This window comes from Epinephelus fuscoguttatus, linkage group LG1 (genome assembly GCF_011397635.1).
Source record: "Epinephelus fuscoguttatus linkage group LG1, E.fuscoguttatus.final_Chr_v1".
Classification (NCBI taxonomy): domain Eukaryota; kingdom Metazoa; phylum Chordata; class Actinopteri; order Perciformes; family Serranidae; genus Epinephelus; species Epinephelus fuscoguttatus.
Genome location: NC_064752.1, coordinates 27,321,907 through 27,393,995, shown reverse-complemented (window position 1 = coordinate 27,393,995; position 72,089 = coordinate 27,321,907). Strand labels below are relative to the sequence as shown.

The window sequence follows — 72,089 nt, the reverse complement described above, 5'->3', positions numbered from 1 at the left end:
CTGACTGAGAGCAGGTGTGTAGACGGGTCAAGGAGGGAAAGGCAGCACAGGAACACAGAGGGAAAAGCACATGCACACACACACACACACACACACACACACACACACACACACCAGGAACATGGAAGACATATGAGAAGTGGCGAACATGGAAACACACGGGAGAGACAGAGGCATGGCTGTGGCCATGATACGGAGTGGGTCCGAAAAAAGCCTATTGGCTCTATGGATCTAACACAGGTTCTATTTCTGTTCAGCTTCTGTTAAATCTCTTCAACATCAGGTCTCTGCAATGTATTTTTGCAACTAAGACAAGAATTTGAATGGACAAAGAAGTCACCTGCTGTGTATGAAAATGAAAGAAAACACTTGGGTTCTCTGATAAGGACTTCTTTCATGAATATATGACTGAAACACTAGCTACTTGATTTTTTTGTGTGTGTGCAGGACTTGATATTATCTGTGTTTGTTACATTAAAAAGCCTTAGAAATGGACTAAGGGTTGCTTTTAAAGTTATCGTTCTACCTCAGACACAGAATGATAAGGGATACTCGCTTACTGGACTTTGAATTTTATCAAGACAAGCAGGCACACAGGCACAAGCTGTATGTGAGGGAGGATAATCAGAGCTCTTTGAAATACCGCTAGCTCCTCTCTCTCTCTCTCTCTCTCTCCCTCTCTCGGACCATTACCTCCAAATACTCCAGTTAGCTTCCTGCCATTGGGCTGCTTGTTATCCTGTGTGTGTGTGTGTGTGTGTGTGTGTGAATGTGTGTGTGTGTGTGTGTTGCCAGGGGAGGTGAGCTGGGGCTTTTCAGTTTGTGGTACTATTTCATACACCTGGAAAAAACTGCCTCCCTGATTCCAATATCTGTCCGGCAGCTCACCTGTGGCTCTCATTTCACGTGTAATTCACGTCAGAGTAATTCTGCCACCGGCCACTAACTCACAGTGATTCCAAAAACCACTTAGAAAGCAGTCATCAGTAAAGCTGACGCGCTCATGTCTGGAGAATGTGCTTCAGCGTTCTGGTATCAAGTGCTGGGTTTGTGCTGCTTCCTCGACCAATGGTACATCTGAAAGGTTCAAGCTCATGCATCTCGAATAACAATTTGCACCCACTTCTTTTTGTTCTAATACAAAGTTACAGTTGTATATTTTTAACACAGCGTAAAAGCAACCAAATCAATATCCTGATGATATACATTCCTTTAAGTTCAAACAGTGCAATAAAACCACACTTTCCTGAGGGGAAATCTTCAACCTCGTTGGTTATAAGTTGTCAGCTGTGTTCTGTGTAAGCCCTAAGTGGCACAGATCTAAAAATGAATTTTCTGGTATTTAATTTTCCATGTTTGCAGTTTCTTTGATAATTTGACCGAAGATGTTCACATTGCAAGTTTTGTTTTGTTGTTGTTGTTGTTGTTGTTTTTAGATTTTTTGGCTTTTGATTTATTTGACAGGACAATGTTGAGTGTGAAGTAGGGGAGAGAGAGGATGGCATGCAACAAAGGGCCATGAACCCGAATCGAGCACGTGGCTGCTGCGGCAAGGGCAATGCCTTTGCACCTGCTCTAACCACGGAGCCACTGGGGGCCCCCTCATTGCAAGTTTACAAATATAAGTGTACATTAACAGATTAACACATGATTTGTGCTGATAAGATTTAACAAATGTCTTTGGTGCTTAGACTCCAGATGGAGATTATTTGTGATTGTGGGACATCTGATTGGCAGCAAGATAAATCCCCTCATGGAACCTAGGAACTGGTGGAGGTGGTGGTGGTTGAAGACTTTGATTGATGACTGCTGAGGTGAATAGAGACTGTGTCTGAGAAGACTAGGGGGATGGGGAGGTGGAGGGTACGCACAGCAGCAGCAGCATGAAAAGGACTGCGGGCGGAAAAAGAACCATATTTAAAATGAGGAGCAGTGCTATTGGTTGATTGTGGATCAGCTGATGACTCAATGTTCGACAGCCTCGAACACTGACAGCCAGAGATGGAGTGTGAGCATGCATGCAAGGAGTGAATGGCAGGGTGAGGAAGAAAGTAACGGCCTAAGCATGAAAAAGTTTTGTCTTCCTGACTGAACTTTCGCTAGAACTTCATATGTTGCAGCATATCTAAAGTGATGTCATATGAGTTGTATTTATCATCCAGAGGCAGAGGGATGGCTGCCAGGCTGCAGACCACTGCAGACCATCATTTAAGACCATTAAACAACAACACCTGTGGCTTTTTGGCGACTGCGCAGCATTTCCCAGCTGCGCTTTAGACACTGAACCTTGGTGTATTTCACCGACCCGTCCCTGCTTCTCCAACGGGTTTTGTGCCACCAAATGTGGGTGTTTTAAGCCAAAACATGATCCTAACAAGATTTTTGGGACTAAACCTGACCACACCTTCACCACAGCCTTTTGGAGAAACATGAAGTTTCATCTTGTGCACTAAATAATAAAAATAATGTGCAAATGTAATGTATCTGTGGTTTGCAGAAACGTACAGCGCAATTTTTATTTTTTTAGCAACTGGATTGCTCCAAAGTTTCTCCAATGATTCTTACATTTTATGTAACTGTATACCCTGCATCAGTGTATTTTTATATCATATCTTTATGTTTCAAAACTTTTACTGGGCTGAAATAAAGCTCAAATAATATCAGTTGAAAATTGACTGGTCAAATATGAAACAAAAAGGTAATTTCTCCCTACGGCCATTTTCTGATATGGAGTCACACTTCTGACATTAGTACGTGCTCACACCTGCCAGCAGGAAGATCCACAAACAGTTGGGTCATTTCAAGAGTAATTTCTCGAAATAAGTCTCTGCAACTCAAACACCCACACACACAAATAGCTACTGTTTGGCAAAAAATGACTGTTAGTCTCTTCTGTATATGACATATCTTTCGCTGCCTGCAGGCACAGAAATGAAACAACATCATCCCACAACAGTTTCCTGTGCAGTACACATCACTGTTGGAGATTGTGAGTGATGTTAGATGGTGTTTCATGACAGAAAATCTATGGTGTGGTGTGGGCTTTGTTGCCCATTATCAATACACTGTAAACTCCTTCACAGATACATATTATAGTCCTCTGAGTTTGTGAGAGGGGAGTCATTTGATAAGTGTGGTCAGAGGTAAATACTGAACAAGCAGAAGGGAGCTGTAAAGTTCTTCTCAATGAGCTTTAAACATGATGATGAAAAAAAATAGATTTTTGCAACTTTAAAGGAATACTTCACCCTCCCGTGACTATTTGTGTGTCAGTAACTCCCCTGTGTTAGGTTGAATTTGTGGAGGAAACTGTTTTTCTTTCATGCATCCAGTAAATAGAGAATTTGTTCACAAATTCCCACACAACTCATGCAGTATAATCCAAATTTCATTCATCCAGTTATATACTGAGTAGTTCCCAAAACTGATACTTATCTATGCTGCTGGTCTACCACTGCCTCGATTGATAGTTGGTTTGTGGTACTGTGTGACTTTGGTGAATGTGAGCTAATTCTTTGAAACACAGAAATCACACAGTAACATAAACAAACTAAAGCCCCGTGTCTACCAAACACTTTCAGTATGGTACCTTTGGAACCAAAAGTAACCCTTCAGACATGGTATCTAGACCCTAGCGTTTCCACCACAAACAGTCCTCTTTCATGTGGGTAGGGTTGTCACTCGCTGCTCTGTCCAGCACTCACTGTATTTCCTCCTTCATCAGTCTGCACCAAGTTTATCGTCCACAGAACGAGGCTGCACACTGACATTTTCAGAACAAAATAGAATAGCTGCAGTAAGAGTCTCTCTCAATGGGATATTTAAAAATAGCGGGTTTGTGCATTTAGTCCTTCTCAGGCAAGCTCAGTGGTTTAGTGTTGCTGGAGCCCACAGGAACGATGCTCCAAGTGAGGATTAGAATATAGGCAGTTCACATTATGCAGTCAAAACTACGGTAATATAAACACTTGAAGATCCACTCGTCAGTAAAAGTGTACGTCAGAGACAATGACAACTAAAGTACTGGTCAGAGTTGTGATATTAAAATTTAAAGGGATAGTGCACCCAAAAATGAAAATTCAGCCATTATCTACCATATGCCGAGAGAGGCTCAGGTGAAGTTTTAGAGTCCTCACATCACTTGCGGAGATCCCAGGGGAGAGGGGGCAGCAACACAACTCCACCTAATGGAGGCTTACAGCGCCCCCAAAACAAAAACATATAACTGAAACCACAAAATATCTCCATACTGCTCCTCCGATATTTTGTGGTTTCAGTTATGTGATTTCGGACGTTTGAATCTGGGGCGCCGTAAGCCTCCATTAGGTGGAGGTGTGTTGCTACCTCCTCTCCCCTGGGATCTCTGCAAGTGTTGTGAGGACTCTAGAACTTCACCTGAGCCTCCCTCGGCATATGGGTGGGGAGATAATGGCTGAATTTTCATTTTTGGGTGCACTATCCCTTTAAGGTGTGCTGATGGATTCACGTCGTCAACTCATGCATTGAGTAACAAGTTAATGTTCCACCTTAAAATCTGCTGTCAGTCGGCCCAGTGAATGCAGTTATTTTTTTCTGCTGCTGCTGCGAGAGGCAGCAAAACATCCTTTACTTTTATAGTTACAGTCTTCTAATAAAACTCTCCACAGTATGAACAGTGGTTTCATGAGCTTTAAAACCAGCCACAGCTCAGCCCTGAGCAGAGTGACAGTCCGCTATTGACCAATCAACAGACTGCAGTGTTCACAGCTCCACCTTTTAGTACCAGATCTGTGTGCTAGGTACCCCAACAGAGGGGGGACCAAAAACGGGAACGGTACTGAATGGTTCCATTGGTACATTTGCAGTGGAAATGTAAAAACAATAGCGTACTGTACTGATCTGAACTGGACTGTACTGCTCGGTGGAAACGGGGCTTAACTGATCGAGGCAGCAGTAGACCAGCAACTTCCATTTTTAGTGGGGTTAAAGTTACTGGTTTTGTCGATGAAGTCTGTGGTTGTGATTAAACGTGGACCCTTATTACTTCAGTTCATCAAGAATTTTCTCAGTTTTTGGATTCTTCATTCACTGGAGATGTGGGAGAAAATAGAGCTGTCTTCACAAATTCAAGGTAACAAGTGGTCATCTGGGGGTGAAGTATCCCTTTAAAACTGTTTACATAGGTATATACATGTAGACATAGTAGATCTGATCCTTTCTCAAACAGGAGGCTGTTTATTAAAATGAATATCAGACAGCAGTGTTTGCGTATAGGGGAGGAACACACTGTTATAACATACCAGCTAAGAGTCCAGGGGGTTTATTGTCTAGTACATGTACATGCACACGTACAGTATAGTGTAGTACACTGTTCAAAGAGGGTGCAATGAAATGAGGTGTATTCACAAATGCTCTCATAAAACTCCTTAAATCCTGCAGCCTATTGACTTGAAATTAAGCAGGAAATTATAGGGTTTTGCTTGAATTAGATTTAAGTTGGTGGTTATGTAACTGTCTCATAAAGAGTGTGCTACAGCACATACTATTCATCCAGGTCTCCAACGTCTTGCTTCAACAGTTAGTCTGAGTATAATGAAGTTTTTGTTAGACAGCGGGTTACAATCATGAAAGTGAACTTTTGCTCATGATCCTGACCAACACCAAAGAGCATGGAATCAGCGGTTAATAATCCCATTTAGTTGAAACAAAAAATAATCCTCTTAGCAAGTGAAATTTAGCTTATTAGTCAGTCCTCTATCAACCCATTAAGAAGAAGACTGAGGATTAAGCTCACTCTGAATTAGTGTCAGGTTTCCCATTTAGTCCAAATAGCCAAGGGTCCATTGTGCCTGTGATGAATTTCACATCATTTCATCCCTCCCATTATCTCCCCTACTGCAGATGAGAAAACCCGAAGCACGAATAGGCTCAAACAAATTCCAACTCAGATTTAAGTTGTCAACTCATGACTCAGGTTTTTGGAATACATAAAATGTCATCATACAGTGTGTATGCTCAACGGCAGGGCTGTCTTTTACAACCAAAACATCAAGGATCTAGGAACAAAAACCAAAATCACCCATGTGTCTCAAGCTGTTAGTATCTCTGTACCAAAAAACTGTGATTGTTGCAGTTTTCTCTTTCTGTTTGTTGCACTGTAGGAGAGCAGCAAACATGTTGCTTTTGATAGTTAGAAGACCATCCTTCACCAGTTATATATCTGATCTTGATAGAATAATTTAACAATGCGCTCTCGCTGTTACTGACGGCAGCAGAGCGAGAAGATAACCTGGATCTTCGTCATTCGTCTGTATATTAATAGACGGATGTCAATGCCTGTTACCGTGCGTCATTACTTTAGTGAGGATAATTAGCAGGCTAGTCTGCTTCTGTCTAGTTGAAAACCACTTCAGAGTCTAATCCCCCCTCATCTTGGCCTTGCACCTTCAAATTGAGACTCTTCACTCTTTCAATAATTAGGTGCCATTTTGCACTCTCGAACGTCAGCGTCAGGAGATGGTTGGAAGGGTTGTGTGTGGCTGACGTTTTAATGTTTCCAACTGACTTGTTTAAAAACCAGAGTCCTGTAGAGGGATCTTCAACATGCACTTGATGGCTACAGCTGATATGTGCAAAAAGACTGAGGCTGAGCTGCGTGTCCCAGGGAAAAAGTCAGCATCCTCTCCAGCTGGTGATCTGTTTCGGAGACTAAAATATCAACCCAGTCACCGGGAAAATATTGGTATTGTAGGTTTTCTTCAAATCTAAGATACATTACTTATGTACATTGTTATATGGCCGATACATTGAAACTTAATGTTTCTTTACATTTCAACAGTGTTGTGGTTAATACAAGGTTAGTTTTAGGCACAAAAACACTTGACTATCGTTAGGAAAAGATCATGTTTTAGCTTAAAATACTTTTGGTGGCACGATCCAGGCTGCCAACACGGCGCTGTCTCTATAAAAAACATTTGCTTTTAGTGGCATCATCTCCAGTGGAAACACAGCTGACGAGGCCAGCTCATATATTATATCTCTCTAGAAATGTTGATATGAGACATTATGAAAATGTAACATATCCGTGGGTTTGCAGATACGTACAATGCCAACATGCTCCTTTAGTGACTGGGCTTGAAATAAAAGGGATTTATTTTGTATTGCAGTGGAGAACTAGTCAGTCCCATAGTGTTATACAGTAGGTACGACGAGGGATAATGTAGGGACAGACTGGTATTTCATAACATAACCCTGTTTAGCTAGTTTAAATACTTTGATAAGAAAGACAAGGGTTAGATTTATGCTTTATTGTTTGTTTATATGTTTTATTTACTGTTTCACTTATATAATTTTACAAGAGAAAAGGCTTTAAAATACAAGACAAGACAGATCTGTTTGGGTAACGTGACGTTACCTCAGATAACGAGTTCGGCTATAGCTGCTGGAGTGCAACCTTTCCCAAAATCTATAAAAGGAGGACAGAGCCACTAACGCTAGCCTAAACTCAGAATCCTGGTGGTATAAAATGTTGACGGTAAAAATAATGGACGTAGTTATCAGGATGTCACCCATTAGTTTGTGGACTCCTGTTTTAAAGCCTTGAGTTCAGCTTTTTGACCGTCGCCATCTTCTTTTTTTGGAGACAGAGGTGACTATAGTTGGGCGAGAAGCTGGAGCTGTAAAGGAGTGAGGAGTGGATCTGATTGACAAGTCTAGGACACTATTGGCAGACAGCCTGTCACTCAAAGTGGCCCGCCCTTGATTATGAGAAAGCACCATCCAAGCTGTGTATCGCTCACTCTACAGCCCATGTACACGGCTTCAACATGTGGAGAGATCCGAAGCTTGACAGGTCTGTCGTGCCTAGATACAGTTGCAGCTTTAATATGATTGATAATCATTATTGTATTGTAATTGCTGTCACTTCTCTATTCAGTGATAAGTGCTAGCAAATCTATATATGTATATCCAGTATCCAAATGGCCTCTTCACACTCAACACTTTTCTTAATGAAGCCTGTCAGTGTACAAAGTAGCTCCTCAGCTCGTTGGTGAAGTCTTTATCGGTGCTAAGCACAGTTTCAAAGACATGCCTATCAGAGAAAGTGGCTATTCATCCATTTTGGACCTTGTGTTCAGTAGTGATTGATGCCACTTCTGGTTTACAAGGACACAATTTATTTAATTGATGGGGCTCATGAAGGGATTTGTGGCCATTGTGATGGGGAACTATGTCTATTCAGAGCAAAGTCAACAAGTCGCTCATTGCTCAAACACTTTCACGTCCGTGCTGCCCTGCTATTCTCCCACACAGTTGTCATGAGCAACTTGTGTTTAAATCCTTTTAATCAGTGGCACAAAGTAGACATACCAGGGAGCAGATACGGTATGTTACGTCTTGAAACTGCTTGTGCCTGTCGTCCTTCAAATTCTCTTCTTTGTTTTTACCTTGACATTGGTTGGACTGCATCACAGAAAATGTGTAAGCCGCAATTAACCATGGCAGAGAAGTGTTGGATTAAAAGCCAGACAAAAGCGTTGTGTTGTTTTGTATGTGTTTTCCTGCCAAGCTGTGTGTATAAGATGCATGAAGAGACTGGTGTTGCAAACTAGCTTAGTCTATACTGCAGTAATAGCACTGATTGATGTATATGCACCATAAATGTATGACGAGAACTGGATACAGTGTTGGAGGCAGGATCCCATTCATTCCTATATCAAAGTTGCTCAGTGGCACATGAAGCCAAAAATATAAAATGATACAGATGATCGTTTACTGCTTCCACACTGAGTGGCCCATAGAGTGGGTGTCACTAGAGACTTCTGCCAGCCGAGCCAGCTACTTTTGGTGTAGCTCTCCGCTAACTTGGATGGGGATAAAAATTATTTAATCCTGTGGCTTTTTTAGACTTTCCAAATGTTATCACACCAAAGGGGTCAAATTCTGATAGCAAAACAAATCATTTTGCAGGGGTTGTAACACTAAAAAAAAAAAAATCTAAAAAAAAATGTATACACCATCTTTCACCATGTAAGTCTACGGAAAAGTCTTTTTGGGCCCAATGGCATCACATGATGGATGTAATTACACTTATCGGTCACTATGAAAATTTGCTTTAAAAGCCCAGTGCACTTCCTGGGGCACTGATATGTACCTGTTCTTGTAAAAATAACTTGTGGCCCTTTGAGGAGTTGGCATCTGAGAATGATGCTAGTAGTCCTATTATTAATATCAATTCGATCAAACATCTGTTATTTTATTGGCAACAAAGCTATAGAAAAAAACTGCTGTGTACAGTAGGCTATACAGCCTATTCAAGGTCTCTGCTGAATCAAATATGTCAAGCTTCAAAGCAGCTCTGCTTGGTTTTCTCAGGTTGACTGATGGATGTCTGCTGCTTCTGGAACACAGAGCAGTAACTGGATTTGATTGTATTTATTAGGTGATTTCCTGTCTTATCCATACTGAACATCATTACAAACAATGCCTGATCTCAGCCGCGGCAGCACTAAACATACATCACTGGACTGATTGAAATTATTGCCAATAATACGAGTCCAACTAATGTAGAAGCAACACAAGCTGACAGGGGAAAATCACAGATGGCAATTAACACACTGACCACAACAGAGACCTCAGTCACTTTCATTTATAACAGTGCGGCCCGATGTATTTATCAGCAACAGCAATATGAGGACAATGTTAAACAGAGTTTGATTGGAGCAGTGTTTTCCCATCTTAATCTAAATACATTTTGGGCCTAGTTTAGGGCAGAGGTTAGATCTCAGTCGTTATCATCAGATTGTCTCCATATTTTTAAGCTAACTGTATTAGTGGATATGTCCTGTGGGAAACCACAAAGTAGATTTCTTCTTAATGATTTCATAAGTCATCTTGATCTTTGATCTGATTTATGGTAAAAGTTAAATTAAGTGACTCTAAAAACCATATGCCTCAAATAAGATTACAGATTATTAAATTGTGCGATAATTAATTCCAGGAAATCTGTAATAATGTCTGGATGGCAAAGTGACACTTGAGATATGTTTGGTTGTCCACTATATATGTACAAGAGACATATGCAAAACAAGATACACATTTCTTCCTCATATGGATGAAAGGAAACATCATACAGGTGCTATTTTCCATAAAGAGCTGCTGTGATGGATGAGGAGGGCTTGTTTCTAAGCTATTCGATTACTGCGTCTCAGGGGTGCTAGGCCTGTTAGACTGTGCAAAGACGAGCTAATATCATCCACCCTAAACAAAGAACTCTATACGTGCCTCAGCACACAGGAGGACTATATCCTCTCAGCTTAATAAAATATCCTGAGTAACATTGGTAGAAGGGAACTTGAAGAAGTATTTCACTGCTGGAAAGATGGTCTTTTCATAAAAATGGGCTGTCTATGCCATAGAAGGACGTGAATAGTTTGGAAATTGGTGCTAGAGAAAACAGAGAAAAAGTCCTGTGGCATTTGCCTTCGCTCAAGAGGTAGAAAACCTACAACTACCAGAATGCACTGTGCCACACTGACCAATAAACAATAATTGCCGGTGGGTGTCATAATGCGTGCTTGGCCGCTTTGACCATGCCCCCAGGAAAGCAGCTCAGTTTTCCATTTTTCCCAGTGGCCACTCGAAGTATTACAGCAAAAAAATCTCCTGCAGCTCAAAAAGCATTTTCCCCATAGACCACCACTGTAAAAGACGCATCTGTAAAACTGTCGACAGGACTCCTCAAACTGCAATCAAGGTCATTATGACTCTGTCTATTATGAATTACTGATCCATGAAGGTTTTATATTTGTAAAACTTTCGGGCATCTGTTCAGGATGCCTCCTGGGTGCCTCCCATTGGAGGTGTTCATCCCACTGGTAGGAGGCCCCGGGGCAGACCCAGAACACGCTGGATTTCATATCTCATCTGGACTGGGAACACCTTGGGAGGAGCTGGAAAGCATCGCTGGAGAGAGGGATGTCTGGGGTGCTTCACTCATCTTGCTGCTCCAACGTCCCGGCCCCACCTAAGTGGATGAAATGGATGAATGGTTAGATGGAGAAAAATGATTTTAAAAATGTGTGGCATCATCAAAGGGTAAAGTCTATGAGCTGAGCGGGAACTTGAGGGTGGGGCGAGCAGGAGAAATGCTACTGTGCATATTCAGTGGGTTGCATACTACACAAGTAAACCCAAAAGCTGGCGTATGCACCGGGCAAGCAGTTCCGTTGAACTGATTAGGTGCCATCTTGGTGTCTGCATCCAGCCCTTAACTATGACGACCGCAGTCGAGGTTTTTTTTCCAAAGTATTGTCATTCCTCTTTAAAGCATTTGTCCAGCACATGTCCACTCGGGTGCACAGCATGCATTTTAGTTTTCAACTGAAGAAATATAAACCATGAAAAAATTGATATGCTATGTGAAACTATAAAAAATAATTTTCATGTTGTTTTTCAAACTAGTTTGTTCACATATTTTAACATACTCTAATACTGTTCAATGCAATGCAAAAGTGCTGAACCTGCCCCCTGACTCCTCAGCCTCAGCCTCCCTCTCTCTCTTTCTACTTCTCCCTGCATCCCTCATCCAACTCCTTGCTCTTGACCCCTCAGACCCCCACTACACTTCCCCCTGTTGAATTATATATTTTTGATAAACATTTTCCACAAAAATATTGTCAAAATACCAATTTTGTTACAAGAAACTGCAAGTTACATTTTAATAAAACAAATCAATTGATTTCATCCAAAAAGTTACTGCATATAAAATATTTTTATTGGTTTTATAAATAGCTGTCCAATGTAGCATCCACTATGTGTGAACAGGCTAGTTATTATTACATCTATGGTTTTTCCACAGAAAACAAAATGGCTGCCAGCTGCTAAAAATCTTAAATCACAGTTAAAGGTTGAGCTAAAATATACCCCTGAAAACATGTTAGGTGAGAAACACTGTAATCGAATCTTGGTTCATATTTGATCAGCACTACCTACTTTTACTGTTTGATCTGAGTTTGGTCTGAGTATGACAGAGAGATGGGCGGGTCTTTCTCCTGATACACTCCTTGGGTTCATAGTTTGACCAGCAGCTGAGAGATGAGCAAGGAGATCTGGGTCTGGGTGCTGGTAAGATGAAGGGAAGTGTACCACACTTTACTTACACATATTACCCACACTAAAATGATACAAAGCTGGTTGAAAATCGACAAATTATCCCTTTAAGTCATCTCAAGATGACATCCTCAAAAACAACCCAAAGATTAAAAAAGCTAACTTAATAGTAGTTGAGTTTCCATCCAATTGTAGCTCAAACTTAAATCAAATTTTAAGAACATTGGCAAAAGAAAATGCAAATTTATGTGCTTTTCCATCCACTGCTGTTATTGGAATAGGAGTTAGTCCATCACGAGCAGCAGCAGGTGGTGCTTACCCTCCTGTTGGGTGTCACTGCGAATGAAGAGCGGAACGAGATGACTTAATTAAAACAGCACAAGTCAAACCTCAAATCAAAGAAAACAATGTAGGTATAATAACAGAGAGCACACTGAAGGATGAAAATAGAGAGTTTGAACAACTAATATTACAGCCATGTGTGCTCGGAGGAGTTGTGGTTACAGCCCTGTGTGCAAACAAAAGCGTGCTCAAAGCCTCCAGAGATGACAAAGAGAGCTTGCAGTGGTTTATGATGGTACGCAATGACTGTGTGTCATCATTTATTCACTAACTGCTCCATTTGCACTTTGTCTCATTTATCTGTTATTGATACACAGACTTTTCCCACCTCCCCTAAGCATAAAAACATTTTTGTCGTTTCCCTCAGGTTTGTTTAATGCCCAAACTGAAAATGTGCATAAAAAGAGGTGGATGGAAACACATGTACTGTCGAAGTGACAGAGAAACTTTACTCAAAAATCTGGGTGAATCATGGTGGTGAGTCATGCAGTCAGACTGTGTGACTGTCTCTGCTGTTTCTGTCAATGTTTGACATGCTGACTTGGTTCGGAAGTGCCATCTGGGAATGGAAATACTTCCAGGCAAGTGTAATGTGGGGTCCTATTTAATTTAACTGAGGTTAAGATGCTATTCAGCGTGGAGAGCACTTTCAGAAATCATTATTCCTCCTGCTAAGAATGGAGTGGATTTTTTTTTGCATACTTTTTTTTTACATTCTGCATTCATAAAGCTCTTTCAAAACTGCTTTAAAAACACATTCGGTATTCTGAACTGTATTTTCCAAAATATTACACGAACCAAACAGGAGGAAGGCAACTGACAGCATCTGTCAAATAGCCCCTGAGGACTCAGTGCTCTGTTCTTTGGCAAAGTTTTAACTCACACAAGTAAAATAAGTTGGACTGAAGCTGTAAATAAAGAAAAGAATGCTTCTTGGCTTGCAGAGGCCAGATGGAAAAGGCAGATCTTCATGTCACAGGGTGAAATTCATCTAGGAGAGAGGAATGAGTGGCAGGATGGACCCTGCAGGCTTAGTCAGTAATAAGCACAGGTTTACACAAACACCTATCCTCTTATAATTAGTCCTGTTAGTATTCATAGCTTCGTACTCAGTCTGACTGGCAGGATGTGAAGTTACTGAGGTGTTTCCTGAGTTGTATGGCAATGTGCAGGCTCTTTTCTATTCACACCGAGTCACACCGTTCAGAGGCTCCTCGGAACAGAGACAGGACAGACTCGAACCACAGAGCAGGAAGTCAGACAATAAATTGTCCATCCAGAAATCCTAAAGCATGCCATCCCTCTGCAACTTAATTGAAATGTTAAAGCCAACCCACTCAAAGGCAGCTGCTTTCGTTTGTAGAAATTACAGCATGGAAAGCAAATTCAGTTCATCTGATAAAGGGATTTAACAGTAAGACAAACTAAATGAGAATGTTCTTGTGCTATTTTACATTGTCTATTGCCAGTTTCTCATATAGTTAGATTTCTTTATGATGTAGTCTTACTCAGCCCAGTCATCAGAGGAAAATTTTGGCATTGTAAATTTCTACAAATATATTACATTTGCTCATTTCATGCATATCATGTCAACATTCCTCAAATGAAGCATTATGTCCCCCTGAGACTTGAACTTTTGTTTGGTATGCATTTTCAATTTTTCCTAGCTATTTGGGATCAGTAGGACCCGATAAGTATAAAAAAAACTAAACATTGCGAATCATAATTAAGTCCCACTGTCCTCAAACGAAATGCCAATAAAGTCCCAATGTCTTCAAACGAGTACTTCCTAATTATCAACTTCTTAGCTTGTTACTGTTGCTAAAATTGGTCAAATTTGTTGCCATATCAAACTACAAATATTATCATCATCACAAATAAACACGTTTCAACCATAAAATGTGATCAGGTTTGGAACCCTGTCTACTTTTGTGTCTGGATCAGCTGCAGACTGACTTGGCCGAGATGGCTGCCATCTTGTTTTTACACAGATTAGTGTACTTTGCTCTTACTACCACTAGATGGCACAAAAAGTGTCCACGAATGAGGACAACAGGTCTAAGTTAAGTAGAATGACATATAAGGTCAAGTGAGCCCAAAATGTGATGTCTTCATATGAGGACAAAGGGTCTCAGTGGGATATGAGCTGACTTTATCATCAGGAGGTGGACAGGATGCTGGATGGTGTGACACCTAGGTAAGACGCCTGCCAAGTTGCAGTCCACTGCAGACAACTGTTCAAGACCAACAGACAGGAAAACCGGTTGTGATCCAACGAGTCATCGCTGTGTGTCCAGTGGCTTTTTAAGCACAAACCTTCTGTGTTTTGTCGTGACTCGACACTGCTTTTCCAATGGGGATAGTACCAAAAAAAGCAGTTGTTTATTACCAAGACATTGCTGCATTTCAAGCTGGATTGTTCCCCCTAAAACATTGGTTCTCAACTGGACCAGCCACAGGTGCAGATTTCACCTTAGTCACTAGTTCATCATCCACACAGTTTAATACATTCAGCGTCACACTTGCATTTGGCCATATTGTCAAGCTAGTTTGCTGTTCTGTCAAGCAGCTGTCTGTTAGTCACTCACTCTACAGCAGAAAATAGCTCTTCAAAATGACATTTGCGAGTCACTTACAGTCTATTCAGAATGGACCCACAACCCACTTTTGGACGGCGACCCACCAGTTCTGAACCACTGCCCTAAAACATGATATTCTCCTGACTATAACCAAGTGGTTTTTGTGCTTAAACCTAGCCGCATGTTAACCACAGTGGAATTAGCTTAATGTAACATATGTGTGGTTTACATTAACGTACAATGCCAACATTTTTTCTGGCTTTTGGGTTGTCTTATTGTGTTGTTATTACAATGCCAGTTAAGACTACACTACTCCTGCTCATGTAACCTTGAACTTGACGTAAGTTATCAGAGTTTTAGGAAAGTAAAGGAATAAAAATAGCACCTGAGTTCCACATTTGCATTTTGGCTTCAGATTAATGACGATGTCTTTCATGCATTTTTATGAAGTTGGATCGCAAATGACGTCTGATGAGCAGCAGAAGGCAATGAAACTGTGAACTCTGTATCTCACAACCATGCATTATGTATACACTGCAACAGCCTAGATGAGACTGATGTTGCAGGGCAATGAGGGTGGAAACTCCACACTTTTGTTTCCCTCGTGGGGAAAAGAACACATTGTTAGATGCACTACACGTACATGCAGCACCATATGAGGAATGTCTGAGCCAGTTTAAGGTGGCAGCAAGGGGGAGTATTTAGGTTTATGGATGTAAATGACATGTCACCCTGAAGCATCTGTCACTATGGGCGGTAGAGATTATTTCACTTTTAAGTGGGTTCTCTTTGGTCCTACAGCATGATGATAGACACAATACACAGCACAATGTATTCAACAACACTGCGGACAGTTGCAGTGAATAACACACAGGATTATGTACCTGCCCCCCTGAGTGACAAGCCTCTCTCAGATAATAGATTTGACAACATGAACACTGCGTCCTGTCTCCAAGGAACCATTTCATTTACAAGCTGTTGAAAAGATTAAATGCGCAATGTTCTGAACGTATTAACAGAGAGCTGATGTTGTCTTCTCCCCCCATCGTATTATGCTACTTACAGTCCCCCTGACAACAGAAAGTGCTGTGATCCGGCTCTATTAAAACATCTCTCTCTTTGTATTTCATGCTCTGACAGAGATCATTCAGGGACATGTCAGGGTGAGACGGCTGAAGATTCATGGAAATGACAGCACATGAGTTAATAAAATCAAATCAGTCAAAATGTCAGCACAGCAGTCTAGGAAAACAATGAGTAGTGATTCAGTTTGTGTTCACAAAGAAAAACCTACAGTGAGTCTTTCTTTCATCTGTTGGAAAACACTTCAGGAGACTTTATGTTTTAAATAAATGTTAATAGATGAATAAATGAAGCAAACATTAACAGTCCTCTGAGTTTTATTCACAGCAACTAAGAGATGGATCACTCCTGCACCCTGCTGAGTCTCCACAGAACAGCGACAGGAACAAAACAATTGTTTGTGGCATATCGGCAAATGAGGGGAAAGCAAATGAGATGTTGCCCTGTGGAAGGACAGCTGTGTTTTTTTGCTAAAGCAAAGCCGCTTTTGTGGTGTCTTTGAAAAACAATGACATATCGGAAGGCGTAGCATGCCTCACCTCAGGTCTTTATGCCCACAATGATGTGAGAGACAGGGATTACACTGCAGGACTATGTAAGAAAAACAAACAAAAGTACTGGGAGGACAAGTGTTAAGAAAGAACCTCATAAAAAACACCTAGCAGGGGACCGTCGCTCCTCTAAAACAAATTGCTTCTCTGACCTTTAACAACAGACGGTAACAAATCACATGCTTTCAAAGATACTCTGTGTTTTTACACTTGAACTCAAACGGTAACTTCACTCCAAAATCAAAAATGACTTCACCTCTTACCTGTAGTGCATTCTCTCAAATATAATGACAAATAGGTGACACTCAGCATGTGGTGCTTGAAGTGCCAAAAAAAAATACATGTGAAAAACTCAACAGCAATGACTCTTTCCAGAAATCATGAACTGGTTTCTGAAGATAATCCACAGACCTTGTTGTGAGCAGTTTCATGTAGGAACCATTTTCTGTCAACACAACTACACCTGCCAACCACATCACCACTCAGAGAGAAGCGTGCATCTACTGCTAGCTCTCCTAGCACCACTGAGCTAGCTGTCTTTACAGCTTAGCCAAGGAGGACACCATCAATGCTTATATGACGCCCTTCTGTAGAAGCGTAGATTCACGCAATCTGTCTGTGCACCACAAGCGGAGTGCCATCTAGCTCCATTATTTTGGAGAAAAGGTAGACGCTTCTACGGGCCAATATCTCCAACACTCAACAACTCACACCAGAATAATCTTAATTAATAAACAGCTCGACAGGTAAAAGGAAATATATGTATGCTTGATTTAGGGGTCAGCTGTCCCAGTTGAGTTTAAGCCTAATCATCACTGATTACTGAGATTATTGCAAAATTAAAAATGAATCACTACAGCTGAAAAACAGTTGGATTGCTTCAGTTTAAGGTGGTGTGGTGGCTCTTTGGCTGTGACAATATCAACATGGTTATAAATCCAGCTAGGACACTTGTAGCATCACCAAAATCTCTACATTTTCAATGCTTACAAAACACAAAATGGTTCTAAATAAGCTGTTGAATATAGAGCTGTTCCAATACCAATACCAGTATCAGAAATGCCTCCGATACTGCCTAAAATGCTGACTAAATTTTAATATAGTTTGACACCCGAATAAAACAGCAGTTTTAGCGTAGAATCGGGATGAAGAAAATGGCATCAGAACATATCCAGTTAAATCTCCCATGTAGAGGTGTCATGTTGCACCCTGAGGTCCCTGTATAGGTCATGTTTTCAGTTTTTGTCAGTATTTCCTGTTTTATTTTGATACTCACCCTTGTCTCCCGTTTCAGGTACTTTACTTCCTGCCCCTGTGTGTTTCCCTCCTGTGTGATTACCTGCCCCGCCCTGATTGGTTTCACTGGTCTCTCTTTACCCCCTCCTCCCTTACGGATTTATTCCTTGTGCTGCCCTTTGTCTGCTGACAGGACATTCTTAGTTGTTTTAGTGTGTGTTGTAGCCATTTTCCCCCATGTTCTCTTTGGATTTGACCAGATTTTTGCATTTTTGACCCTGCTTTTTTGATACCTTTGTTTGTGTTTTTGGACTGATCATCTGTGCCCCGACCCCTTAGGAGGAATAACCCATGACATTCTTATATGACTGTTACTGTTTCACTGCTCTCATTTAACGGTTGATACATTAATGTGTCAAACCAGCTCTCGAAATTTTACATTTAATGTTTGAAATACGCAGCTTCAGCTAATTTTTATACACATAAAAAAACACACAGGAGGTATGACTATGCTCAAACACCAGTTCATTCAGAATAAATAGAACTAACTGAGTTGTTATCATGAGCAGCTGTATCTGCCACGGCTGACAAATGTCACGGCTCATACCCAGAGAAAGTCACTGAAAAAGAAAAAAAATCCAAGAACAAAGGCTCCACACACTGTGACTGTGAAGTGATCTTTGAGAGGTGGAAAAATACCACAGTGTCACTTTTTGTCAGCAGAGATATTGGAGAGAATAAATAAGAAAAATGGAAATGGATTCTGCCATGTCAGGGCTGTTTTTTTTGCCAAATACTTTAAAAGCAAGACTGCTATACCTTGATGAAGATCAGTTCCTGCTCCTCCTGTATACGAAGGGATAGTTTTTGTGTTTATATCACCTTGTGTGCTTGTAATTACATAACCGTTGACCTGGGTAACTTCACAAACATGTGAAATGCCCTCATGAGACAAAATATACATGGTTTAATCAGTAAGTTGAACTGAGAGACAAAGATGATCCGATGAAATTCACCCAGAAGGCGTTCAGCCCTGGAGGGCATGCACGGATGGTCTGGTGTTTTCAATTTCCTGCTGGGTTCCCCGAATATTTATTTTCATTTAACCCCCATTTCTGCTTAACCTTTGCATAATGCAAATTAGTTGATGTGAAGGAGCAGAGAAAAGGGAAAAGAGAAACTTTAATTTTTTTTTTTTTTTTTTAAAAGTACAATAGCAGAAAGCTGGCAGAGAAACAGTTCAGTGTGCCAGATGATGTCTCTGAAATAGAGACCTGAAAGGCTGAGAGAAATAAAATGGTCCAATTCTGAAGTCTTTTTGAAACTCATTTCAGTCGCAATGAGCCACACACTGGAACCCGGTGTGGCTAAGAGACATTTGCAGGCAGATGTTACAGCAGCCTGATGTGATTTGTAATGATGCAGCATGTACTATAGGGAGCATAGGAACATTAGTGATAAACCTGATTAACATCAAACCACTCTACATCCTTGCAGGCAAACATGGATGGAACAGCCATTTGGTGTAAAACAAAAACTCATGTTTTGTTTCAATTCAAGCATTTTCAGATTATCCAGAGACCTGAGCTGATCCCTCTGTTTTTAGTCAACATATTGTTATTTCACAGAGCTTATGTACGTAGCTCTAATGGAGAACTTACATAAACAACAGAATTGGAGTGATTTTTTTTTTTTCAATTGAGGGACAGTTTCCCGTAACCTCTTTTGTGGATTTATTCCCTCGTGGTGAAATAAGACTTCAGGAATTTAACACAGGAGATGCTGCAGACTTACTCTACTGCCTTCTATGGCTCTGTGTGTACACTGTGCTCCAAGTTATCATCAAACTAACTTAAATAAGCGGCTCAAATGACCGGCGCTCGCTTCAACCTGGGACAATAAAAATATAATTGAATTTCACTCCAGATACGAAACCAGAATGGACTTTGATAAATTCCAGTCGGCACACATTTGAAGCATGATGGGAATGCTGCAGACAGGCACACATGCATATTTCAAAGTGCTGGTACAGGACAGTGTAACATTAATCACTGTGATGCACTGGAATAGTGCAGACGTAGCAGAGGAAGGTCTGGCAATGCAAGGTAGCTATTACATACAGCAAGCTGAGCTGAATTTGATTATTTGACTATCAACATTGCAAATTCAGGAGGACAGCATGTATTATCGTCTGTTTTGTAATGCTAACCGTGAGATACTGTAGAAGTCTGTGGCTGTGGAAAGTGCATACAGTTCACACAATAAGAAGTTTGTTATTTGGCCCGTCACTGGAGCACAAGTGGCGTCAGAGTGCTACAATAGCTCACTTTGGAAACACAGATCATTCAGGGAAAACCTGTATGCTAATCAATACAAACACACACAGCATTAGGAGGATAATGGAGAACACCAACAGTGTTATAAATTACAGTACGTCATGTTGAGCTCTATGGTCTGATTAGAAAAAAGATGGATTGAAACCTGTCATCATCTAAATACTCTCTAGTTGTTACAGCAAGCTTGGCTGTTTCATTTTACTTCCAAAGTTCTAATGCAAATTTAGTGGTGTGTGCTGTTTTAAATATTTTGCATGTTTAATCTAAAAAGTATGTTGTATCACATGTAGCATGTTGTTAAGAGAATTGTCACATAAATGTATTTCTATTTATTTTCTAAAGTAAAGGACAGTGCCTCATCAGATTGATAATTTCATTGCTCGTCTGGATCGCATCATTTTTTTCATCTCAGCTTTGGCAGCTTTAAAACAGCTGAGGCAGAGATATTGTCTTCTTTTATTTCATGCATCCTTTTTCCTTGTCGAAACCACGCGGCAACTTCTGAGGCTGAAAAATGAAGCTGATGTAGAGGTGCCAAAAACTGCAGTTCATTAAGCAGCCACTTGAGGTTGACTTCAGAAGTAAATCCCCACAGACCCCCATCTTAAACTGCCCAACTTTATAGCAGAAATAAACATGTTTACATCCTGGTACAAAAAATGGTTTTGGTCTCTATAGCTAATTTCCCTCTTCAGTACAACTTTACAGGGGGTGACTTTTTATATAGTCTCGCTCACCAGACCTTTCTCAAGAAAAGAAAGGTCTGGCTGGGCCAACTCTCACTTTAAGATTGGAGAAAAAAAAACCCCGGCTGCTTGTACTTCTTTCAACCAATCACAATCGTTCTGGGCGGTGCCACAGCAATGGTGCACTTGCAAAAATATTGCCGGGGGGGAAACAGGTTTTGGTGTAACACACCCACGAAAATATCGCCTACAGGACGTGAACCATGGCAGAAAAATGGCTACATCCCCGCAAGATCAAACACTGCAAAAGTTTGTAAAGGACGTGCTGAAAACTGCAACCGGAGGCGGTAGGGTGGGACTTCAGCTGGTGGCTCGTTCCGCCCAATGAGAGGCTGATCTATGCAGCGAACTTCCGGCCACTCAGACTACTTTTTATATAACTCCCCCGTTCACATTTCATTAAGGCTTAAAGTTATATATTTAAGGGCGTGGCCGCTTTGAGTGACAGGTGGTCTACTGATAGTGTCCTCGACTTCTCAATCAGATCCACCCCACACTCCTCTGCATCATCCAAATATAGTCATTTCTGGCTCCAAAAACACAAAATGGCAATGGCCGAAATGCCGAACTCGAGGCTTCAAACGATACTCCGCAAACCAATGGGTGACATAATGGTAGTTATGTCCATTATTTTATACAGCCTTTGGTCAAAACCTGGCACCGAAATTACCCACAGTGCAGCTCGTCTGCAGCAGAGATTGTTCAGAAATTAGATGGCGCATTTCAGTCATTTCCTTTATTCTTGTAATGTGGGTTTTGCAACTGTCCCATCACTTAAGGAGACTAATGGCAGGTCCTCTGGTTATTCACTCCAATGAAAGAGCACAGATTATGAATGATTCTTTAGCCCTATAGTCACTGACATAAATGTTGCACAAGCAACAAATCTCCCACACATTCTGATGCTAAAATGGCATTTTTTTTAGACATACAAATAATGACAACATAAGATTGTTCTAGTCCTGTTTCGGCCTCTGCAACACACTCTCAGGAGATCTGTCAACAACTGATCTGATCTTCTACTCAGACGATATCAGACATTAAGCTAGTAGACTGACTTCCAAAACAACGGATATGACTGGCCCCAAAACAACTTATATCACCACTGTAACAGTCACGGTTTTAGGCATGTCCTTAAGTCATAAAACTGTCTCAGTACTCAAGTACTTTGTCGCTAACATAACATGACTAGCGTAGCATGCTACACATACTAGTCAACGCTGACTTCGGGACGTGAATGTTGGTCTCCTTGGTGAAAGTCCTGTGTTTGTTTTAGGAGACAGGAAGTGTATACCTTTTCACTGCATTGTTGCAGCTTGTGATGCATAATCTTTTGTTGTTTGTTGTTTGTCATGTATCTTTGACTTCAGTTGGAGATTTGGGTATGTTATGCTAGTAGCAGTTAAAGTAGCCTCAAGCAGAGCTGAGGAGCAGGCCAGAGGTCAGGTAGGCTCACTCCTCTTTAACTCCCAGATTTTTTTCATTTTCATAGTTGTAGTCTTCAGCCCTGACTGACACTGAAAGATAACAGTTTTCTGGCGGCTCCCTCTCGAACCTCAACAGGCTTCATACACGCTTTTCATATAGACAGCATTGTGTTCCTCAAGACATGTGAACAGACTTTGATTTTTAAAAATTAGTGTTCCCCTTCAAGACTAATAAACCATTAAAATCCAGCTAATGATTGGAGATACATTCTGTGGGTTTCACAGGACAGCAATGTCCTATTAATGAAGAGCTTTGATTGTACTTGACGTGAGTTTAATACACGTTACACCATGTGTCTGACAGCAGATAGGGTTTCATGTACTGTCCGATTCAATTCATGAGGGGAGCTCAAAATTATTTATGATTTTCAGAAGTAAAAACTGGTCATGTTTCTACAATTTAAAAAAGCCTTGATGAAAATGTTTCTCACCCTTAATTAACCTCTCGTCTGCTTCATTAGCCGGTGTCACGTCCTCTTCAACAGAAGTCTCTCAACATGTTATTTTACACGGTAACAAGCACTGACAGAGCAGCTGAAAAAACATGACCCAGAGGAGATTTGAAGTATCGTTGAAACTGTACTGGCAGTTAAAGCTACAAAATCACACAAAACTGTGGGTTTAACCGTGGGGTCATGCCATACAGCTTCAACACTCCAGGCATAAATATATCAAAGGGAGAGGATCTGTGTTGATAGTCTATTGATCTCTGAAATGTCTCTTTTTGCTTGCTTTTCTCCGCAGGGCGGTTCATGGCACTTGAGTGATGCAAGATGTTTCTGTTCACTTTTCCAGCCAAGGGAAGAGGTCTCTCAGGTCATTATACAACCTGCTGCCGAGAGACCCGCTCACGTCTCTCAAAGTCAAAAACGCCATAAAGACAAATATGGCTTTGTAATGTAATTTAACAAAGTTTGCGTTCTCCCAGGGGGGAAATTAGATTCTATGCAGGCTTAAAAGAAAAAATCACCAAACTATTCAGTAGACACAGTACATTGCCTCCAAAAATATATGAGCACGGCTTGGAAGAACTACAAGATTGGTTCAATTGCCAAGAAAAAACGTTAATAATGTCAATGTCATAATTCTGTTGAACAGCATTAACATTAGCTGGGTGATGTAACATGACTGCGAGGCAGTTTTGGCGTTCAGCAATACACTCAACTCTTTCTGCTTTCTCTTTCTCTGCTCCCAGTGCCGAACTAACTTTTGTATGAAGAAGATTTATTCAAATTATAATCAAGTCTACTGCTAAATAATTCCCTGTTTAGGATTTTAAAAAAGCCAAAGATCATTTAAGTAATTCAAAAGGATCTCACCAGACAGCCATTGAGGATTTTGCTTTTGTTATCTGGAGTATAATCACGCTTAAGTCTGAGGGATCCTCTGGTGTATATATATGCACATTTCTCTTTCAGAACCATTCAGTGTTACAGTACTCTTTACAGGAAACTAATTGGATCATCTGTTCAACCCACACAAAGAAGCCAGAATATCAAGTAGAGCTAAATGTTTCCATTTAAGTCAGGTGTCTACACTCTGTTTGACATGTGCATGCATCGACACATATTATGCATGAGCCTAGTATAGTTACAGTGTGGCATCATGGTGTTTTTTGCTAATAGGCACTTTAGATAAATATGTGCATCTGTGCTCAAAGTGCCTTCCTACTGAATGTGTAATGACAAATTGAGTTCACCACATCGTGGACATATTATGTATTTGCTCAGCATTTTGTTTGCATCCAGCATCTGTCAGCCCAAATTAAACCATTTCAACATGCCTGCGATTGCACAGCTGATGGCATCCTCCTCTGACCTGGGTTACAATTAACTAAATTGCTGTGCTTCCATCTGGTATGGTAATGCAATGCATAGATTCGAGTTGTGTGATGTAATTGGTGTTTTATATCAAACTGTAAACAAAAAATTCAACTGATGAAATGATTTTCAAAGAGTCAGATCCGTCAACTAGGCGACCATGTCAAAACAGTTTAGGCTGAGATTTCAAGGCTGGACATGCATTGACTCAGATGCTCTATAACTTGTCCAGGTACCTTTAATTCAAGGCCCTGGACACAGAGTCAGCACAGAAGGGGATCAAGTCTGCACCCCAGAGAAAAAATTGAAAGCTTTCAAACTCATTTTGTACTATATCATATTATTTCTCATAACCAAGTACAGCTTTAAGTACATTACACTAATACTCAGTACATGAAAGCTACTACTGTCTATAAGTTGTGTTTTGCTGGGGTACAGTAACACCGCAACAAACCACAAACAGAACTGCAGTGCACCATAATAGTAGAAATGGTAAAATAATGACAATTTGTTTAGTTTATTTATGATTATAGCCACATTTGCTAATGAATATTTTAGACAGCAGTGGTTGCTTGTCACAGAATACCAACTGTGGCCAGAGGCATTTTGTTTTTGGGTTGTCCGTCTGTCCATCCTGTTTTCATGAATGCAGTATTTTAGGGGCACCTTGAGGGAGTTTCTATAAATCTGGCACAAACATCCACTTTGACCCAACAATGATCTGATTTTGGTAATTTTGGTGGTCAAAGGTCACTTTGACCTTGTCTGTCTCATTCTCGTAAATGCGATATCTCAAGAACAACTTGAAGGCATTTCCACAGATTTGACACAAAAATTTACTTGGACTGAAGGATTAACAGAACAGAACATTGGTGGTCAAAGTTCAAAGGTCAAGGTCACTGTGACCTTGCAACTTCCTCATTCTTGTGAACATGGCATCTCGAGAAGATCTTAAGGGAATTTCTTCAAATTTGGCACATACATTAACTTGGATTCAATGGACTGATTACATTTTAGTGGTCGAACATCAGGGTTAATGTGATTTTGCATCCGTCTCACTGTCTTGAACCCTATATCTAGAATACCTTGAGGGAATTTCTTCTTGTGAACACCATATCTCAAGAACAACTTGAGGGAGTGTCCCCAGATTTGGCACAAACTTTTACTTGAACTCAAAGATGAAGTGATTATATTTTGGTGGTCAAAGTTCAAAAGTCAAAGTCACTGTGATCTTGCAACCTTCTCATGAACATGAACATGATATCTCAAGGACATCTTGGGGGAATTCCTTCAGCTTTAGCACACACATTTAATTGGACTCTACAATGAAATGATTCGAATTTGCTTGTCTAAGGTTAAAGGTCAAGGTCACTGTGACCTTACAAAACATGTTTTTGGCTATATGAATAAGAATTCATACACTAGTTATGACAACATTTTATACAAATGTTTAATAGAATACATCGATGAAGTGATGATATTTTATATCCAAAAGGTCAAAGGTCAACTTCACTGTAATATCAATATATATTACAGTTTCTACCTATTTTGACATTTTACATCAATGTTTAACGTATCTTACTGTGGAATCAAATCAAAAAAACACTCTGTGCAGGGTAACTTTTTGAGCTTTCACAAAAGGCACTGGTAAACTCCTAAATCTATTACTTTTAGAATCCATTATAAAGTATACGTCCTGAATAAAAGCACACATTTAAAGCTCAGATAAACACTGTCTCTGCGGTTTTGAAACTACTATTACAAAAGCAACGAAAAAGCTTCTGATCTTTTATCCTTTGGAGCTTTTGTGGCAAATGATAACTGCAGCAGCAGATAACTCTGTAGTGTATTATACTGAAGAATAGTTTCCTCTCAAAAAGAAAGTATTTCATACTGTAAATGACTGTAATTAAGTCTGTCAGTCTAGCTCAATACTTTTTAAAAAAAATCCTTTCAAAACTTGTGCGTTAAATTCGTAAACTTAAGCCTACTGTTGCTGTTCCAGACAAGAAAATGAGGGATTGAACAGGACTTGCGTCTCTCTGTTAAAATGCTTATGACAAAGGAGAAAGCACTCGCAGGAGTGCTCTTACAATCTTCGATTACTTTGCAGCCTTTCAACAGCATTCATTAAAGTTGCCAGTGGCAAAAATTAAAGCAGGTAAATGCTCAAGCTAAGCTTTAAAGTGTCCTGCATATTAATGTAATTTTAGTGGTAAAACAAATTTCAGCCTATCTGAGAACTCCTCTAGGATGCTGGGAGCAGCCAAGAAGCTCACTAATGGCCAAAGTCAGCATACTAAAGGTACCATGGGTCCTTCCACAATAATAAGATGTCAAATACAGGAAGACACAGGAATGTAAACAGATCAATTTATTCTCCCGAATAACGAGCCTGCTAGTGTTTATTATGGACACGTACTGTTTGAGGAGTTTCAGTTAATTACACAGTTTGGCTCATCTCTATGAACTCTACTTTATCTTTGTCTCCTACTGTGTCTTTGAGTCTATTAATATGAACTTGCTGCTGGTGCTGGTGCTGTTTCATCCGACCAGGTAGCTAATTACATTCATTTGGCATGAGTCTTAATCATTTCCTATTTGATTGAAAGGAAGAAAACAATAACAGCTCTGTTGGAAACTGATGCTTAAGTCGAACCACACTAATTAAATCATGTTTGATACCAAACAAAGTAATTGATATGTAACTACAGTTCAATATGTTTAAAGGGAAAGAGACACAGGCCCTCATCTTGATCTTTCCACAACGTGAAAGTTTGGATGTGTCCCAAATGTTTAAAAGTAATACTACGGCCCTGATGTAATCAACGACCTGAAAATGAATCTCTAAATGGAAAATTCCTTTCAATTCACAGCCTGGATCTTGTTTGCTGTAGACAAGACCATCATTCCTGTCTGTTATAGCAGCATGTGAATCACCAATATCACGGCTCAGGTCTAAGGCAGGGGTAGGCAACCTATGGCTCTGGAGCTGCATGCGGCTTTTTCGCCTCTCCTTAGTGACTCCCTATGGCTTTGACAAAAATATATGGAAACTAATGACACCCCTTTTTTTTTACCATTTCAATTTTCAAATTCTATGGCCGGGCACCTACAAATGTTTTCTGCACCTGGACAGTGGTGGCTTGTCTTAAGTCTCCCTAGCTAGGCTAAGTATGGTTTCTAAATCCCTCCCAAAAATAGCTTGCTGGAAAATAGGGAATTTAATCGTGTGTGGACAGATTTCTTTAATTTCATTGCCAATGCCGCAATGTCGTAAAACATATCAATGGACGCTCATTTAGACCTATTAGTAATATTAATAGGCTAATTAAGACCTAACAGGCTGTGTTGCTTACATTATAAGGCTCAAATATGTTATGAGGCTCCAGGAAGATTATTTATTCATTGGGTCAAAAATGATTAGATAGTAAAGGTTGTCGAACCCTGGTCTGGGTCATAGAGTCTAATACAGGTAGAAATGCAATAGGACACTAACATACATTTTAACCACATCAGCTTATGGTCATTGTTAATGGGACAAATCCATGTCCCTCTATCATGAGATATGACTTGTTGGGATGACTTTAGCAAAGCATATTGTATCATCTCCAAGAGATTTGTTCCATACATGAGACTCAACTCAAGACTTAAAAATATTTGACAAAATTACACTAGACCTGAAACTGTTGTCTTCTTTTAAAGGCCATTTTTATTTTCACTATTACATCGTTTTTTTAATTACCTGATTCTGATTGGTCAGTTGCATTATATCTTACTATATAATGATGAAAACTCTGTGTGTGTGTGTGTGTGTGTGTGTCTGTTCCACGTTTTTCTCCTCACTGACTTGGTCAATCCATGTGAAATTTGGCACAGTGGTAGAGGGTCATGGGAGGATACGAATAAAGCAATATTACATCAATTGGCCAAAAGGGGGGTGCTATAGCAACCAATTGAAATTGCAAACTTTGAATGGGCATATCTCATGCCCCGTATGTCGTAGAGACATGAAACTGTGCACAGAGATGCCTCTCCTCATGAGGAACAAATTTGCCTCAAGAACCCATAACTTGTGGTTATATAGATTTTCTGCCATTTTGAATTTTTTGAAAAACACTTAAAATCGATCGATAAGATCGTATCGATCTTCCTAGGAAGTTTGACCGATCTGCATGAAACTCAGTGAACATAATCTAGGGACCAATATCTAAAGTTCCCTCTTGGCAAAAGTTGGAAAACTTACTAAAACTGAGCTTCTATAAGGCAATGAATATTGCGGAGGGCGTGGCTCATCACATAAAGGTGTATAACATCTCAAGGGTTTCACCGATCACCACGCAACTTTGTAGGCATATGACCACACACAATCTGAGGGGACCCCTCCATTACTGACCCCATCAAACAAAATGTTATCTGTTATTTCTGAAAAGCAGACCACTGCTATAATCAGCTGTTGCAAGGGATGCAGCTCTGATCAAAGACTCTTAGCGGAAACAATAAAAGCATTTTTAAGTCGATATTTTGTGTTTAATTATTGATTTTTTTTAGTAAGTAGCGAGTGACAGGAAAGATAATGTACAGCAGGCAGGTCATTAATGCTGAATCAACCCCTTAAGGGAGATTCAAAACCCACCCATGTATGGGTGCTGCATCACCCTGTCGGGGTTTATTTTGCAATATTTACCTGCTGGCTGTGCATTATCCCTTACATAAACATCAATTTCTGATGTTTATGGAAGGGATAATTGTCAGATGCTTCATTTGTCATCACAATCCTTTTCAGAAACATGCAAGAAATTGTTGAGAGCTTTCCTAAAGCAGTACACGAGTACATTCCCATAAGATTTAGTTTATGGTGTAGTCAACTGGAGAACTTTATCCACTGAAGACAGCAACGAGATGTGGCTGGAAACTTTGGATACCCAGAGTATGTGAATCTGGCGTTGAGAACTTCACATTTAAACTGTAAAGTGAGACATCTTCACTTGTTTCTAACTAAAGTTAAACCTCATTTTCATTACAAGCGGCGTGTTTCCTTTGGTCCTCTTTCAATACACTTGGCAGTCACAGTGATGTATCAAGCACTGACAGTCAGAAGTTGTTTTTGAGACGCTTTGGAAGGCAGATATGGTAATTGTGCAAATGTACAAAAGGAGGAATCACTGACACCAAAGGAGCTGTTTATAGAAGTGCTACATTATAAGGAAAAGACAAAAGAGATGCCGGACTAAAATAAAATTTGTTTTGTTGTTGTTTAATCATAAAACTCACTAATTATAGATTGTTTATAAATATCTATATAAAAAGTTTCCTAGGATTTCATTCATTTATTTGTTGTCTGTCTTATTGTTTTCTGTAATCAAAATAATCTGAATATAAATCTAAATTATAATCTAATTGTACTTCTGGAACTTTTTATTTTTATTATTTCTATAACTACAGAATACAAAAAACAACAGAAAACCAAGCAGACTCTTTCTGCATATATTTCTGACACATTTTAAAAAGTCTATGGTCAAACTTTTGCCTTCCACAAAGACATCTGACACTATTCACACTAATATATGGAAATTTCCCAATTAGTGTGGGCACCCCTTCAAGCTTGCCTCTGGGTAATTCCTGGATCAAGAGAAATTTGTCACTCCATTGGCAGAAATTTTCAGCTGTTGTAGGGGAGAGAAAAGAGGTTTTAAGCACAAGGAGGGCTGTTAACACTGCTGCTATTTCGTCTTCGAGGCTGAGCTTAATGTGAGCTGTAGTCAGGGGCAGAGAAGTTCATGCAGAACATTAAGTTCTAAGGGTGAATGTACCCCTGAAGGTCTGCTGCGCTGACTTCTGATCTCTCCCCGTGACATTCAGATTGGCTATCCTTTCTTAGGAGGCTTGGACAGTTACAAAAAAGCTGTCACGGCTGTACGGTGCATTCGGAATAAGAGCAAACGTAGATTCGGACCACAGTGGAGGGACGTCATGATTAATGAGATTTAAATTGTGTTTCCCCTTGTGTCAGACAGATGATAAATATCCCCTTCAACGTTACCACCCAGACAGACAAATAAGGTGACTGTGATTTCTACTGAAAGGGTGCAGTCTCTCTGGATCGGTGTGTGTATGGAATCAGTGATATCACTGCCTGCTTCACTGCATCTCAATTGGAGGCAGGGATCAGGAGCCACTCAAACCTCTCCTGTGGTTTCAGGCAAGAGTCCCCTTTAATTAAGCCTGCATCACTGTATCGAAGAGATGTAAGGATTCAATGGGATCAGAGGTGTTAATGAGCATGTCACATTGGTATGGATCCCGCAATGTCTGTCAGTGCGACCCTGCTGCGTCTGAGGGGAGGGACAACTGAGTCAGGAGCAGCATGTTTCGGACTGCAGGCTCCAGGCGAGCTCTGTTTTCAATCAAGGTTGGCTCCCAAATGTGTTCCTGCTCACTCTCCCATGCACGTATACGTAAACACCACCTCCCCTCGCTCCTTAAGTGTTTACACTCGTGCTTGCTTTGACCTGGGGTTTCCACAAGCATTGGGTTTCTTGGATTAAACTGACCCCGGTTACTTTGCTTTCAAAGAAAACAATCAATTCAGAGCTACAGATTCGCTGCGTGCCTTGAAATTGCAAAGGACAGAGGAATCCCATGGGACTAAGCTCTTAATCTAAATCAGACAAAATATTTGAAGGAAAATTTGAAGATGGAGGTGATAGGTTAGGAAACAGGCAGACAACCAGCTATTTGGAGGTGGAAAACTGCATTTTTAGGGATCATTTATAAAGCTGCTAAATTCAATAGTTGCACCACAACGACAAACTCCAAGTTTAGCTTTGTACAGTGTACAAAAATTCTCTTCGTGAGGACATGAGCGGCTCACGTTGGCAGATAAATTGATCGCACAACCCAAAAAGTGTTCAAATGCAAAACTGGTGAATGATACGACAGGTTTATTTCAGGTTATACTACATATTACACTGGACCTTACAACATTTAAAAGAAAACATTAAGATTAAGAAAATAAAGAAAAAATACTGTGGATTAATCAACAAGCAGCAATAGAAAACTAGATGATGACCATGGCACATCTCATTTCATTAAGTTCGCTGAGAGACCACAGCTCATCATGGATCTCAAGACTACAAAATCTGTAAAAATACTGATCATTTATTCACATCATGACAGTGCAAACAGCGCAACTTGAGAAAATCCCGTGAAATGCTGAACAGGAATGTGCATTAAGATAAGTTCTTGATATGCCTGAGAGTCAGTCAGAAGTTAAATGGCATTTATTTGGCAGGAGAGAAATGTCTTTCTCCCTCCCTCCCTCCCTTTTCTTCATCTCTCCTCATGTTTTACGCCGTCGTTTTCCACTCACAGGCGATGACGATGCATCATCTCCTCTTGTGGTTCGCTTTCGGACAGGGGTCCAGTCTGTGTCCCTGTGAAAGGACATTTTCAGAGATGACCTTTTAATCCTTTATGAATGTTGGAGAGAAATATGCAAAGCTTCTGAAAACAAAGATTGAGGTGGTATTATCAGCAGACTTTCATGAACATTTTGTTGAGGTAAAAAAGGTTAAAGTGAGCAGAGGCTTTGAAAAAGCACTACATCGACGCACAAATTAATCTGAACAGGTGCATTATGTTCTGTTTTGTAGTGACACATTTTACCTTTCCGTCACACTGCTTCTGCTAAATGATATACATTTGCTGTCCACCAGCTGCTTGGTTTCTGCACACAATCAATCAATAGCAAAAAAACTTCCAGCTCCAAATTACATACCAACCACAATGTTCATTTCTGGAATATGCATCAGCTACAGGCCCCAGAAGGCTGTCTTGGAGCCATAAAGTCTGTGCATGATTTTAATCAATCTACAATAGTCTTCTTAAAATTGCTTTCACATCTCCTGCCATTCACCAGCAGGCCTGGACATGCATCTCGAGAAAACGCACATTTGAGACAGTGGGGAGAAGCTTACAATTTAATCACTTTTAAAATGAAATTATTTTCTAGCCAGGCATCTACCAGCATGATTACTTAAACCATGACCATTTTGGCGGATCATGTCAGCCTAGGCTCTAAAATAGTCCTCATGTGTGTGGTAAATCAGAAGTCAAAATTAATGCCTGTTTGCCCACAGTTGCTGCTCAGTGGCCAGTGGTTCATACAGTCAATTAACACCACAAGCCCCTTCACTTTGACCGACTAATAAAGAGGAGATACTATAAATTCTGCAGACTGCAATCAACTGACAGGAAATGGAGGCAGGAGCGTAGCCTGAGTGCGTTCATGCGTGATTATCATGCTGCCGGAGTGATCGAAAAAATTATTTTGACTTTATCTTGAACAGCAGGCCGCTTGACACCCCTCCAGCTAATACATTACAATGGACTAAGTGGTTGCTAACACCAGTAATAATCACTTAGACGTAACCTTGTGTGTCCAATTAAAAGGAAAAATCAATGTTTATGCTAACACAAAGCTCTTAGGGCCTGTCTACCCAGCAGTGTGACAAACAAAATGTTCCCTTTTTGGGACGTCTCTTTTGTAGAGGCACAAAGTCAATTGTTTGCAAATATGAGATCAACTCGAGATGGGCAGACACTGTTCATTTTTATTCATCCTGTTATCTCCCACTTTATGATTTGATTTGAGAAAACACAACTTGTTTGCTCACACTGTGGAAAAGTCTTGTCAAACTTATCAAGATTTCATTTTTTGCAGTATCGGCACTATCAATACTTCTTGCTATCTCACACACACCACTGTAGCGCCCCCATAGCCCCGCCTCCTCTCACACAGTGCTGTCTTCTCGTCACTTGTCTGATTTGCTCGGGCTGCGTAAAGGCTTTTGACGCCTAGTTTTGTTTACTGCTTGCGCTTTTCTGCTTTTGAACCTGTGCCCTGCCACAAGAATATTACTTTTTAATTATGTGAAAGAAGTTTTAATTATTGTTCATTTTTCCTGCAGTCATTTTAAATGTTACGCCCTCAATGTCAATTCTTCCCTGCCGTATCGAATATCAATATGTTTCAAGGTATTGTATCTAATTTGGAAATTCCTGTACCGTGACAACATTAGTGTGGAACAAATTAATTCAAGCAAAACATCTGTCTACTCAGATATGTTGACAATTAAGCAAAAGGCACTTGCAATTCTACTGTGAACTACAATCAGAAGAGAATAAGAAAAATATGGAGCCACAGACAAAAGGTCACGAGAGACAACGTGTCAAATACAAACTTGCTGCAATGATATTAAAAGAAGCTCTCCTTTGGATTGGAGTCTCACATAGGATTTGTAACAGTATGAAGTGCTTTTTAGAAATAATAGTATGTCATTTTGCCGCCTGACAAAAACAGTGTAGGACTACTGGTAGTAGTGGCCGCGCATATAAAGCTTTCATCAATTAAATGTGTCACAGTACGAGAGGACTGTGCATACAATTTGGGGACATGAAGTATTTTTGCTGTTCACTATAACACAATGTAACTTGAATAAAGTGCTTGTAAGTGAATATTGTCACACACTGAGATAATAGGATTAGCACAACACATATTCCAAGCATGACAGTATTGAATTGCCAAAGATCTTGTCAGAAAAATACTGTTGTATTCCTTACAATGGATGAGAGGTAAATGCAATGCACCTTGCTGGCAAGCTGAATGCAGTCTACTTAATGTAAACAAGTGTTTGCAGTTTTTTTCTTCATTCTACAGCTCGAAAATAATGCAAATTGCAGTATTTCATTTATTTTTCTGAGACCATTAAATCCACACATTTCATTCAGCCAGCATACCACAAAAAAAACCCCACTAACAATTCTGTGTTTTTATTCTGGAAAAAAACCTCACTGTTGTGAGAGGAACACATTTGGACTCAGCACTCTGTGCCTCTAAATAAGCTGCTGTCCCCTCATGAATTACCTTCTGCCACATCAATATTGCTTCGCTACCGTGTGAACCCCGGTGGGCTCCACAGCGCAGCATGTAGTGCTGGTGAACACAGGTCTTCACCATAATGAAATGTTCAGATAACATGAAACCACAGTATCTTCCATGTGGAACCGCTTACAGCCTCACATGAAAGGCTCTCCTTAGCTGATTAAGCTACAGATGTATATCACCCTCCAGCCTGTGACAAGGTCCTCTGCCTCTTTATCTTGACAGGATGGACTGGAAAAACAAAATTCCAGCACTGGAATTTGGGTCAGAAGTCTACATGTGGGAAGGACAGGGAGACAACTAAGCGTAGTGGATTACTGGTAAGCAGGCAGTTGGCCTCTGTGCAACGTGTGGATCAGGACTAAAACAATCAACAGTTACAATGTCATCATCGCCATTGTCTGACAGAAGGCTGGAGGATGGAGATAAAGCCTTGCCTGACAGAAAGAAAATTAACTTTCGCACTTGTTACAAACACAGACTTGGCTTCTTCCCACTGAGTTGACGAGGCATCCCAAGGCCCAACAGTGCTGGTGTAGTATGACTACATACAGAGAACACTGCAGAGTGGAGGGATGACATTATGAACGAACGCTAGCGGTTCCAGAGTTTGCCTCAAGGTCATTCAGAAGACACGCGCGGTCTCCTCTAAGCACAAGAGAGACAAGGTGTAGATCACATTCATGTGTAAGTGCTTAGGTGTTTTGTGAGTAGTGTGACAGTAAAGCTCTCTGTATGGGAACTGTCCTTGAAACAGACCTGCCCTGTGGGTTATCACAGAATAATACAGTGCAAGAACATTTAATTTAAACTGTGCCACAGAATAATGTGATGTTTTAGGCAGCCTCATTTAACAAATGAAATCAAGGACATGGACTGCAATGTGTCATGTATTAAGATGGAAAGTGTGTGTGAGTGATATTCTCTTCATACATTTTTGTCCGCGATGATCTTCCAACCAAACTGTTTATATCTGTCTCTATATGAGGAAAACTGAGGGGCCAAAGTGTGAAACCGTAGAGGACATGGTGTCAGTTTGGTCAGGAATGCTAAACTCATTTAGAATCATTTCCTTTGGTTTGTTATTTGTGTGTGTCCGACCAATGACAAGGGTTGCTTCAACAGAACAAGGCTACACCACCAGCATGAATGAGAGGGAGACAAGATGCAACGCTGCATAGGCAATGCGGCATCACCTTCTGTAACCTAAAGGAAAGATACTCTGTCTTCATGCGTAGTTTGCAAGCAAATGAGCAGCGGGTCAGTGGAGCTGTTTATGCGAGCCCTCTGGGTTGAGGAGCTGTGTGTTTCTGTCTTATTGCAATGCCAAAATCATTTGACAGAAATGACAGCAGTAACAGCCCAGAAACAAACTGATTGAGAAAAAGAGGAGAGGATAAAAGAGAATACAGCGAGCAGGCTTCTGATTACAGTATATATTAAATCTCAATATTCTGCCCGCTCGTCATGGCTATAATTGGTTTGAAATATCACCACCGCAACCCCTGGACAATTAGATTTATTGCTGACATAACTCTGGCAAACAGTTTAATTGGATGAAATCATCTTCCCCGGGATGTAAAGTTGTCTGAACAATCAGCAGGAGCTCAGGAACACTAACTGCCAGACAAACTTCCCACTGTTTGCCAATAATTTGTCAACAAAAGTGCTGTTTTGCTGCCTTTGATAAAAAGTAAACTTCCAAAACTCAAGGAAAAGCATTATATTACATGGTCACAGAGGAGATGAGGGACAACCTATTCAAACTTAAGCTGTGACTGAAAAGCAACGTCTATGAAAGCAGGCACTGCTGCAGTCTTAGCGGCACGTCTTGTTTTATTCTGGCCTGCGGGTCAAAATTAAGTGGCTCTCAACAAATAGTAGGCTTGGTCAAAAGAAATGACGGGGGAGGAATGTCAAGGTGTTATATGGCACAGGCCATTGCAAATACTGTATGCTTTTGATACATTTCAGACCTCTCTTATCACACATAGGCGTGCTTTAAATTCTGATTAAACAAAATGTGTGCTATTCTCAAGATCACTGAAGAATATCAGGCCTAACGTCCCTGTCCGTACGCTTCAGGGATCTCAAATTGAAATGGAGTGTTATAGATACTTTGGGACCAGGTTGGACACCAGACTCACTTTTAAGACCTGTGTTTAACTCATGACAAGCAAACTGAAGGTCGTTTGCTAGCTGGAAGACCACTGTATACATATGTATGCTCTTGATTATTAGGGCTGAGGAATAAAGTCTTAAATCATTCGCAATGTGCACATTTGGCATCGATTCACAAATGTCAATGATCGATCATCTAAATGTTTGTTAATAATGTGAAGTTAACGGAGCAAAACAGGCAGAACTCAACTGTACAGTCGACTGCTCGGACACGCCAGAGTTAACATGTAACTCATTTTCAAAAAGGGAAGCAGTTGCCAACATTTAACATCTAAATTGTTACATTTTCAAGACAAACATGACGTATATTGTAAATACTTTCTACGCTATCACCCAGAGACTAGTGTTAATGGAGAGGAACAACGATCAGCAGTAATGAGACCGGCTGACCAACACACACTGCAGCATTAACAGCTCAAACCAACTCTGTGGTGAAGAAAATAACTCTATGCTCAGTCTGTTTCACCTCACAAACCCTTCGCCCGGCTCACTCAACGTCTTGTCTAATGTGCAGCAGAGAGGCTGCTCTCCACTGTTGGAGACATGACACCACACAGCGAACCACTCTGCCTCCCCCTCGTTTTATTATTCTCATACAGGCAGGAGACTGCAAGGTAAGGTGCTTTTAAATTAATTAACTAACAAATTAATGAAGTTAACTTTCTAAAATAAAATGGCTTCAGGCTATTTATTGTTCATCAGGATGTGAACTGCATGCTAGTTCCAGTGATATATGACAGTATGCAAATGCTGAACACTACCATAAATATCCCACAGTGAGTTAGCATGAGCAACCGCTGATAATTACAATCTGACTGGCTGCCCTGGTTTTAAAAGCTAAGGTATGGGAGCATTTTTGCCTCTATGTAGATGATGGGAAAAGGGACGTGGACAAGAGCACGCTGCATGTAAGTAAATTTATCTGTTTATTTCATTATGTGTCATTACAATAGAGTACGCTATGTTTTAAAAAGTAGCAAGTAGTCGTACCATGAAAAAAATAAAACATTCTGATGCATCGATAACTGTTTTGTAATTGAAACGCTGCCCTCTGAAACATAATCCAATTGAATCGTGAGTTGCCTGGAGCGTCCCACCCCTATCTATTAGAGCGATATTGTGTATGTGTGTGTCTCTCCCTCCACCTTAAAAGCCTCTTGATTCTGTGTCCCACAGTGCACTGTGCTTTGTCACCGGTCATAAATTCCTCACTCACCGCTGCATCTTTAATAAAAACATGGGACAGTCCTCCCTAACTGATGGAACAGTGTTGCATTTAATATGATTTATTTATGAGGCTGGTGTGACATAAATACAGCACTTACAATGTCAGGTAACAGGGTATTTTAACATTAGTTGTACCACATGTAGAAAATGAATCTATGCTCCTCAAAGATGGAGCTGAGACTCTAAAATCTCATCATTTCACTTGATTATTTTCAAAGACAACTCAAGTATTTGCAAACTTGTAAGTAACTGCTTTTTGTCATGTGACACCAACTTAACTTGTGTGAACTTACTCTTTGTCATAACGATTCTGACAGCAGAGCGTGTCGACATCTAGCCTATGCATCATCACAAATATGCAATCACTTGTAATGGCAAACAGATTGCATAGCATTCCTGGCAAAAAAAATCCCTGATTTTTCCTGACAGTAGCAAAGACAGCAGAATCACTTACTGTGAGTTTCTGGAAGGCTCTGGACCAAAGATGTCTGAAATGGAACTGTAATGGGAGAAAGAGGGAGAGGAAAGAAAGAAAAAGAGAACATGTCATTTACAAAGTTTATCTGAAACAGGTGGCGCTTCTCAAAGTCAAGGAAGGACACTCAAACAGCCGAATTTCAAGGTGGCTGCGTCATCGACCCCCACCAAAGGACTGTTCCGATGTCAAGGATCTTTCCGAATTTCTCTGAGGACTGAGACCCTCAGCGGGTATTAAGTACCCACAAGTTTTTAAATGAATCATTTACAGCAGAGATGAGGCGCTAAGTGTCCACCTCCACTCCTCCCCCCACTATTCACATGATAACCACTTGATAATTGCTTTCTGTCAGGTTCGATTGGTGTATTTTTGGGGGGAAATCACGGTGAGAAATTAAAATTGTACAACAATATTAGAAAGTGCCAAAATGATTACAGTACCCAGAAACCTCCTCAGTCTGCTGAGGATTAATGACATAAACCTGGGGACACTTGTTAGCCTGTTCCAATGTGTGTTCACTGAATGCTAGGAAGGACTCTTGCCTTGCCTCTGTAGAATCCTTCCTTGGAAGAACTCACCCTACCAAGGAAGGATCCTTGACTTTGAGAAGCACCCAGGGTTTTTGCTTTTTCAATAAACAAACTTGGTTGGTACCTGAGTAACTGCCCTGAAAGTGAGCCCTTTTTACATAAACTGTGGTGCCCTGCAATCAATAAACATTACCTTTCCTTTTAGACTCATATGAGCAGGTGCTTGTGCTGCATCACACATCCCATAGACCCAACTATCAATGGAAAAGCCATATAACTGTCAAGATAAACAGAGTGCCCAAAAAAGTATGGCCCATGCCATTAATTCAAAAAGGAGTCAAATCTAATCTAGATGCTTTTTCACACCAGCAAAAGGCTATATTTGCAGGAAAACACTTTATCACAAGTCACAATACGTACAGAAAGAGCAGACATGTCTTTTTCTCCTATTGTTGTCAGCCAGTGAGATCTGGAAGTTATGACTTGTAAATTCTACACTTCACTTCCTGTGTATTTCCCCTGACTACACTACACTATAAGCCGTTCCCACCTCTGCTGTTCAGAGCTTTAACACATAAAGTGTATGAAATTTTAAAATGCGGCAGTACCAATGAGGGACATTCTCGCTGGGGTTTGCAAATATGCATTGTTTTTCAATTATATATATATTTTAACACCAAGACAAACACATAGACACACATAAAAACAGACAAAAAAATCTGTAACTTTTATATTAAATAATATTACATTAACATTATGCATTACAACATTGCCTTTTACAGCAACCCAGCAGACATTTTGCAAGGTGACTTTCAAGATATTTAATAAATCATCCCCATATTTAAATGTTCACGTTTTCCTTGGTTAAACAGTTGGAAACACTTTAAACCAATGTCGAGCTATAGGTGTTTATTATCAGATATAGTTTGACCTTTTCCCAGAATTGTTTCATTTTGGGGGCAGCTCCAAAGACAGTGCAATGTGTCTTCTCCTAGGCAACATTTAGTACATAAGTCAAGATTATGACTATCAAAGAGATGAAACAGGAAGGGAGTTATATATTTAAACATAATCCATTTAAATGGTATCAATTTAAAGCTGGTATTGATGCTTTGTGTGCCTTGGCAAACTCTCCTCCAGTCATTATTAGAGACTTCTTAAGCAAATCTTTTTTTTGTTGGAGGATTCTTGAGATTTATCTACTACAAGGAAAGCTGGCCAAGACCCTAAAGATAATCTAGTATGGCCTTCTCAAGGCTAAACATGGGAGGTCTTCTAGGAAACTGTGTAAATGCTGTAAAATATGACTCCTAATCTGCAGGGATTTGAACAGGTGCTTTAAGGGGATATTTTAAAATTCTTTGCAAATCTTCAAAGCTATAAAGTAGATCATTGTCATTATACATTTCCATAAAGTTGCTAATCTTCTAGAAAGTCTATGGTTTCTCCATATTGGTATGAAGCCTGCAATATCTGACGCTGTGTTTAAGTTTGCTTGTATTTGGTACCAGACTGTTGGGTTTTGTGTGTCTTTGAGCCGTTTTTTTTTAAATGTGTCAGAGTGCAGTTAGAGCTTTAGGGATAAAGGAGACATAGTGGTATTTGTTAGTGTGACACAGGGTATTATATTTGCATGACATATATGCATTTTGAAGATTAAGAGCATGAGATTCATCATCCTTAAATCAAAGTATAGTGGTGGCAGGACGGTACTTGAAAGGGCAGGTGAATTGTAGCCTCAGATTGATGGTGATAATTTATGCTCCATTAACACAATGTTCTTGAGCATTTTGCCAAATCAACACTGGAATGGGTTTAAAGTACGCAAGCCTTTCATGTTCCAGACAAAATACAGCTTGAACTTTGGTTGAAAGTCTGCAAAGTTATAAATTAAAGGCACTCTCAAAATTTATAAGTGAAAATATGAAAGAAACACGTATTTCAGTGAGGACTCGGTACAAAAACACAGCGCTTAATGGGCTTGGTATACTTGGTTTAGACTGAGAAGCAATTCCATTGTTGACATCCTATGGAGCTGTGTAACAGGTGAGTGTTTGTGAAAAGCAGTGTTGTTACATTTGTTTTGTTGCTGATAAAAAAAAAAAGTATTTCCCCACACATCTGTAGCTTTGGTTGGATAGATAAGTTGCCCAATTCTCTCCCTACGCCTCAAGCACACTCAAACACACAACAGGATGTTGTGTTGAATCAATCTGGCGTTTGTACTGCAAAGCTGGTCTCATTTCTCATGTGCATTCATGCTCTGTCAACACTGCAAATAAAAAGGGTTTCTACTTCTACAATACAGAAAACAAAGTGACACTTCCGTGATGGTGTTTTTTGTGCGGCGAGGCTGTTCTGCAGCTTTTATTTCAATGCACACTTATCCACACTGTTTGGGCTGTTAAAACCCCGCTGGCACAAACACATAGTTTATGGCTGGAGTTCTTCTGTTACTATCTGTTCTGTATCCCAAGATTAATGACCTATTGTTGCCTGGCAACCCTGCACCCACGTGTGTTTGTTTTTGTGTGACATTTTGAGATTGTTTGAATCCCTGATGTTTCAACCTTTTGATTATATGATAAATATTATATCCTGGGGTTTGAAACATTTTATTTTAAACAGCAGAGAGAAAGAGAAAGATTTAAAATAAAATATTCCTCTCAAGAGCCTAATGCCTTAAGAAATTAGGAAAATGATTTGGTCAGTCCAGTAAACCTAGTTTGCAAATTAAAATTGGTATTCAGAAAAAAATGTCTTACATCATTACTAATGTTTTTACTTGTCAAAACACACTTTAACAGAGGGCATAAAATGCAAATAAAATGCTCAAGTAGCAATTAAAAGAAATTAAATTAATTCCACTTTTAAAAGATGTGTTATGACATTGCAATGCCATAATCGCTGACAAGAAAAATACTGCCCATTAAAGAGTGAGAAATGAATTGGAATGGGAACTGCAATACTGTGCTGGATTGAAACACCTAAAACTTAAAAGTGCTGCACTGCCCAAACAAAACCACAGTTACAGGCAGAATGCCATAAAATTCAGCACAGAAATTACAAAATGTTAATAGCACACTCCTCAGGAGTAACCCTGGGGGAAATCCCTGCATGGTATAAAAACAGTGACAGTGACAGGCCTGACCAAGTCAAAAAGAAGGTGCAAAATTGAGGTTGTAATTGAATAAGGAACAGAGAAACAGCAAGCTATGTAATGAAAAGTAATCTAACATGACCTCTGATCAATCATCTATCAAACCAGGCAGGTTAATACAAGCAGGACATCATCATAACTTTAAGACAAGGTTGACCCTGAGCCACCAAAGGGCTACTTCTCATGAATCCCTGACAAAAGAAAGTTTGAGCAGAAGAGAGAACTTTAAGTTTTAATGTCACACAGCTGGTTATTCGGCATCAATGAAGTACCCATTAAGAAGAACAGATTTAATCTTATATGCATCTTCATGGCTGACCTTGGAGGTTAAAAAGATACTTTCTGTATAGCCACCATCCACAAGCACTAACATCTTTCTTTAAAAAAAAGTATGCAACACGTTGAATGAAATCATCATTAGAGAGAAGTTTGCTGTTGTCACATCCAGCTGTCACAATGAAGACTGTTTCTTGGCACAGTTGTAGTGTGCCTGGGGCAGCTAATTAACTGTTGATACCTGAGGCGATCATCTCAGATGTGCTGACACAATTTAATTTCCCTTGACCTTTTCAAAGCTTATACAGAGACAAGGAAGGACAGTCTCTGTCCTTCCTTGTCCACATCAATGTTGCATGGCTTGACTTTTACCTTTATACAATTTTTTGACAATTTCTTTACCAATTATTTGATGATTTCTGTAATATGCACTTAAAACAAGCTGCGTGCATACATTAAATGAATTAATTACGGCAGAAAGGTGTGTAGGAATTAGGGCTGTCAAAATTGCTCAAAAATGACGTTCAAATATTCCTTCTACAAATAACTCATAGGTTCGAACCATTCGAATATTTTTTTTCCGCATTATGTCCACAAGAGGGCAAACTAATACAAGGAAACATACTTGTATTAATATAAGGAAACATAACTACTTGTAGGTATTTTTATTTCAACATAAACGTCTTTGAAAACATGTACATACCTACACATTAAAACACATAAAACAATTATCTATAACATTACGTTAGAAATGACCGCGGACCTCTCGCTCGCCCCCCCTCTCTGACCCGTGGCCACACCGCCCGCGGAAGCGCTGCAAATAGCCTAGAAGCGCCGGACCGTGACCAGCTTGCACCCTGCAGCGATCGTTTCGGCGTCTGGTCTATTTTCTGCGCGAGCCGCGAGCGAATGTGTCAAGCTGGGTGACGGAGACAACAGCTGGGAGCAGAACCGCTTGTGAATCAGCAAGCACGTCTGATGCCAACGCCCACTCGCAAAGAGGACAGCTGCGGTGGTGTTTTTTTTTTTTTTCCTCCACAATCGAATATCAATTTTCACATTCGAAGGTCCATTTTTTTTTCAAATTAGAATTTAAATTCGAATTTAGAATATTCGTTGACAGCCCTAGTAGGAATTCAGATTAAACACAGCCTCTGTTCTGTCTAACTTAAAAGTAGCTCTGCTAGAAATTAAGAGCGTATGAGTTCTGTTCTCATCATGCAGGTGGCTGAGCCGGCAGTGAGCAGCTAACAGCGCTAACTCCCTTAATAGCACTGAACAACAGCAACAATGATGACAGAGTTAACAGTGTTAACCAGGGGGATTGAGGGTGGGCACTATGCTGCTGCGACCATGCTGCCATGATTTCAGTGGAAGTATGAGAGCAGTGCAAAGGGCCAGGGATGAGCTAGCCAGTAGGATACACACATACACTAACATGCATGCATGGTTGGACAGGCTTACCACTACAGGGAACAAAGAAGCTTGGATTACAACACACACAGATGTAGCACGACTTCATTCTCTGCTCAGGACGCCATTACCTTACTCTATCTATACATAGTAAATAGTGGTTTGCTGCTATGGATGGCACAGAACTTCCTTCAGCTGAATGAGGGTTGTCCTCTTTGCCGCCCCCCCCCCCCCGGACTCCATCAAATGAAGCCTTTCTAACTATGTAAAACCCCCTGTCAAAAATGTTGCTGTGATGTTTGACTCCGCCTTTAAGTTTGACAAACAAATGAATGCAGCAGTAAAAGCCAGCTTTATCCAACTCCGCGCCATTTTCAAAATCAAGCCATTTCTTTCCCTCCTGGAGATAGCCATCCAGGCTCTCATCTCCTCCCGTTTAGACTACTGTAACTCTCTGTACACCGGTATTAGTCAGTCCTCTCTGTCCCGCCTCCAGCTGGTTCAGAACGCCGCTGCCAGACAGCTCACAGGAACCCAGAGGAGAGACCATATCACACGTGTTTTGGCCTCTCTCCACTGGCTGCCTGTAAAGTTAGGAACTGACTTTAAAGTCCTCATGTTTGTGTACAAAGCCCTTAATGATCCGGCCCCATCCTACATCGCAGAACTTCTAACCCCCTATTCCACGACCAGGTCCCTCAGGTCAGCTGACCTGGGGCTCCTGGCTGTTGCATGCTCCAGACTTAAGCTCAGCGGTGCCCGTGCCTTTGCTGTGTCTGCCTCCCAAACTGTGGAACAGCATCCCCCTCCCAATCTGAACTGCTCCGTCCGCTGACTCATTTAAGTCCAGGCTCAAAACCTACTGTTATTCATTAGCTTTGAGTCGCTGTGATGTGGTCTTCCCTGATGCATGCCTGTGTGTTTAAATGTGCTCTATAAATAAATTTGAGTTGAGTTGCATCTAGAAACTTTTAAGAGGAAGGGTTGTCTGATTCCTGAAGCACTCTGTTGATAGCACATACAAGAGTCTGCCAATATTAGTTTTAATGGTGTGGGGAAGGAGCTTGTCTGGTTCCTGAGTCCCAGATGTAGAGCTCGGCTGCTCGGATTTATTTAGTCATCTTTGCATTTTGTAATTATACTCAAAGCTGTGTCTGAGCTCAGGCTGCACACTTGCACAATTCACACAAATGCTCATCATACTTGATTAGCAGGGGAAAAGACCTGAAATCAAGCAAATGCTCAGTTTGGCGGGGCAGTTTAGACCCTGTTCACAAATCTGTGCTCTCTGGATGCCATAATGACAGCTAATGTTAACTAGTGTGTCTTGTGTTTTGATTTACATTCAGAATCATTAATCCACAACCTTTTGTTGAATTACTGGAGCAGAAGTATGCAACAAACAACCTTGGGATTTTAATGATAGTATATAAAAAAAGTAAAGATGTAAACACTATGAATTTTTCCGATAATAGGCAAGAAATATTTCCCTGCAGTACAATAGGAGTGGGATAGAAGGCTGACAGAGGATGTTGAATGCCTATGTGGTGTAAAGCGAGTGATAACTACTCCCACTGAGAATCTTCAAGGTTCAAACCAAAGTCCTCTGTATTATACTGTACATGATCCAGCCACATTTTTATCAAGGATGTAATGCCATTATAAAGACATCATGCATGCATGTGCACACTGACATTTCATGTTTACCCACAACAATAATAGTTATTTTTCTATTAAATGAAGTAAATAGATCTGATGTGAGTTATGGAACATTTTGAATGTCAAATGGTGAGTTCCAGTTTAATTTCAGTGGCTCCCTGTACGTGTGGATATGCTAAAAAAAAATCTCAATTTAAAGGAGGCATAAAATGAGACTTTATTTGTTGTTCCAATTGAAGTCATGCAGTTATCGCTGACTAAACAGCACTTACTTATATTGCAAAAGAACTGGCTGATAATTTGAGTACCACTGTATTGTTCCTCTGCATAGATCTGATGATTCTCCTAATGTGCTTGTTACCAGCAGGAACCTCCTGATGGAATATGTCATCAGTGTGCAGATTCAGCACATGCTGTGATTCTGTATTTACCTTGCTGCAGCACTGTGCTTTTGTAGTAAATGGGTTACTTTTTTTCTCACTTTGTAAAACAGCTAAGTGATTGTTTTGCCTATAGTCTATACCAGTGGTTCCCAACTGGTGGGTCCATTCCATTCTGAATGGACTGCAAGTGACTCGAACTTGTCCGGTTTGTAAAAAAACACACCTTATTTTGAAGTACAGTGACTGTCTGGCACAGCGCTGTTTCCTGCTGTAAATTGAATAACTAACAGACAGCTACATGACAGAGACAGAAAACTAGCTTGATGACATGTCCAAACAAAAGGATGATGCTGAATGTATCAAATGGTTCAGACCTTGAATTAATGACTAAGAAAAAATCTGGACCCTGCGGCTGGACCAGTTGGGAACCACTGTTCTATATCATAAGTAAAATGTATTCTTTTCCTAAATAGTAGGTGTCGGGACATATTTTTTTCTGAGTAATCATAGGATACTGAAAAGCTTTGGAGACTGTTGTCCGTGCAAGGCAGGACATCTCCTGTTTTTCTAACATGGTAACATCTGAATGCAATTAACTCAGATTGAGTTAGCACAAAAAATGATATTACCATGATGGACTTTCTCAGAAATGATAATGAAATATGAAATGAACCACATATTAAAATCCTGTCCTGTCAAAGCCACACAGAAGGCTTGGAAATAAGTGTTACAGTCAGTGATATACTCAAGGATTTATGAATTTTAAGAGTTACAAGAGGAAGCACCACTTTTTCAGAACAAATTATAGAACTGTTCAAGGTCTAAATCCATTTTATTCACAATTAGACAGATTCAAACGGCAGAAAAGTAGTAAAACAAGGACTACTACTTTTCTGTAGCAAGGCAAAGGACCAACCCTGGACGACAAGCTTCGAGGGTGTCGCCTACTGTAAGTGAATCAGGATGTGTCTATTATCTGAGGCTCACCTGCTGATGGAGACATCACTCAAAGTGGGGCTGGATGACAATTCAATCCCTCTCGCAGATGAGTCCTCATCAGATTCTGTGTCTTCTACCTTGATCACTGAGCAGCTTTTTGACTCTGGAACTTGATCTAGAGGAGGCAAAAATATATATATCATCGTGTCAGACATCCAAGGAGAACGGTGGAGAAACGATCTGTCAAAGGGGGTGTGCATACATTGGATGACCCTGCCAACTTATGTCCACTGCATACCACATTTTCACATATTCTCAATGTTAAAAGCAGATTTAAGGTCATGTTGGTGCTATCACATACACCTGGTCTCTCACACAGTGGAGGGTATAATGCAGTTTCGGTGTGTGCCTTTTCATTAGTGTATTGCATACAAATTAGCAACATGCGATATCACTAATTAATTCACTTAGATAGTGTAAGTCCCACTTAATTAAAACCTGCAATAACTGATTCTCTGGGCCAGTAGGGGGCACTGGAAACAAGCTGTGAACACAACATTAACATATCATCACCTTTGAGTTGATATTGGTGAACTTGCTGAACAGTTATTTACATCTCCAGCAGTCACAAAGCAACCGGTCATTCATTTGGAGTTGTGTTTCTGGTCACCTGGTCCAATATGCACTCTCTCTCAGCTCTGTGTTTGGTCTTTACCAAAACCTGGCGGAAATATCTGGCTCTTTTACTGCTAAATACTCATCTATGCTCACCAGCTAGTCACTAACAACGTTTGGTGCTGAGCAGGTAGTGTATGGAGTTTTTACAATGCAAAGAGCTGCCTGCTACAGCTGATAACAACGTTATGAGAGCAGTGAAAGTGAACTAAAACAGTTAAGTAGTGGGATGCTTTAAGTCTTTACAAATTCTTTTTCATAACTTAGAGGAAATTACAAACTATGCCTAAAATGTAAGAAAAATATTACAAATGTCAAAGACTAAAAAGTGCCATTATAAAACACCAACATATGAAATAATACAGAAAAAGTACGTTCCTAGCTTGTCCCACCTGTCATTCCTTCCCTGCACTTCCTCTTTAACATTTTGGAAATTGTTCTCCACTTGTTCCCAAAACACATAAAAATTCAGCAACATTATTGATCCACCATTATCCACCCTTGACTGTCGTGCCTACTGCCTAACAATAGTGTGTTGTGTTGATGTTGTGAATTTGGCAAGGATGGAACAATAAACTGAGTGCACTCCCCCACACACACACAACCAGCAGGGAGTCACAACAACTGCACTGAATATTGAATGGCTCCTTTTGTATACTGTTTTAAAAAAAAAAAAAAAAAACTAATTTGCCACAAAGCAATCAATGACATTACCATGGGGATGAGGTGACTTGCGCTGAAGGGGACGGGAAACACTTAAAAGTTTCCTGTGGCTGCAGTATATTTTATTCCATGAGAAAGGTAATGAGTGTTGGAGTACCTGCAGAGTGTGGTTTTTGTGCATCCTCTCCTTCCACAGTGACTTCCTGTTTTATACGAGCCTGCCTGGTGGTGTCCATGCGACCCCGAACCTGGGCAATCAGGCGGGAAAAGTCACTGCTGTGCTTCTTCCCTGCAGGCAAAATAGGATACATGGTGGGTGGAATAGTTTAAAAAAAAAGGACAGAATTTTCCATTGTCCAACAGTATCTGACGTACACAGTTTCAGTCAATGAGCTGAATGCTGAATTAAATGACCTTGACTCAGCACTACATCTTATCATTTAATGAAAGGGTTACAAAGATGCTAATAATGTAAAGCTGCCAGCCTTCCCGGTGGTGCATCAGAGAAAATAATATAAAGAAATGCCAACCCACAGATGGGCTACTGAACACACTGTTGAAAAAGATGTATTAATATTTATAATGAATGCAAACTCGTTTCTCTCTGTGAGACAACAATATCTGTAACACATCGGGTCAATCAGATTCATGTTTGGACTTGGATACAACAGCTTCAACCTTGAAAGGTTGAACAGAGTTGGGAAAATGCACGGTTTTATTCATTAGCTTCTGTATTTAAACACCACAGATTCGGGCTCCAGGATGAGATCACTGTGGCAACAAATCCTTTTACTACTGTGGTGGAAGCCAGACAGTCATTTAAAAGACATTATAGCGGACTGTGAATGGACCTGGGCAAAAGAAGGGTAAAAATTACCTTTTGGCAGTGATACAAAAATAAATAAAGTACTTAATCACGGTCATCTGCAAATCTGTGATGTTTATACAGTATATACACAATAGAATGGAGACAGAACTGAGAGAAAAACTCTTCACACCAACACACTGAAATTAACACTACTGTGATCCAAATTTTGAACAACTCTGCTTCTTCTCCTTGTAGGTCTTAATACTGTCACTGATATCTTCATGAGCAATGTTAGCCAGCAACAAAGATTAGCCAGTGCAGCAAAGCTTTACATTTGTAGAACTTGTACATTTACAAATTTAAGTGTGACTTCAAATCAAGCTGAAACCTGCAAGCTGAAAAATAAAGCCAATGTGGAAGTGCCAAAAGCTGCATTTCACTGAGTGGCCACTTGAGGCTAGCTCGGAGAGTGAGTCAGTCCCCTAGATACCCCGTTAAAATGCCCAACTTTATAACAGGAATAAACATGAATGAAAAAAAAAGAGGCTGATTTCCCCCATTCCCTACAAGTGTACAGGAGCCGCTAAGAATCTTTAAGGCTTAAAGTTATGCATAATTGTGGGCGTGGTCACTTTGAGTGACAGGTGGGTGCCATCTGTTGACAAGTCACTACAACAGCAACGACATTGGCTAGGTGACATAATCATAGCGTAACCCCAGATTCACACAGTATAGGTGTAGCCACATTCTCGGAACCCATGGGCTGTATTTGGCGTCTGACTTCTGGCAGACGGCGATACAGCCTCTGGGGGCAGACCCCCGATTTTTTGGCATTCCGGTTTGATTTGGGCGGAGGAGGCGAATTTCCGTTTCCGACTTCCGTTTATATATAAGTAAATATGCTGAACCATTGCGATGGATTCAGAGTTTGCAATCCCACCATGTTCCTCCTCGTAGGTTCCATCACAGACTGTACATTCACTGAATGATACAACAATGATACATTCACTGAATGTAGAGTCTGTGTATAGAGACTAGCATAGCCGTTGCTATTTCAGTGTTTTAAGTTTATGGAATTAACTGTAACGTTTTGGTTACCTAAAAAAAAAAGTTTTGTTCAGTGTGTGGTTGTACTAAAAGACCCTCGAAAGAGCTGGATATTCATTTTTTTCTATGAGAACATTTTGTTTTAATGGTTTTTGGCCTGTTTTTTGCTAGCTTAAAAATTTGTATCAGAATTATCACATTTAACCATAGATGTACATGCACCTTGCAACCAAGCTAGCAGCTAGCATTAGGGTTAGCTCAATGATCCCAGGTTACATCACTGATGATGTGTCTAGGTTGCACCTTAAGTTATGTGTAAAATCAGCTCCAACCTCTTGTCTAAATATGGTCACTATAGCGACAGCCAAAATGCTAAACTTAAGGCTTCAAAATGGGAGTCCACAACCAATGGGTGACATCACGGTGAACTATGTCTGCTTTATACAGTCTATATTTTAAGTACACCACAACAGCACATGTTATATATGTACAGCTTTTTTAATTTGCAGGCTTGTAAGGACCAGATTGAGTTGTGCATTTTATGAGTTATGGGTTATGATAACATGTAATTAACCGGACTTAAGGGATGTTGCTGCACTAGTACACATACCTTAACAATGGACTCCATCATTGCAAAATACAGTTGGTTAACAGTACATTGTTAACACTGACAAACCGGATAAACTCCAACAAGATAAACACTGAGGGTGTTACTTCAGTAACATCATCATGTTTTCAGCTGGGAGCCATATAAGCAGATCAAACGTCTCAGGGGCTGGTTTTAATGAAGCAGAATTTCCCTTGCATTTATCCTGGGTTATTAGAATGTTTCCTGAATAACCAGGTATCGGGCTGTATTACCACTCAAAGCATATGACACAATAAAATGCTGTCAGCACCCGGTGGATTTAGTGTGTGCTGCTCTCACTTGCTTCTATGCTCATTCACCATTCCCAAAGCTGGCAGAGTGAGTCATCCACATCCTCCTCTGATAAATCAAGGTTATCACAGCAGTGCAGCTATTTTTAGAATCTACCTCCTGTGAGTCACATCCATTTTTCAACCATTTTTAAACTTAGCACTGCAGAGTTATTTTCCAACAAGCTTTTTATCTTGTTCAACCATGACAACATAACTTCAGAGAATAATGTTTTCTAATGCTGCTGTTTTTGCTGAACCTCTGCCCTAAGGATAAGAACACAGAGCTGGTCCGGATTTCGGCGCATTTGTGTATTTCTGAGTGATTATCTATGAGGTCATAGCAAATGGGCAAAAAAAAGAATCCTAGATACTTAAATAGCCAAGCAACCCTACAAATCATAATGAAACGTCTTGGGTATTATTTACACTCACGAAAAAAACTCATCAGTTTCACATCTTCATTCCAGAGCTGGCTGGTAAATTACTCACTGAAGAAACAGCAATTCTGCCTGTTTCCGGTGCTGGTAATGTGCCGTGGAAGGTATATGAGGCTGGCTCCTAATCGAGGGCTTCTAGACTGAATAAACTAAGATTGAGATATTGGCTGAGCAACACACTGAATATGCAAAATCTTAATGATTTTGCTGGAGACACAAAGTATGTAGTCTTGTGAATATTTCCTCCTAAGTTTCCAGAGGACCAGTCTCTACTTCTCCATTATATTACCAAGCAACAATTTCTCAAATTTGACAAAAATATAATTACCTCTCAGGCAAAGTCTCTAGTGGATTTTCCTACTGAACTAGCTCTCTAGAACTGGAAAAAATAAACGTACTAGTTGGTTTTAAAACCTATGCTTTGGAAAACTGTCATCACAGACAGGCTGTCATTAAGATGCCCAAATCATCCCTAATTTTTTGAGACATATATTTCTAAGATCAGGCTTAAAAAAATCTTCCGTGGCTGAGTTTGTGTCCTCCGCTGACTCTTTAGCAATAATTCAGGGGGAGTTTTGCCATTTGATAGTTTGAGGTACTCTAACAGAAGATTGTAATCATAATTCAGGACTTGGGGCAGCATTTCAAAGCAGAGGTGAGCCACCCAACCTAAAATAAAGATTGTCTCTGCTAACACCAGAGGAAAATAATACACTTTTATGGAATAAAAAATAAACCTTTAGAGAGACAGAACATATTTCAATGCTTTCCACTCCTGTTAAGAAATTTCCTGAGGGAGACCCTGATCTCAAATTTAAGGGGCTGCCTTCAAATCTTGTCCTCATCTCATGAGTCTGAGTATGAGGGCAAGGTAAGATTTGTTTTTAAAAAGGAAATGAAAGAAAATGAAATACAAGACGAGGGAATAAAAGTTATAGCGTAATTTCAAAGACTGTTAGAGGCAGATGGAATTAGCGCATTAGACGGTAGAGTCTAAATGATGCCACATGTCTGTACGTGATTACGTGACTACTTTCATAAAGGTGGTTTAGTCTTGATTAAGATTCTGTATGAAATATGCCTCTGTAAATTTATATCCTAGAGCTGCATATTACTAACTCAGCTTCTTCTCCACAGCCTTTGTGCTCCCTTGTCTAGCAGGTTCCCTTGGATCACAGCTACGCCTGGATCCTGGGTCGTGGTTGAGCTGCTGTCGTGGTCCTGCTGATGTCTACCACTACTATTATTACTGTTAGTCATACTTCTACTATTATTGTGCACATATGATTATTATTGTCACATACATATCACAACAGCAGTCAATGGAAACCAAAATCATCAACCCACTGCGGTCTGGATTCAAAATCACCCAAAATCAAAGTAAAAAACTAAAATCACAGGCTGATCCAACTTGCGTGGATTTTATCATGGCAACTCATGTGACTCAGTAGTGTGTATGGCCCCTATATGCCTCTATGGACTCCCATCGACGTCTGGGTATGCTGCTGATGAGTCGGCAAATGGTGTCCTCGGGGTTCTCCTCCCAGACCTGGATCAGGGCATCACTGAGCTCTTGGACACTCTGTGGCGGTACTTGGTGGCCTCAGATGCAATAACATAACATCCCATAGGTGCTTAATTGGATTTAGATCAGGGGAACGAGAGGGCCAGTCAATCGCATCAATGCCTTCGTCATCCAGAAAGTTTCTAAACACTATGGCCACATGAGGCCGAGCTTTGTCATGCACCACTAGGAACCTAGGGCCCATTGCACCAGCGTAAGGTCTGACAATCACTCTGACAATTTTATTCCTGGTAACTAACAGCAGTCAGGGTACCGTTGGCTATGACATGGAGGTCTGTGTTCCTCCAAGGATATGCCTCTCCAGACCATCACTGACCCGCCGCCAAACTGGTCATGATGGATGATGTAACAAGCAGCATAACCTTCACCCTGGCGTTGCTAGACTCATTCGCACCTGTCACATGTGCTCAGTGTGAACCTGCTCTCATCTGTGAAGAGAACGGGGTGCCAGTGGTGAACCTGCCAATTCTAGTGTTCTCTGGCAAATGCCATTCGGCTTGCATGGTGCTGGGCTGTGAGCACAGGTCACACTAGAGGACGTGGGGCCCTCATGCCATCCTCATGGAGTCTGTTTCTGGCACTTTGGTCAGAAACATGCACACCAGTAGCCTGCTGGAGGTCATTTTGTATGACAAAGGAGCAGATACCGGTCCGGCTGCTGGGTTGATGCCCCTCTACGGCCCTGTCCAGCTCTCCTCATGTAACGGTCAGTCTCCTGGTATCTCCTCCAAGCTCTTGAGACTGTGCTGGGAGACACTGTAAACCTTCTTGCGACCACACAGATGGATGTACCATCCTGGAAGAGCTGGACTTCCTGTGCTAGCTGATTAGGCTGCAGGTACCGCCTCATGCTACCAGTAGTGAAAAGGACACTAGCAGAACACAAAACTAGAGAAGAAGGATAAGGAGAGCGACTGTCTGTGGTCACACGTAGAATGATTCCAACAAGGGTTGTCTTGCTTTGGCCTGTCCATTGCACCTGTTGTCACTTTCATTTGCAATGAAGCAGGTGAAACTGATTCACAGTCACTGGTGCTTCCTAAATGGACAGATTGATATCCCTGAAGTTTAAATGTCCTGGTGATATACTCTGACGATTAAGTGTTCCTCGGTTTATATGAGCTGTGTATACACTAGCAAACTACCATTATCATTATCATTACCATATAATTGCTACACAATAATGCTATTGTCCTTACTGTTGTTGCTGTGCATCTCTGCTTGTCTGTCTCTCTCCCTCTATCATTTTGTCAAATGGATCATTGTACATTTATTATCTTGATCTGTTCTGTACACACAACATCTATTGCATGTCTGTCCGTCCTGGAAGAGGGATCCCTCCCCAGTTGCTCTTCCAGGTTTCTACCATTCTCCTCTTGTGAAAAGGGTTTTTTGGGGAAATTTTCCTTATCCGCTGTGAGGATCCAAGGACAGTTGGATGTCATATGCTGTAAAACCCTCTGAGGCAAATTGTGATTTGTGATATCGGGCTTTAACTGAACATAAGCTAGCTCGTAGAGAATACTGAGATGTAACATATGAAAAAGACAAAATATATTGACAAGTTGTTTTCCATCTGTGGTGCTATTCCCTAATTGATTGCTTGACTGTTGCAATGCCTGCTTAAGCACTGTCTTTAAAAGTTGTAAACGAAATATGATTCACAACTGTGCTTCACTCAAACAAGGGGATTCAACAAAGGAGCCCTCGTCTACTCACACAAGATTGGTTGCTTCAACTTAAGTTCAAAAACAAATTCATTCTTTGAAAAGACGGGGTCCATCTCTCTGAGATAACAACATTTTGTATTTCCTCTTTCCTCTACAGAAGACAGCATGCTAACACTTTTGTAACTGAATCACACAGTTGGACACAGTTTGGCCATCCAACTACAAGGCACAGAGGGTCAGAGTCTATACCATTTCTCTCAGTGATGAGGTCAATGCATGACATCTACAAGATTTATTTTTTTTTCAATCAAACAGAGTCGATTGTCATATAAAATGTGTCCTTTTCCTGTAATAAACAACCTTGGCTTTAAAATGAATATATCCTACAGCAATTATGCATTATTTGATATTAGTGAGCGCCCTGTTTATGCATAGATAAGAGGGGAAATGAGAACTAATGTTGTAATTTCACTGACAGAATTAAGTTGATTTTAATTATTCACTTATTTAGCTCCTCCAGGAGTACAGAATTTCATTTGTGCTTTTGTTGTTTTTGTACACATGGCAAAGGCATTGTGATATGTTAATACACGTATTGTTTTAAAAGCCACCTGACAATGGTCAAATATGAGAAGTTTGCTTATCCTTCTGCAAAGGCAAAAGGCAGAATTCTGAGTATTTATTTCCCCACATGCAGGTGCAGACAGTATATATATTCATATGAACCTTTTAACAGAAGATGTAAAGTTATGCAGAACAGTTCCATCAGCTGACCTTTGATGGCGCTGATTTACAGACATTAGCCCGGTGAATCAGACCCCAGAGGAGTCGGGAGATTGATAGCGAAAGTGACTTGAAAAGAGATCACTTACTGTAATTTGAATGCATCTCTTCAATCTCCTTCTCAGACTGGTTCTTTGCAAATACCATGACCTGCAGGAGTGAATTGACAAAAAACATGTGCATTAGCATTAACCATCAATGAAAAAAAAAATAAAAAAATCCCACAATATTGCAACAGTATTTCCAAAGCAATTGCCCTATGTAAACCTAAGCTAACTTGTCAAAGGCGGCCTGTGAAATTGTCATTTATTAATTTTTTGCCATAAACACGCTGAATACATGTCCAATCCATACCTCCCCCTGTTTGTAGCACATTATAGCCACCAACTGTCAATACGGGGAGAAGACCCTCAGCAAACATCATTCTACAGTACCACTAGAGGTCTAAAAAACAACCCCACAAGATAAAAAAAAACAACAACATAATAATACAATTCAAGTCCACAAGACATCCCATTAAGCAGTTACTACTGTACACACAGGTTTGGCTTTCCCCTGCAGCCGATTCCTCATCTTCTCATTGGCCTCCACCTCTTTGGCAATATCTTCAGCTGTTGACAGAGGAAATAAAAATCTTTATTACTCTTGAGATCACAAATATTGCCTGTTATACTGAGCTATGAAAAACACAAAATGCTTTGACCCACAAGGTTGCAGTTTAAAAATGGAGGCATTCCTGGGGATGCCAGTGAAGAAAATCACAACCTGTGAGATCACATCTTATATGCTCATATCCCATAAATCCTACAGAAAAACAACTTGAAGTAAATGTGGATGTAAAGGCATTTGTCCTCAAATTAAGTGAATCGAGCATTATATCTACATTAGTTGAGTCTGATTTTGTTGGTTTGCTTGTTAATCTTCAGCCTCATGTGCACATTTGTTGGTGCATTTGTTCATATATAGAGCATTTGGCTCAGCACACTGCTCGGTGTTCTGACACTCAGCGTCCTGTATAAGGAAAACTGTGTACGAGCACATTATAGTTGGCAAGTCCAATACTGATTTAACATACACTACATCACTGTTCTGTCACAGCACTTTGTTTGAGATTTTATAATCAAATTCATTTTGTTCACTCCGGTGATGCATACCCTTTATCAAGGAAAAAACCTGGTTGCACACGTTACATTAGTCAACCTACTACTTTGCATGATTGCAAAATTAAAGGAACACTTCACCTACAAAATGACCATTTGTACATTTATAAGTCATACTGTGTTACCGTGAATTTGCGAAGAAACTTTGTTTTACTTGCATGCCTCCATGGAAAACGGCAAACATATTAGTTTATTGATTGATTGGGGGCCACATTTAACAACAGCCAAACTATACGAAAATACAAATTTACAAACTCTCACACAACTTGTGCAGTATAATCCAGGTCTCATTTATCCAACTGTATACTTAGTGCTTCCCAAACACATGCATTTTCACTAAAAATCTAAGTATTGGAGTCTAGCTTTAATGAGAGTATAGATAGGTTTTACATTCAGTTTTAAATGGTACAATTTTAGTAAACAGCATCAGAGAAAGCTGCTTCATTCAGTGTTTCTACCAGTTTATATAACTGGGTATGTTTGTTTTAGAGAGAAAGATACCTCCGTGGATAAGAAATTCTAACAGAGAAGCTGGTTGCAATCTACAATCCTCACAGCTAGACACCACAAAATCCCTCTTAATCTTAAACACTGCTTCTTCTAATGCAGTATCACCATTATGGTATCATATACCAAGTACCCTCACCTGATTTTGGGTTTAGGGAATCACACTGGGCATTGTATATTTGGACAAACTCCTGGTGTCTTTTGATAAGCTGGTCTCGAGGACCCTGCATGGAGAGATGACACTCCTTCAGCCTCCTCTTCAGCTCCTGCATGGAGAGCAAGGTGTACACCAGCTTCGTCATTGGACGCCTCATCCGGTCCAGGGAGCTGCAACAGACAGATTGAGTAGTTTATTAAAGTCTTGTGCATCATACACAGATAAAAATAAATAAATAAGGTATATCACACAGTGGCCACATCAGCTGAGCAAGTATATTAGTAGATAGAAGTCACCATTTGCCAGCCTGGTGAAGGAACAGACCTCTGATGATCTATAACCCTGCTAAATTCAGACAAGATTGTCACATGTCTTATATTCTATTCTATACTTTGTCTTCTATATGAGACATTCAGTCTAAGTTATTAGGGTTGTAAGCAAAAGGAATCCTCATGCAGGCTGGCTACATACGGCCAGAATATTAAAACCTCTGCAATTCATCATTATGACATCACGGTCTACTCCAGATTAAGTATTTTGCGCTGCCACAATATGACCAATAATTTACAGAGCTTCATCATTGCTGCATGAGTCATTTATCACCCTGGAAAAGGTTTCAAAGACCACTCACGACCATCAGTCTCTCAAATTATGTCATGGACCCGTCAGCAAGATAAGTAGCCAGGTTGACGGAACTACAAATCTAGTAATTACTGCAATTGTATGGTTTCAGTAGTTCTCCCTCAACTTCATCCACGAGTAAATGCACATGCACATTCAGAGGAAATATCCATATGTAAGTGGGTCCAGCCTGAACAGTCACACAATCCCTGGAAAGACACATCTTAAATATGTTTTTCAGTAAAGTTCATACATTTTTATTCAATGATATTGACATGGCAACCATGGAAACGAACAGCAGATGTTTAAAGCCCAGTTCAGACCAAAGATTTTGTGGCTGTATTTTTTTATAGCTTCTTAAAATATGAATGAGGATAGTGATAGTGAGATACTGGCTACAGTTGCATTTGTAGTAGTGATGAAGCGACGAAAAACAAAAACAAAATGAGCATCAGATGGACTTAATTCATGATAAATACACCACAATAATATAAATAACCAGCGCCAATTAATCAGTCAATGAGTGTGTGTGTGTGTGTGTGTGTGTGTGTGTGTGTGAACCCACCGTCCGGCATTGGCACACTGTGAGGATGTAACCAGGATGCAATCAGAGGTCTTGGCGGGGAGGGAGAACCTGTTGCAGCAAGCAAACACATCATATACAGTCATTTTGACCTGACCAGCGGACTTCACTACAAGCTGACTGCCTGTTGAAACATGTGACATGCTTTACATTCTAAAACCAACCACCAGCAATTTGACCCGCAGAGTTGCAGATGACATCATCAGCCAGTTTGAGGGGAGCTCAGGCAGCCAGCTTCACACCGCTACAACTTTTCTCTGCAATGTTCTAAAACGGTTTCATCTCATTACGAGTCATTGATCTGAACAGGGCTTCAGGTGCTGTGTGCAGTCACGATTACTGGTCCAGAAATGCCCCAAAATATAACTGCACATAAAACCTCTACTTATCCCTACATCTTTAAATGCTTGAAAGTTTGATCCAAGCCAGTGACAAAGATCAATGCACACCTGTAGATTTCTCTCATCAGTGTAATCTTCACAAAATCTATCAAGGGTCTTTAACTCATTTTCCACTTCCCTGTAGAGCATTAAAGGCTCAGCAAACAACAGCAGAGAGCCTTCATTAAAGTGATCAGTTAAGTGGGTATTTTACCTCCTTAAGCTTTCCTTCTTCTCTCCACTGCTGAGACACACGTCCAGATGCTTGTTGATAAAATTCTGTGGTACACTAACAGAACACACAGGGCACTCCACTGCAAAAAAAAGTTACAGAAAATATCATTAGCAACTAAATAAAAAAAATATTAAACCAGTTTTTTGTGTCACATCACATTTCACTTCCAAACAAAAACCTTGCTGAAGTGGGTGGGCTTGTGGGTGGGACTAGGTTTAGAGGAGCAGTTGACATGCAGCTGTACAGCCATATCTCCTTCCATACTATTTGATTACATTGTATGTCATGCTATTGAAAAATCCCAAAAGATTTGGGAAAAAAAAAAATAAAAAAAATAAAGAGCCATTAATTTAAAAACAGCAACACCTACTGACCAAAAGCAAGAACTACTTCTAATTTAAAAGCTAATTTCACAGGAGAAAGTGATCTAGTTACGTTAACTGGATCAGTTACCATAGGTGGGGCACATGTTAAAATGACAGCAGCATCTACTTTCTTTGCTTGTAGATGGCAACATGAACGCTTAACTGCTGCTGCTAGTACCCGATTAGGAGGAGCAGTTTTACAGGTAAGCAAAGCAACTGATCTGACACCGACCAAACAGCTCTCCCTTGTGGAGATTCTGTAGCCTTGTGGTAATAAATGAGAATGCAGGTTTGTGATTGACTTCATAAGGCAATTAGAAGTGGTGAGTCATCGTGGGTGATGTAGCGTTCTTAACCTACAGGTAGAAAGGCTTCACCTTTGATTGCGGGCTTTACATCTTTTGATGGTGACGAGGAATGCGGCATCTCAACCGCGGTGCTGATGCTGCCTGAGACTCCTGCCTCCTGTTTGACCGACATCAAACCCTGGATAGATACCTCGTCCACATCTATCGGCTCTTCCTTCACATGCACTGGAAGATGAGCAGTTGCTGAATGTAGGTCGGTGTCATTTGCATTGTGGGTGCTTGAAGTTTGCCTTTTCCCCCACTGAACACTCTTAGCAGCAGACCCATCTAGCTGAGTTTCTTCAGTGGAAGACGTTTTAGGCTTCTTTTGGAAAAAGTGACTCAGATCAGAGCTGCTACACTTCTGGCCCCTCTGTCTGGGAGTTTTGCATTTGACGGCTGAAGCTGGGGTCTTTGGCGATATTGGAGGAGAGTCAAATTGAACTTTTGACAACTGCTGCCTGAAAAAAAAGAAGAAAGTGCATGTGGATAAAAATGTGTGCAGCACTGACCAGCAACACAAATGAATAATTAAGTATATCATGGGGAGTAAAAGACTTAAAGTCCTCTTAAAAAACATACTGAGCCCATTAAAAAAACTGAAGAACCTATAAATATTGTAGACAGTAAAATGAGCTCTTTGACGTTAAACTCTGCCTGCTCAATTATCTTGCTTCTTCTCAACTGGACGAAAAAAAAAAAACTAGACACTTTGGCTACAGTCTTGGAAATGTGGAAAGCAAACAAATTGCAGCTGGGCCATTACTTGGCAATAAAATGGAACCAATGAGGTGTGTAATGTTCCGCTTTCCATATCTAGAACTTATTTGTGCTTACTGTCCCCATTAGAGCAGGTTCACACACATGCACGCACACACACTTGCCAAACCCGCTTTGCACAAATGTGATGTGGAAACACCTCATCCCCCCGTCTCTGCCTCTCTGCCTTCAAAGATGTTGAAGAAATATGCTCTCCCCACCCCACTATTCATCTGTTACACCGCATACAGCCAGGAATAGCCATTACTGTTCACTCCACTTAGACTTGCTTAACTCTATATAAGCGTGGTCACAATACTGGTGAGTGCTGATGTGATTTTGTTGAGCGAACCTTGGGCGAAACACTTTGCTCGCTCTTAATGAAATCACAGTAATTCAGTTCAGTGTGGTTTGTGTTGATGATTTGATTGATGATCTGAGATGTTCCTGCAGCCGACCAGCCCCTGATCCTTGAGAGTGGCTGTGCAGAGGGAGTTCTGTCTACATATCCTCACTGGAATTTCTAACATTGACACAATACCTTGAAAAATATCAATACTCAATACTATTTTCAATACCACAGAGAGAATTGACAGAAAGAGCATAAAACTTATACTTTACATTAAAAGATATAATAAAGCTAGAACATGACAACAGCAGAATAGCAGCAAAGAACAACAGAATGTATGTAAATATTAACAGTAAGAGAGAACAACAAAGGAGCTGGTACCGGTGTTTTGATACTGCAGAAAATGAGTATTAAAACAGTTTAGAATTGATGTGTAGATGTAAAGCAATACTTGTGACACTACTTTGAACTGCAGCAAATGATTTTGTCGTATATTTAGAGAAGGTAAGCAAAATAACAAGTGTACAAAAAGTACCTTTATCACTGTGGGTAACAAAGCAAAAAGTTTCATATTTATATTACAATGTACTTTAAATTTGTATCTAATTGTTTACTTCCAATGATACCTGCTCTGTTACCTAACTGCACTGTGACTTAACACAACCAGGATCATCCAAATGTACTTTCACTTTATATCATAGCCATTAGCTCTGTTTCTGCCTCATTTGAACAAACACATTTTTTCCATTACTGGTCAAATGGTTCGAAATCCTACTGTACCCTAGCAGTTTACTGGCTGTTGCCATAGAGCAGACACCCGCCACAAGAGCCAATCAGACTATTTTGCTACACTTTGCGTTTAAAATTAGCACCTACATGACATCGTAGTTACATCCTTACGGACGTTTATTCCAATATCATGACTCAGGCTGCTGCGTGACGACGTTGTCACCTCCTCATTATCTGAATGTATTTTTTTTCTCCGCAGCCTGTAAGTGGCAGGGACAAGCAGTTAGGGATCTTTGCTACAGGTGACAAAACACTGCCATAAAGAACTCTTAAGATTGCCAAAGTAATTAAATTTCAAGAGGCTTTAAAGGGCCTTTTGTCAAGCAATAAACAGAAAGAAACACCTCTTTAAATACTGTTCAACATTGCCCGCCTGGTCCATTAAGAGTGGGCAGATAATGGAAATATCAATAGAAACATTTAACAATATCGAGTACCCATTCCACTGTTATTGGCTTTTTCAAGCATTGGCACAATAAAATAAAACATCTCCTCTCCCATCTCGCAGTGAGGGCAAAACGGTGCTTTTAGACATTACCATTATTCAGTAAATGAGGCTGGACACAAAAACAATCATATAAAACAAACAAATAATAAAATTTGACTTTCAGAAATACACCAACATTCACTAATTGGGTGATATAAAGTTGGGCGATGTTGGAATTACTCTACTGGCAATATGTCCTGAAAAGAAAAAAACAAAACAAAACGTAGTGTTGCACAAATTGCATGTTTGTTGAAACATGATGTAGCTGCCTTCAAAAAATGAAGGAGCGCTGCTGCTCAGTTGACAGCTGAAAGGCAGAGACTGCAGGGACAAACAGCGTGCAGATCAGCATAGTTTTGCATCTAATTGCGAATTAAGGGTTTATTTTGACCAGACTAGAGTTAAACTAACTAGATGACTAACAAGACTAACTAAGATGGTTTTAAGAGTTCTCAAACTAGTGAGTGTGACACACTTTACTGCCCCACTGACTTGTGTTGTCATAACAACTAACAACAATCATCATTTTCTTTTGTACAAGACAAATGACCATGGCAAACTGTTCAATATCCGTTCTATTCATTCTTTTTCTATGGGCAAAGCATAGACAAAGAAAGAGACAGAGAGAAACACAGAGACTGAATGTAGCACCAAATTCATAACACCGGTTGTATGACTAAATATTGTTCTATTATCACGGACACCAACCAGTATCATGATGAATGATAATCTTGTCATATCTCCCAAGCCTAGCAGGATTCTGTATGGACGCAGAAGTTTAGGCATTTTGTCTGACGTCTCATTAACTTTTCATGTCTAGAGCTGTAGAAACCAAAATAGCCAAGAGCAAGTCAATATTGTCTACTTAATTTACACACACTAATTGAGCATGAATTGCCCTATCATATTGATTCCCTCCACAATGTGAAGAATAATCTTTAATAATTAGAGCTGGGTGTTAGATGCAAGGACAGCAACTAAAGCACTTTTAAAGCTGGATGTATGTGCCCTACAAAACACACACATTTGGTGACTCCACACCTTTGGGCTTCCTCTGCGAAAACTATGTGCAATATACAATATCTCAAAAATGATTTAACTCTAAAATTGAATTTTAACATACAGTTTTGAGTGACAATGACAACATTAGCTTGTATTTAAAATCACATAAAAATCAAATGTAAATTAATGGAGTAAAAGAAAGCCATAGACTATAGCTCTCTGTAAGTATAAAGTCACTGGCCCATCATTAGAGAAAAAGACCAAGATGAGGGAAACAACATGTACTAACAGAAAAAGGCTATTGTGCTTTTGAAACAGCACTGTCTCAATATATAAGCTCCACTACTACATCAGCAAATTAATTTACAGAGTTAGAGGAGAGACTATGAAGTATCACAGCCCACTGTGAAAATACAAATGTGTGGCAGTGATGATAACAGCTAATGGTTTACTAGAGAAATAGGCCTCTAGTTTAATGGCAGTAAATCAGTGCCATCAGCCAGCAGCTACCCAATGAAGTGTTTTCCGGGAAAGCTTCACGCTGAGAAATGAAAGTGACCCAGTTAAAGAAGCCATCCACAACCACAAACATTGCAACCAACCACATACACAGATATAAAAATAATATAAATATCCTTCCCTGTATGATTCTGTACAGAGAAGTTTTTACACAGGCCCACAAGCAAAATCTATGATAGAAACAGTCTTAAAATGTTTTATATTAAGAGGAAAGGAACTACTCCTGACCTAAATTTTTGAGTCAAGTCTATTGCAATATAACAACAACTCTTTATGACAGAGTCACCTATCAAGGAGTCCCATTTTTCAGACGCTCAATGCTAGACAACAGGAAATTAAAAACCGGGGGGAAAGAGCAACAGCGTAAGCCATTCATTCCTAACAGTGATGACAATCAGAAGGTCTGCAGTTCAAAAGGAGACCTTTCAGAGTGTTGATATCATTGAGGTGATTGATGGAAGGGAGGAACTTACTGACTGATAACAGCACTCAAACATCATATCGACATTAGCCCAGAGTTTGAAGAAAGTAATCTGATGATTTAAGTTTGAGGGTCCTTTTGTTAAAGGAACAATGTCCACTGATGAACAGATGGGGGTGACAGTCCGCGGTCGTTTTCAAAACACACTTGTGTCACGCACTCCAAAAGAAAATTGTTGAAACTTTAAACAATAATTTATTGTACAAAACGGGGGACAAACGTTGACAAAAACGGTTCCATAATTCATATTAAATTCAAAAGATAGCGAAAAAACAGCTACAAGTTAGAGGGAATAGTGATAAAGTGGTAAAACTTGGCATTGATTTGATCCACAGCCTCAGACGGATGTGCTCAAGCGTGCCAAGCGCACAAGCTCAGTTGGTAGGCTATACTATATTGTCACATTTTTAAGAATGCAATTTAAAAGTTTTGATTTTTATTGATAACCTACATTTACCAACAACAAAAAGACATTTAGCACAAAAAAAATGTTTAAAAAAAAAGGAAAAAAAAAAAAAACGAATATCGAATACCAAATTTTCATAACGAATACCTACCCATAGAAACAAATACTCGAATATCCAAATATTTGGGTACAGCCCTAGCACTCATGTGTGCGCGCTCATGGTGATCAGTGATGCACGGTCTCTGAAGAGCAGCAGTCTCGTCAGTACTGATGTCCATATTCTCAAGTGCGGGCATCGCCAATTCCCAGTCTGAGCAGCAAAGACTTTCCTCATCCGTTGGCATTGCCTTGCATTTGAAACAACTACACCACCAGGTTTCCAGTGCTCGACTCCGGTATTCTGCGGCTGGCTGAGGGTTAGGCTCATGAGCTGCGATGGCTGCTTCGTCCAGTAGCCTGAGTTCCGTTCGTATACTCGGGCTCAAACAAATACGGCTCAACAAGGAAATGCTATTCCTCCTCAATTTCAAAGTCTTCAGACATGTTGGGCTGTCCTTTGCTAAAAGACCATAGTGCAAATTATCTTTTAGCTACTGTGGTTACTGTTGTCTCTCCCTGCGGTGCACGTGTCACGTGATGTAAACACGGGTAAGCAAAGCTCATGCTTTCTCTGGTCTCTCGCAAGCACGCACACGTAAGCGCGGAGCACAGAGAAGCAGTCAGAGCTACAGGCTACAATGAGGCTAAAAACAGAGTTCATATGACGTTTTTCGGAACAACTTTTTATGTTGGGGCTTCAGGACACTTGGATCACTACGGATGAGCATGTTGGAGATATTTTGTGGTTTCAATTTTGTGCTCTTGGACGTTAGTCTGGGGCGCCGTCAGCCATTAGGTGTGCTAGCCGCTCCACCCGCCGATCTCCACAAGGGATGTGAGGATTCTAAAACTTCACCAGGGCCTCCATCAGCATATGGGTGAGTAGATAATGGCTGAAATTTCATTTTTGGGTGCACTATCACTTTAACTGCCAACCAGAGAGATTTCATTTACTGCCGCACTTGGCCAGGTCTGATGCCGATTCAACATGCTGAACTGACTGAAAAATACTGACAAGGGCCGACTAGTGTTCACAAAATGGGACACATCACAAAAACTAGGGCCACAGACGTTCACTGACAGACTGACACTGACCAGTGGCCTCCTGTGGGCTTGGTGTCAGGGCCCTAAGACAAGCCAATCAGCGCAAATAATTGGCTAGCTGCACCTATGAGGTCCAGATAAAGGAATTATTTTCCTACACCGTCACTGCAATGTCACTGAAAGAAAAACAAAACATTTCCTTTGGACCAGCTCTGAACACCCCTCCCTATGCCTACATCCTGCTGTAATGAAAAAATATCAGCCCTGGAGCTACACAACACACACAGAAGTGCAACACATGGAGAACCTTGAATGACCTCAGCTGATGAAAACAAAATCCCCATTTGATTTACAGAAAATCCTCAAATCAGGGGTAGATTACTGGAAGGCAATTATAAGTGTTTCTCTAATGCCGGCAAATTGAAATAAACTGAAACTTGTTCCCTTGTGGACATATTGTAATCTTGTCAATAACAATGGGATCCCCTAAAGTCACCACAGTAATCGTTTCTCTCTTCAGTTCTTAGAACCGTGACAATAAAAACTGGAGGGATGCTCAAGTACTGCACCTGTGTTCATTGTAAAGAGGTTTCACATGGACTGTGCAGCAAATCTTTTGGTTGATCTGAGGACAAAACAATTACAAGAACTATTGTTTGCTGTAGATGGCTGTACCTAAAGGAATCGCTAAGATCCTTCTTCACCATCTGACCATTTTGCAGGTTGCAAAACACAAGATGGATCGCACTGAATGCCACTAGTAAAAAAACACTTGCTGCATTTTTGTATTGTTGCCATGCAGCCACCACATCACCGACTTACCCTGAACTTCCCATTTAATCAATCTACCATTCATTCATTTAGTTTAGTTCACAGCAATTAGTATCTAGTTCCTAAAATGTTCAGGCAGAGGGTACTTGCTGGAGCTCTGGTCGAGTGTGAGAGGCTGTCAGCAAATAGTTTGTTGGGCACAGGGAAACAGAGATCTGTGTGTGTACATGAGACCCTAACAGAGAGGATGATCACGAGGAGTACCAGTTTCTTCTCCACTGTTTACCAACTGCAAGCTTGTTGTCGTGACTACTACAGAAGGCCCGACTCTTAAATAATTCAGTAGGACAATGGGATGTGAGTTTTTTCAACTCGAGGAGTACAGAGCGCTGCGGCAAAAAACACCAAGCGCCTAGAGCACAGACACACGAGGCGTGTGGCGACACTGAAACAGCAAAAAGCTTCATTTTTATTAAAAACAATTACAAAATGCCGCCTCCAGCTGCTAAAATGCTTTCCGTGTGATCAGGGCCTGAGAGTCAACAAACCAGTACCTCAATGACTCCAACATCATGTACCCATGTTGCTGATTTGTTTATGAGAACAACTGTGGTTAGGCCTTTAATCTTTTTTATATGCCCATTGATCGTACTGATAACAGCACTCTGGATTCAAAACTGATACCAAAACAGCATAGAAGCAGAGCAGGGGTTTCTACCTGCTACACAGACTCTGTGTTTGTAGCATAGGGTTGCTGCTTGCTTCACTGTGTGTGTATTGAGTTTTTCCAAGTGATAACACAGTTGTTTATGCAAGCATGTAGGCTATATTAACTGGTACTGAATTAATTAACTGGGTCGTTTTAACAACAGGATGCACTGATTTGATTGATTTATTTTAATGTGAAACGTAAAAACACCCACAAGGTTGCTCTGCTCTGTGTCACATTCCTCTGGTACAATGAGGTATTCATTTGTATCATTTGTAAACAGGAAGTACTCATTTTTTACACAGTTCTGTATAGTTTCTGTGGGAGGGCTGCGGGCCATGCGCAAAAATTAGACCAGCCACGTAAAAATAGAGAAGAGCCGCGCAGTGCTTCTGTGGTCGGTGAAGCTCCTTCATGTGATTATAATAGATGCCCTGTGGGGCAGGCGTGCTGTGGCAGACGTGTCACGCCAGTCCGCATCCCATATAATCAAGCCATTAGTTTACGTGTAACCATTTACATTGTGTGTTATAGTCACCTTGCATCTTTAAAGTTCACGACCAAGTCATCCAGTAAACGGTTGTTTCTTAGATCTTGTTCTGTTGCTTGCTGAAAGAAAAAAGAAAGAAAAATATGATGGATTCTGTCTTATTTATCACATTAATACAGTTAATTACAGATCATGACCTGCAATTATATCATTTAGATTAAGATAATAACCCTGATGATTATGCAAATATGCCTGGAGTCAAGTTCATACTTACTGTATTGCACACTGGACACTGCATCTTATAGCAAAGAAATTTTCTGATGCACAAGGAGCAAACTGTAAAATTAAATGCAAACAAAATGTATGTTATACATAACATGTTAGCCAATAGGTCGAAGTTTGTGGATTGAACAATACAAGTTCTCTGCAGTGCCCGACTGTATACAATCCACAAATGAAGGTCAAGTATGGCTCAATCACAGTTCCTTATTTGAATACCTCCAGCCTAATAATGCACTCATATACAACACAAAGCACAATTCCCAAGCAAAAAAAGCATGCAAAGTCCAAGGACACAATAAATGCAGGCAAAGATGCATTCACTGAAAATAAGCTTGCTTTAACTTAAGCAGGGAACTCACTCCATGTTATTACTGCAGAGACAACAGCAGGATCCAGAAGGACAGTCATGATGACTACTGAATGGTTCTCTTGCTTGTGGTAATTACAATACCAAAGATAACATACGCTATATTACTAGTAGCTAACACACACACACACACACTAAGAAAAACATTACAATCATCTGACAAAACAAACAACAAAACAAGTAGTCTCACCACCAGACAATCAGAGATCTCCGCCTTCTGACATTTAGTCCAGCAAAGCGTCTAAAGACTGACTTGTGAGTCTATTATACAAGTTGCTCAATGCTCTTGCCTTCATATATTCATTGCTTTGTTTCTTATTACAGTAACTACCTTAACAGCTGCTCTATTTGTTACTTACAATTGTGAGAGCATTTCGTCATCATTGAAATATTGAGGAAGTCGAAGCAGATGGGACATCGAAGCAGGGTGTCAACATTCTGCAGATGAGAAAAAACGCAGTAGTCAGCATATTTATGAATACTCACAAAAACAGCTCAACTATTAGTTAAATGATACAAAAACAGGTGAAAGCATGGCAGGTTGGAGACATGAAATTAATTTTACAAACTGTGAATAGTTACTTTTTTGGTGAAGCTCATGTAAACATTATTAATAGAGGAGTTGCATTTTAAATCATGGATTTTATTCAAATATTATGAAATTATAAAATCAAAACATAATTATAACAAAATTTATCAAATCATGATGACTGGTGCACACGATTTCCAGACTACAGTTGCTGATTTCCTTTCAGGAAACTTAAGTCATGAAGTTAGCAGGAAGTTTCAAACACTTTCCTACAGAAGAACAGTAATGTTTTACAGTTTTTTAAAGTTTTTATTGGTCCTAATAAATAATAATTGTTATTTTTCACCTAGGTGAAGTCTGTTGGACATTGAATATTCAATGGATATTTGCATATTCATTTTGGGTTCAACAGTGATTTCCACCTCCCTCTCATAGGCAAAAAACAATGAGCAACATAGAAAGGTGAAATACCCCCACCTGCCCACACACACTCAAACACTCACAAAAACACACTCTCTATTTTGTAGGAATTTCCAAAAAATGAATTTGGTTTTCAGTGAAAAAAGTCTATTTTCTTCAATAGCTTTGACATTACTGGGCACAGACACCCCACACCAATGTAGAATGGCTTGGCCAAGTGGGCCTAATGAGGCACACCTCTTTTTAAATGGGTTCAATGCTCTTTCTATTTTAGTCTGGGTCCAGTAATGTCAAAGCTATTGAAGAAAATTGACTTTTTTTTTCCAAAGAGAACCAAATTATTTTTTTGGAAATAAAAAGTTTGTTTTTGTGAGTGTTTGTGTGTGTGTGTGTGTGTGTGTGTGTGTGTGTGTGTGTGTGTGGTGAGTGTGTGTGTGTGTGTGTGTGGGCGGGTGGGGGTATTAGCCTACTCTATGTTGCTCATTGTTTTCTGCCTATGAGAGGGAGGTGGAAATCACTGTTGAACCCAAAATGAATATCCCGAATATCCAACGTCAAACTACCTTCACCTCGGTTTATTTTTTATTCTTCTTCTTATTATTAATAATAGTTGTGTTTACAGTGATATACTCGAACAGACCTTGTTTAGAAAGGAGCCGTGTGGTACAGAGTTTAAGAGGAAATTATGGCCAAAAATTGATTGTCAGATTTATATAGTGCTTTTCAAGATACTCAGAGACACTACAAAGAACAAGAACAGCAATAAAAAAAGATGGAATAATCCATAGAGAGGTAGAGAGGGAAATAATGCAGAAAGTGTGAGGTAGAGGTTGTAGGCAGTTTTGAAAAGGTTTGTTTCGAGGGTACATGTATAAGACATTTAAATCCTGTCTCAAAATATGTTTTATTAGAAGGACAGACCTCCAAAACATAAAAAAAAAACATCACACATGTTGGATAGGTGTACACAGACCCTCTGGTACTAATCCTTACCCTGACTGTGTCGCACTAAGACATTAAAACTTTGCTTTTGACTTAATATGTTCCACGAACTCTTCTATATTTTTAATATGTGATACAGGAGATATTAGGTACAGTTAAAACTATGAAACATTACTATTGCAATTTCTCCTAGGTTGGGCCCTTTATTGAGCTAGACTGACTGGACTAAAAGTGTGATGCTGTGACAGGAGGGATGTAAATTTTGACCATTAATTTTTGGTTTACCTTTGGCGTCTCTAAGGATCACATAAAACCTTGACTGATTACTAGTGCAATTTCCCTGGGTCAACCCACACATTAATTGGATTATTATCCATTGTTATTACATAGCTGCATGAGTCATGTTCTCTTACCCTGGAAAGTTTCAATTTGATCGCATCAGCTCTAAAACGTTACAATATAAACAACAGCTAACGTTAACCGACACCTTTTCTCGTGTTATCATATATCTAACGCACTGTCACTGTCAAAATACCACACACTGTGCAGCTAAAAGAAGTTAGCATTACCGAGAGAAGTTAGCATCACCTGACGTGACCCCTAGGTATATATGTTTAGGTTACTGTTTGTTTTGACGGAGCAGCATCAGTACATTTTAGGTTGATTCGTTTTAATATGAACGTATGTTTAACGTTAAATAACGTTTTCTACATGGACAGGCTTCCATCTTATTATCAGTGTTAACGTTAGCTCTAACGTCAGTTTGTTTCTTAACTACTTCATTAGAATAGTTAGTACAGGGTTAACGTTAGCTAGGTTAGCATCAAGTGAGCACATCGGGCTGTTGTGTAACTTACAAACGAACTGGATACGTAACTGTTTTGTTAGTAACGTTGTCTGAATTGATTTTGAGTTGTAACAATACTTGTTGTTATCGTTGGTGTGTGTTATGGATGTGCGTTACTGTAGTGCTAGTTAAAGGGGGGTTTCACTTGGCGGCTCAGAGCTCGCAGACCCCATTTAACACTTGAAAAATAAATATATTCAACTTACTTTGAGACATGAAAGGTTGGGTGGTAAATCCGCTTCAATCTGTACCGCCATGGCTCGTAAACAAAGCAGCAGCTGTTAGAGAAAACCACAAAACTTTTTTGTTTCAGTGGTCAGGAATCAAAGTCCCGCTCAATGGGATGCAGCGCCCTTCTGACGTCATTTGACGACTTCCGTTTTCCGCTGTGATATAAACATCATGGGGTGGATTCTATGTAACAATAGTCTGGACTTATTTTTTTATTTTAAATTATTTTTAGTTAAACAGGTTTAAGAAGTTTCATTTCAAATTATTTATCGACGTCATCTGGTTTGGTCCTTTGTGGTAATAATAATTTATTTGTATTTTTTTTTTTTTAATTAGTATTGATTAAAGCTGTGCCTTTTGTTATCCCCATACTGAAATATTTTACATCTGTTTTGGATACTATATAGATATTTGCTTTTTTTTATTTTGAATGATAATGTCTATAATTTTGAAACTCAACTAACCAAATTAACTACTAGATTTTTATTATTTTATTTATTTATTATTTTATTTATTATTTATTTTTTATTTTATTTTATTTTATTTTATTTCATTTTATTATGTTTTTGGGTTTTTTTTAGGTTCAGGATAATATATAAATAACTTTAAAATAGTTACAGTATAACCTCACTTTCACGTTTCAGACATTGTGCTATTAAGACAATAACTTAAGCAAAAAAGGTATCTTTTGTTCTTTGTTTTATGCATATACACTTATGTATCTGTTTAAATTGAAATGCCACTGTTTATTTGTACTACTGTACTGTCAACTGATAAAAAAAATAAATAAAAGATAGGCCTATTGATTCTGGACCAGAAATATCGTAGGCTAGTTAGTCACTCAAACATATGGTATCAGTAGCTCAGTCCATAGGGACTCGGGTTTGGAACCAGAGGGTGGCCTGTTCAAGTCCCCATCTGGACCAAATATGGAGCGTGGACTGGTGGCTGGAGAGGTGCCAGTTCACCTCCTAGGCACTGCCGAGGTGCCCTTGAGCAAGCAAAACTGAATTTCCCCTCAGGGGGATTAATAAAGTATATAAAATTTAAAAAATAAATTAAATTAAAATCCCTTAACCTTACTTGTTTGATAAATTGTCCAGATGTCTTTCTGTAGTGTTATTGTCAAAGAATAGGTAGGGCTATTTTAAAATAAATAC

At 40.0% G+C, this 72,089-nt stretch overlaps 1 protein-coding gene across 2 annotated transcripts; it reads right to left on the bottom strand.

Annotated features, from left to right (window-relative positions):
* Positions 1-31,595: 31,595 nt before the first annotated feature.
* Positions 31,596-71,046, bottom strand: rad18 (RAD18 E3 ubiquitin protein ligase). 2 transcript variants are annotated; one of them, XM_049589047.1, is made up of 14 exons: positions 70,905-71,046; positions 68,320-68,398; positions 67,586-67,647; positions 67,360-67,430; positions 59,437-59,867; positions 58,674-58,773; positions 58,062-58,130; positions 56,858-57,045; positions 55,592-55,662; positions 55,141-55,201; positions 47,958-48,089; positions 46,511-46,637; positions 38,079-38,123; positions 31,596-31,706 (listed from the first exon to the last, which is right to left on the bottom strand). In XM_049589047.1, the coding sequence occupies exons 1-14, from the start codon at positions 70,953-70,955 to the stop codon at positions 31,613-31,615; spliced, it is 1,581 nt and encodes a 526-aa protein (XP_049445004.1). In that variant the 5' UTR covers positions 70,956-71,046; the 3' UTR covers positions 31,596-31,612. The 2 variants fall into 2 exon arrangements, with proteins under 2 accessions (XP_049445004.1, XP_049445012.1); XM_049589055.1 differs by lacking the exons at positions 68,320-68,398; positions 70,905-71,046 and adding an exon at positions 68,151-68,274.
* Between the last annotated feature and the right edge of the window lie 1,043 nt (positions 71,047-72,089).

Excerpts from the sequence above, each read along its gene's own strand:
- rad18 (XM_049589047.1), bottom strand. The coding sequence starts at position 70,955 with ATGGCGGTACAGATTGAAGCGGATTTACCACCCAACCTTTCATGTCTC. Across the intron at positions 57,046-58,061 it reads CAGTGTGCCAATGCCGGACG|CTCCCTGGACCGGATGAGGC; the intron begins GTGGGTTCACAC and ends TGTCTGTTGCAG. Across the intron at positions 38,124-46,510 it reads AGTGATGTCTCCATCAGCAG|TTCCATTTCAGACATCTTTG; the intron begins GTGAGCCTCAGA and ends CTCCCATTACAG.